This window comes from Phoca vitulina, unplaced genomic scaffold, assembly GCF_004348235.1.
Source record: "Phoca vitulina isolate PV1807 unplaced genomic scaffold, GSC_HSeal_1.0 scaffold24, whole genome shotgun sequence".
In the NCBI taxonomy this organism is placed as follows: domain Eukaryota; kingdom Metazoa; phylum Chordata; class Mammalia; order Carnivora; family Phocidae; genus Phoca; species Phoca vitulina.
Genome location: NW_022589727.1, coordinates 23,499,226 through 23,560,173, shown reverse-complemented (window position 1 = coordinate 23,560,173; position 60,948 = coordinate 23,499,226). Strand labels below are relative to the sequence as shown.

Sequence of the window (60,948 nt, the reverse complement as noted above, 5' to 3'; positions counted from 1 at the left end):
ATAGGGGGTGTGAGGGCTAAAGTAGGTACATGTGCCAACTGGGTTTTCCTGAAAATGTTCCACTGCATTGGGGTTTTTCCCCATACGTCATTTCTAGGACAGACAGACTCTTAACAGCCACCTTTAGCCAATTCCCCAGCTGTTGAAACGGGGGAAGAGAATACCCCCCCCCCCCACCAACTCCTGGACAGAGAGATCCGGATTTTAAAGTCCTAAAACCACAAACTGGTGGTTCTTGGTCACTTCTCCCTACCTGGGGCAAGGGAATGAGAAAGTAGGCTCCTGTCTGAACTGTCCAGTGGCCACTCTGTTACCTCATTTGCGAGCCATCCTGGAAACTCACAGCATTTTTTATAGCATAAGAGTATCCAGTGGCTTGATTTTAGGCCCAGGAAACTTGTTTCTCTGATCCGCATCTTTCCCTGGGGCTCTAGGGGGACTTGCCTCCCCAGGGGCACTTGATTGGCCAACAGATTTTACCAACCTGATGAGCAGGGACCATCTGAAGCTAAGGGTCTTGTGTCCTAGAGGTTTCTTTGGCTGCTGATAAAGGAGCAACGTGCCTGGGCTTCCCTGGAACAGAATGTGCTCTCCATGGGAAGATTCCTGCTTTTCTCCGATGATCTCAGCTTTCAGTGTGATCAGTTTTATGTTGGGCCTCTTGTTGCCTGGGAACCTGAGAGTCAAAGCCGCATCTGCTGTGAGCTGTGCAGCGAGCAAGCTCATTAGCTCAGGCAGCTGCTGATTAGATGAGAATTTTAAGCATCCCCTGGAGGAGCCCCTCTTTAGATGTGGGGATCACAGGGGGGCCTTGACCTCCAAGCACATCTGGTTTTTCATAAGCAAAAAAAAAACACAACCCAAGTGTGTAGCTTGCATAGTGAGGGGTAACAATTATATGGTTGAGATTGATTTATACAAGCTTGCTTTCTACAGCCATTTAAAAAAGTCAATTACCTTTCTGCAGTTTGTTTTTAGCAACACCTCTCAATCCAGAAGGCACCAGACTTCAGTAACTTGAAGTGGTTTTACATCTTTATTGACACTCCCTGTCTTTGCACTTCACATGTACACATCATTCAAGGAGCCCCCCAGGCTGCACAGTCTCCCAGCCTGCCTGCACCGCTGGGCCAGGGCCTGGAGCGCGAGGTGGAGCCAGCCCAGGCCAGCCTGCACCTTGCCCCCAGGTCTCTGTGGTGGCACGTGCAGCTTCAGCACTTGAGTGTTTAACCTTCTCCTGCAGGCGCTGTGAATAAAGACTGTGGCCACGGGCACCACCTGGCCTGCCCTCATCCCCTCCGCCCTGTGGCCCAGCAGCTCTCCCTCCTCCAGCAGCAGGTCGCGCTCCGCAGTGGGCACCCGATCGGCCCCACGCAGGCCCCTCGAGCAGAGCTCCTGCCGATGCGGCACCAGCGCTGGGGGCCGCAGGGGAGGGAGGACCCCGCTCCTCAGGTAGCTGGGCGCAACGACAGCAGGCCGTGGCCCCATCAGGCACATGTGTCCTCGCCACCCGCCGGGGAACATTCAGGTGTGTGGCCTCGGCAGCCACGTCAGGCCTGAATCTCGGGGGAGGGGTTGGGATGTTCACAGAAGACTAGACCAGTGCTCCAGTTACATACATCAGAAACTGCATATATTAAAGCTTCCCAGTTCTTACGACTATCTTTCCCAGTACCTTTCCCCAGCCACCCTAGAGGTGAGAAAGGAAAGGATATAAGAAAACCCCACTAAACGTGGAGTACATTTCATCAAAGTCCGTGTGAGCCAACCGGCCCCCAGTCACCACGATGTTGACACCATCTCCTGCCTTCAAGTGCACGATGAGGTGGAACGCCCCCGGGCCCCCACAAGTGTGCAGAGCCCCCTGGGGCCGGTGGTATTCCAGGAACTCCCTCTTGTAGCCGGCCGTGTGCAGCTGGGCCACACTGGCATTGGAGACCGACAGGACAGCCTCCACGTACGCGTCCCTCTCAGGAGTGAGGGTGGCCGTGATCAGGTAGCGCCCATCATACGGAGCCGTGAAGATGCCTGGGAGGAGGAAGGCAGACACTCGTGTCCTGGGACACCATCCCTGCACCTTTGGGACAGGTTGTCCGTTAACCCAGCTTTGGGAGACTAACGATCTGTTTTTCCAGGACTGTCCCAGGAGACAAACCGGGAGAGTTGGTCACCCGACCCATAGAAGGCAGGCTGATCTGAAGGGAGGTGGCCCCTTTCTGTACTTGAACCTGCCCTACGCCCACCCAGCGACAGACCCCCTTAGCTGGCACTGCCCTTTGCAACAAACCCAATCCTCACGGTGAGACCCCGTCTTCTGCTTGTAACTTCCAGAAGAGGACAAATACTGCCAAACCCCCAGCATGTGGTACGATCACCGTAACTCACCTCCACCCAGAGCAGCCCTCAGAAGAACTTGCCCCCCGCAGTTGTGCAGGGAGAGAACTAGCCAGCCTTGCTGGAAGAGAGCTCAGACCCTCTCACATTCCCGGCAGCACGGCATACCCGCCTTCGCCGTGCTGTGTGTGCAGCACCGGCGTAAAGACTCCGGGCTGGGGCCCAGCCCAGAGCCCGCTCCTACCTCCCCTAAGGTTTAGTGGGGCGGCACCAGCTGCCCAGATTCTGGTTGCCATTTGGGAGTTTTATCCAGCATGGAAAGCACCCCAAGACCCACTTAGAATAAGCCTCACAATGTGTGTGCTGGGCACAGAATCTACGAAATGTTTGAGTTGCTTCCTGAGGAGACGGGGCCAAAAAGAAGCCACAAAGCTTGTGGGAGAGACCACAGCCAGTCCTCATGCAGAAGAGCCAGCTCCTTGTCTTGGACCAGTATACAGGTAGCATCCATTTATGGCCAGAAATAAGCTGGCATTCATTGAGCCAATGACCCACAGGTTCTGGGCCTGGGGAAGCAGTGCTCGGAGGTAAGGAGATGGCATGAGAAAGAGGAGATAGATTTGTAGATGGACCATTTGCAAAGCGACAACTGGCCCCAAAGCCAAACGAGGTCGGAACCCGCACCAAATGCTTGCAGCAGCCACTTCCCCTGGGCTGTGGGGAGGGAGCTAGACCTGGACGCTGACCACAGGCCAAGAGTGACAGAATGGAGGGCCCAGGAGCTGAGAAGGAATCTCGGGGGCCGGGTCTTCATCTGCCCTGAAAAATAGAAAATGCCAGGCCACCCTGCTCTCTTCCCCAGCTTGTAATGGTGAGTAATCTGAAGCTCCACAGTCTTCCTGAGGGGCACCTGGACCCTGAAAACAGACCTGGTCCCAGCACTCCGGGCCCATGGCCTCTTTCCTCGCTTAGAGACTGCCTGTGCTGAGTCCATGCTCAGGGTCCCCCAGAATTTCCTTTACTGAGGACCTGCTCAACGAGAGAATACAGTTCTGGGCTGGGCATCCTGGAATGTGCCAGAAATGTGCCACCGTCCCTGCTTGCCAAGACCACCTGACCTGTCAGGGTGGACAAGCTATCCCCACCACCGAGGCAGCATGGAGTGAGGGCTCCAGGAGGAGGCTGCATTTGAGTAAAAAATAAAGGTCTCTGAAAGCAAAGACACTTCTTGCACCCTGGCCTGCCTCTGTGCCTCAAGAGCAGGTTAAAACTGCAGAGTCCTGGGGCGCCTGGGTGGCTCAGTTGGTTAAAGGTCTGCCTTTGGCTCAGGTCATGATCTCAGGGTCCTGGGATCGAGCCCCATGTTGGGCTCCCTGTTCAGCAGGGAGTCTGCTTCTCCTTCTGCGGCTCCCCTCATGCTCACGCGCTCAAAATCTTTGAAAAAAAAAAAAAAAGTCCTGCGCTTGACTTCAACTGGCCTGGAGGATACTTGAGTTCCATTTTTTTCAAGCTCTGCAGGTTATTTTTATGCTCACTAAAACTTAAGAACCACTGTGGGATTTATTGGACGGCCACGCAGGGCAGACATGAGGGTGAGGGCTAAAAACTCTGCTGAGAAGGAACCCCGTTTCATCTGCCTCCTCATAACCTCCCTCAACTCCCACCTGCCGTCACACCCACGTAGCTCCTGGGCGAGGACCCGTGTGGGCACCTCAGCACGCTGGCGCTTGATGGGCTCAGAGACCAGCTTCTCAGACTCTGGGGGCTGCTCGGGAAAGGCCGCCCAGCTGCGTGGGCCCTCAGCACCTGCGGCGGGGCTCTGCCCTGACCTGCCCCGGGCCCACCTGGAGCTGTACTGCCCTCCGTGCTGCCCAGGGGCTCGGCAGGGAAGGGGGGCCCTGACCCGCCTTCCCTTCATATGGGGGACAAGATGCCCGTGTCTGGCCTCTCAGGAAGGCTCTGACTCCAGTCTCCGGGGACAAAGATGGACAGAAGCCCAGGCTCAGGTGTGACGGAAAGGAGGAAGCCTACACCGCAGGAACCTGAGGTGACCTCGGTCCTCACTCTCGTCAGGGGCTGGGGAACAACACAGATGCCACAGGCAGAACCCAGGCCCACAACTGAAGTCGTTCTGGTCCAGAGCAGGAGACCCCACAAGCAGGGTCTGGCCCCTTCTGGAAGGAATGCTGTCCCCTTTCTCGGCTCTGTTCATAAACAACAAGCTTCTGAAGGAGACAGGGCAGGGGGTTGGTGTCCCGTCTGTCCTGTCTCGGTGTGAGGACAACAGGACACTGAAGAAGGCCTCTCGCTGGCATGGAGGGACAGCTGGGGGTGGCCGGGGCGCAGTAACTGTGGTGGGCAGAGCTCCACGACCTCCACCAACAAGTGGAACGGCGCTTCCCATGGCAAGTGCCGAGGGCTGGTATGCTGATCTCATGACTAGAAAATGTCACCGCACACCCCCCCACCCTGCAGCCTGTGAGCTGGAAACCCCCATCAAACCCCACCAAGTGGGGAAGAGCACCAGGCGCCAGCTGGTCCCTCACGCGCCCGCAGCTGCCCAGGCATGTCCTCCAGCGCGGCGCCCCCACCCCACCCACAGGCCCCGGGGAAGCAGACGGGACCGGGGGTCCCACTGGCGTTGGGAGACAGCGCACGGTCTCCGAGCTTACCGGTGTTGGGGTTGTACACATCTCCGTCGTTCACCAGCACTTTGTTAAAGAGGACGACGCCGCCGTCGCTGGGGAAAGGCTTCTGAGTGAGCCCCGCAGAGAAAGACACCAGAGAAGGCACTGGAACCCCTGGAGCCGAGGGGACGTGGAACATTCGCAGGGGTTAGAGGGCAGGGCCTGGAGCACTGAGGCCTGTGTGCCAGGCTGGACAGGCAGCCTCACCCGTACTCTTCCGCCTCAAGGTGGTAAAGCCCGTGGGACGCGCACTGGCCGGGGGTGGACACGCGAGGCCGCATGCACGTGTGAGAAGCTGTGTGACACCGTGCCCACCCTGAGCCCCCGACACCCGCACGTGCGCAGGGCGGGAACCGGGACGCTGGGCGCGGCACCAGGCAGAGACCCGGCCGCGGCGCCTCTCGGCCAACTCCGCGAGCTGGCTGCGGTATGAGGGCAAGTCCTTGTCTCGGGCATGACTCTGACCCTCTCTGAGGAGCAAATCTTGGCGGGGGGGAGGTCAGTCCAGTAGGCTGCGGTCTCCCCCTCAGCTGGTGGACCCCGGCTTCCACCCACACTAACAGCCCAGAGGGAGCAGGCGGGACACGCCGGGGAGGGGCAGAGGCGGCCTGGTCCCCCAGCACACGTACCTGGGGAGGCTACCGGAGGGGAGTTGGGGTATCCTGAAAAACAAAATGGGGTCGAATGTCAAACAGGAGCCCCGCTTTTTCTCCCTGCTCCTCACGCTATTTCTTTAAATAGACCAAGCAAGCACCCCCCGCCCCGGCAAGCTGCCTTCCCAGAAGGAGAGGCACAGCTGTGCCCCCGCGGTGCCTGCTTCCTCACTGGCCCGCTTCTCCCGCCCAGAGAAGAGCCCTAAGGGCAAGCTGGCTGGCGGAGGAAGAGAAAGAGGAGGCTGGACGGTGCTTGCGGCGTGACTGCTTGGATGGGTGGGGGGTGGAAGCGCGGATGGACAAAGGGCCAAACGGCAGGAGAGGCGGTACAGACAGCCGTAATGCCTGGCACGTCCGGGCAGGCACAGTCGCCTGGGGGAGAGCTGTGATGGCTGCAGCTTGGGGTGGCTGAGCAGGAACCAAGCACCGTGCCTCCCTGTGTCCCCGGCACGGACCCCGCCTGCCTGGCAGCCATGGCGCTTCAGGGGCCCTGGGTGCGCCAGCCCCTCCCGGCTGGGGTCAGCCTGCTCCGCTTTGCACTGCCCTACGCAGCACCCTCCGCTTACCTGTCCCCGCCCCGAGCCTCCGTTCCCGCACGTGTTAAACGGGACTACTCTGGACTGCACAGCGCCGTCAGGACAGCTACAGCAGCCCCAGCACCTGATTCAGTCCCTGGCACGCAGCAGGAGTCCCACACCTGCTCGCTCCCTTTTTCTTCTCCCTCCTGCCTTGCCCTGCACAGCTCGCAAGTAGCCCTTCCTGGCCAAGTGCTGAATGAGGCTTTTCTCCATCACCCTCAGAGCTGCCCCCAAAGCTCCCACTATTACCCCCACTTTGCCTGTGAAGGAGCTGAGCTTTCCAGGGGTTACGAAGCTGCCCCAGACCCCAAAGCCTGTGGTCACATGGCTGAGATTTGAGCCAGAACCTTCTGGCCCACCCACTCTGAGGGGCGGTGTTCTCTGCTGCTGCGGAGGCTCCCAGTCCACACTGGTCTCCTAGGTACACTTTCCTACTGGAACTGGGACGAGATGTTTACTGCACTAACCCTGGGGGTGCCCCAGCCTCTGGGGGTTCGATTAGCATGAACTCATCCCTCAGCACCTCTGAAGAGCTCTTTTTTGGAACTTGCACCTGGAAAGACCCTGCAGCAGACCCCCTAAGGCTCAGGCTGACCCTCCATATATTCTCACAATGCCCCCCCCCCCCCCAACTCAGATGTGCCCAGCCGCGGGGGCCCTACCTGGTGCTCCTGCGAAGCCTTCGGCGCTGGGGATGGGCCCCTGCCCCGTCTGGCCGTCCACTCCTTGGGGCAGGCCCCTCCCCGACACGCCCATCCTCCCCGGAGGCCCGGCCTCTCCAGTCTCCATAATGACCCCCGTGGAGCCGGGCAAGTAGGGCATCCCTGTCCAGCCTGGCCGTGTTGGCGGGGGCAGTGGCTGCGGGGGTCTCTTGGGCAGGACAGGCCACTGGCCCGTGTGTGGCCGTCTTCTGGGGTCCTCAGGAAGCGGGGGAGCGCTCGGTGTCGGCAGAGGGGTCGGCTCGGGATGAGAGGCCTCCGTGGGGGCCTCCTCCAGAGCTGGGTGGGAGGGCCTTCCAGGCACTTGCGGGGTCTTTCCTCGGGGCGGGGGGTGCAGCAGTGCTTCTGAGGGCTCCTCGGCTGAGCATTTGGAAAGTGGAGAGAAAGGTTAAGAACCTCAGACTCGACTGCTCAGCCCCAGGCCCCTGGGTGAGACCTGATGGGCTCGGCTCCCTGGGAAGGTATGTGCTTGTGCATCAGCAGCGTCCTGGGCATGGCCCTGGCGAGCCCAGCGCATCCACCAGAGCAGGGGCACAGCATGCCTCACAGCTTCAGAAGGTGGGCCACGGGGCAGGCTGCCCTCAGGTCACCCAGGAGCTGGTGAGGTCACTGGGGACCCCTGCACAGTGGCCAGGGGAGGTGGGAGGATTTTCAGCCTTTCTACACAATGGTTGCCTCCCCGGAACAGCACCATTCTTGGCCCCAGCACTAAAACTTCAGATTTCACCACATGATGATACCACAGGTCTATCACGAATTACTGAACGGGACCTGCTGCCCCCAACCACCTTATGTTCTCTCAAACCGGCAAGCCTGGGGGTCACTGGATGGTTCCACAAGCCGAAGCCCTGCCGAACGCAGATGCCACAGTGACCCCAGCAGGCATCAGGGAGCTTAAGGCCCCTCTGTAGCAGGCACAGGCCCCAAAGGAGCAGAAACACCCCGCGCCTCTTGCCACAGCCTTAAGCTCACCAACTGAGGGGAAGTCCACGGGAGGAAACTTCTGATTCACATTTCCCTGCCCTCGGGGGATGGCGCTGTGACACACCAGGAAGCAGCCAGCCCTTCCTCCTATGAGTACATTCCTGGAACCGGGCAGGCTTCCAGGAAGGCTTCCTGAGGGTCCATGAGGCATCTAAAAATAACCAGGAATGGCAGATAGCAGCCTCCAGCCCCACCCACCTCTGCAGTCTGTATGGTACCTGCAGGGCCCAAGTCCCGGAGCTACACAGTGATCAGTGATCGCATCTGGACCCACTGTCTCATTTTCAAACTCACCAAGGTAACTGTGGTGATCGTACACGTGCTCCCCGTCCACCAAAGAGCCACGTAGCTCACCCACCTCCAGCCCCAAAGGGACTGACCAGTGCTCCATGAGAGAATTAAGCCCTACGGAAAATGATTCACCACTTTCTCAGTCATCCTAAGGATAATACAGAGCTAATACTTAGATACAGAGAAGAGAATTCGCATCACTCAATGGAACAGCATCAGGCCTCAATTCTCTTTCAGAACCCTGGTTGAGAAGGGTTGGGTTAGACAGAAACTGAGGCAGAGGGACTGCAGACATGGGGACATCAGCCACAATGGAGGACAGGAGTGAGAGAACAGTCTGGAAACACAAAGTCTGCCCGCTGAATTAGGAGGCTCCCAACCCCCTTTTCCTGCTTCGCTCCCAGGACACTTATTATAGCTTAGGTTGGAGAAGGGGAGAATCTTCAAACTGTCCCCATAATGAAGCCCCCCCGCATGAAATCTTACCCAGTGCCTCACCTTTACACGTGAACCATGATCAAGATCACGTGGTGTGCAAGGAAAGCCTCCAATAAGAAAGAAGGCTCTTTTAAGGGTATTACATGTTTGTTTTCTTACGTTGTGTGTTTCTTCAGAGTTCTTTTCATTAGTTGGATGACTTGTTTTAGTCTCTTTCAATTTGTTTGTATTGTTCCTGTCATGCTGGATAATGAGCCGTTCAGGACACATTTTAATAATCTTTTATCCTCAGGGTTTGGCATAGAGCCTGGCACCTGACATTGAGACATTTAAGTGTATGGTGAATGAACGAAGGCTAGAAGATACTATGGGCCGCACTCTAACTCCTGCCAGCTATTGCATTAGGTACCTGAATTCTGCCCAAAACTCATTGTCACCAAGGGCAATGCTGGTCCTCAGAGACAGCGACAGCTCTTTTATAGCCACCACTCCCTCAACACCCAGGCTTGCCACACAGAGCAGAAGGCAAAGAATGCACAAGTATACCCCTTGGAACAAATATCCTCCACTAATCTCCTTGGGGAGGACACCCAGGCCTGCTCTGGGCAACTGACTGCTCCGAGGCGTCTCAGCCAGGACAGTAAGGAGAAGAGCCGCCCTGGGTCCAGTCATTTCCCCCGCCCCCCCCCCCCCCCCCCCCCCCCCCAGGTCATGCTGGCTGTCCAGCATCACGGTATCACGTGGTGTTTCCAATGCATATACATTTATTACAAAGTTGTAACAAAGACTGGACAGCATTTTGCTCATTCTGGAGAGATCACTCCTGGCAGTGGATGTCTTTCTGAGCTCAACATGTGTTTCTAATTCAGAGAGTGACCATTTGAACTGAGTTGTCCCGAAGAGCCCAGTGTTGCTGCCCTGGGCGTCTAACCCGACAGCGGCATAGGAAGGGCCACTGCGGGCCCCGTGTGCACCGCCGCGGGCTGGGGAACCGCCCCAGGCTCCAGTCCTGATCTGCCCTTGTGGCCCCAGGCCGCCCCAGCCGGCTGGCAGCACCCCACCTTCTGCGGACGGGCCTGGTACCCGACTACCAAAGGCCACTCCTGCTCCTCTAGAATTCTGACTTCACGAAAGCGAAGACCTGCGGAAGCAAATCCCCAGGAACCCGTGAGCTGATGTCCTGCGGCCGCTTTGCGCCCCAGCTGGGCGCACAGGAGTCCAGGCTGTGTCTGCGTCCTGCGGCCGCCAGGGAACACCAAAGGGAGGCCTGCTGCATGGTGGGGGGAGACTGCAGGAAGGAGGGCCCTTAGGTGGTGTCTGTTACAGAAGCAGAGGCCGTGGGGGACAGACACTGGCCTCCGGTGCTGGAGTTGGGGCCCCGGCTGCGGGAAGGCCATGGATCCCTCCTGCCTCATCTGCCCGGTCCGCTCAGCGGGCCAGCTCCGCGGCCCCCTCCTGCCAACCAGACCGAACCGGGTGCCCGTGGGAGCAGGGCACTATGCGGGGCGCCCGGCAGAGGGGGCAGCCAGCCTGCCAGGAAGCCTGCAACCCTGCAAGCACCTTACAGGTGGCCATCGGGCCTCCAAACGCCCACAGGATGCCCACCAAGTCTTCGCAGCTAACCGCCAGCGTGGGCCGCAGGAAGGGGCTGCTCAGGCTCCCCGCAGCCGCTCGGCTGGCGGACGAGGCCCAAGGGCCCCCCTGGAGTGGAGCACCACAGGCATGCCGGAGGCTGCCGGGGCGGCGAGACCCTGCAGAACACCTGACCTGGTCTCCTGGCGACACCGGAAGGGAGACCAGGTCTCCTGGGCAGTGGTTCTACTCTGAGCTCACCGTGACCTAGATGCGGCTGGCGGCTCTGGCTGGAAGGACGAGAAGCCCTCAGCGCCGCCCGGGAGCATGGTGTGGCCTCCTGCAGAGGGCGACACAGTGAGTCCCGATGCAACCACGCGGGAAGCCCTGGAATAAGGCTCCACAGCGAAAACGGGTCCACATGTCCGACCAGCACAACCTAGAGAACACTGAGAGGCACACACAGCCGTACTCGCGGTGGCAGCACATTTGAAACGGGAAGGAATGTGCAATCACAGAATCCCGGGGTTGGGGGGAGTCTCACCTCACTGAGCCTCAACATCACCTGGGAATTTTTTTTCTTTTTTGGTAGAACTTGACAAGCTGCTTCTAAAATCCCTATGGAAATGCACAGGATCTACACTCCCTGGTTTTAAGACTTACTATGAAGCTGCAGTAATCAAGATGTAAATAAAGCATGTCCTATCAACAACTAGAGGAGTCTGCAAGTGGACTGGCTCACACCAAGTCCCCTTTTGTTGCCCACCCAGTGTCAAAGTCGGCCTTTTCATTCTCTCTCCTCTCCCTTCCTCCCTGTTTCTCCCCTTCCTTTGGGCACAGTTCACCCTGGGTGGTGATATCCTGCTGCCTTTCAAGTAGCCTTCCTTCTGCTTCTGGGACCAGAGCTAGGGGTTTTTTGTTTCAATTACAAATTTGATTACAAATTCCTAGGTCTCATTTCATCCCTATTGAGCAGGAATCTCCTGACTGAGCCCAGGAGTTCTTACTTTTCTAAAGCTCCCTGAGGATTCTTGCATGCCGCTATGGGGGAGAGCTCAGCCCTAAGAACACCACGCAGCAGCTCCTTACACCCGCCAAAGGGCAGCACCAGCACCAGGCGCCCACGGGGTGAAAGGGTGCAAACTGCTGGGGTCAGGCTGGTCTGAGTGGATGCAGTCTGTTTCAGCCTTTATGTATTTATAAAACGCTGACTTGGTCCATCGTGTTATCTTGGACCTAAACTGGCCCCCGATTCAGCCAATTTCAAGTTGAGGGCCCAGGCCAGCATTGTGACATCAGGCCACTCTTCCCCTGGCCAGGTTTTATGGTTAAATTTTTGGAAAATCCATGCTTTTTCATTCTTGTGGTACAGCCTGCATTAGCCACTTGATAACGATGGGATTCCTAAATCTCTAACACTCCTAAATGAAACACCGTGCTTAGTATAACTCAAGTACTAGGAGAAACAGCCCTCCGATGTGAGCAGAAGAAACAGATGGGGGGATTCGAAAAAGGAAGTGATGCTGCTGTCACCAGGGTCGGGTGAAACAACATCCTGGTATCTAGGCGGGCATGTCCCTTCTTGGAACTGTGACGTAGGGTAAGAGAGCTTCCCTGCTGCACAGAAGTCTTCCTCCGCCTGCCGTCCCCGCCCAGCAGGAGCCCCAGGTTTCTCAATCCCGGGAACTCCCCCCTCTCCCACCATCAGAGGCAGTGGCGTCCAACCAGGCTTCAGCGTCTAGGTCGCACCGGGAGGCTGCGATGCCCCGGCTGTCAAAGGGGGCAGCCAGCCACGGCCTCACTGACAATGCTCGAGTTACAGGCCAGGGCAGTCCTCGGGGCCCAGGCGGGAAAAGATGCCTTTTACCCACGCCACAGAGCAACTCCTGCCCCACAAGATGCTGACCAAGCGAAAGGCAGAGGGTCCCGGCCAGAAGCGCAGGGCCCCACACGTCTCCAACAGTGGGAGTGAGTGCGTGCAGGCAGTGGGCCAAACCCCTGGGCCACAGCGGACAAAAGGACAAAGGACTTAGCAGCCTAACTTAGTCCCAAGTGCTAAGCCTCTCATCAACAGAAGTATTTGAATGTGAATCCTGAATGCTAGGGAGGGGAGATTTCTGGGCTTTTTACACTTCCCACCTGACCCCCAATTTAGAAAAGAAAAAGAAAGGGAAAGAGAGAAGACCCCCACTGGATTTCCGGAGCCTTCTACGAGCAGCCAGGAGCCCGACACGCAGGGCTCTCGTCCCATGTCTGCTTTGTGGACAGGCTCTTCTGGCTCCTCTGAGGCTGGATGCCTGGGGGGTTGTAGGAAGAGAAAGGGAGAAAAGTTCAGCCAGGAGCAGAGTAAACATCTATTATAGGGGACAGAGGGTTAAAATAATAGGTAGTACTGATTGAGTGATTACCAGGGGCCAGGCACTGTTTAATACTCCACTCCTTATGAGTACTAATCCTCTTTAAACCAACTTTTTGAGGTAAGTGTCATTATTATTTCCAATTAGTAGATGCAGAAAGTGAGGTAACTAGGTAGATAAATGACTTGCCCAAAGTCCCAGAGAAAGCATGAAGATAGCTGGGATTGCAAACCTGGGAAATAATAAACACTGGCTGGCTCAAAATCCTCTGATAGTTTCTCATCATACTTAAAACTCAAATCTTTTACCATAGCCTATAAAATCCTACATGATCTGGTTCCTACCCCCTCTCTGACCTTAATGCTTAGGACTTACCCCCTTTGTTCATATACTTGATAAAACTAGCATTCTAAGTTTTTCAAACAGGACAAACTCATTACTGCCCCAGGGCCTTTGCACATGCTGTTCTGTCTGCCTGGAACACTTCCCACAGATCTCTGCAGGGCTCCACAAAGATGTCCTCTCCACTGAGCAACCCTCCCTGCCCACTCACCTAAAACATATTGCTGTCTCCTCTTCTCCATGAACTTACTCTGTTGTGTCTTTCCTTGCAGACTGATCACTGGCTGAAATCAGATCATTGTTTGCTTGGCTGTGCATTGTCTGTCTTCCCTACGAGAGTGTAACATTCGTGAGGACAGGCACTGCAGCGCCAGGACGCGGCTCAGATCGTATCAGTTGAATGAATGAGTATGGGAATGACTAGGTGGGATAGAGGGGGCCAGGAGAGAGACATCACACCCACTTTACTGAGCTTAAGGTGAGATACTGGTTCTTCACTTTTTGGAAGTTGGGCACCTCTCTGCCTCCTAGACGAAAGCCATGGACCTTTGGTCCAAAAAAAAAAAAACAGCCAACATTTGCAAATAGTTTCAAGAGTCCCTTTTAAACCCCAGGGAAGAACATATGCATCAATGGGAGGGAGACAAAATAGACTTGGAGCTATATGAGCATCAGCTGAAGCCCCTGGCCCCCGCACTGTCTGCCTTCTGGAAAATTCAGGCCCCTTTAGGGATGCTTCTGAAGAAAAGAACAGCATGGGAGAACAGGGCAGTGCACTGGGTAGAAAGGCCAGGCTTTGCCTCCCCAGGCGGTCCAGCCATCTGGTCACTGGTCCAAACCTACATCAGGCATCCTCATCCCTGGGCCTTTGCTCCCTGAGGGAGACATGATGACTATCATTAATATTCCTTCCCTCCCAATGCATACAAACCACGTCCCCCTTCAGGAGCTGACTTGCTTTGCTAACAAATGTGGCAGACAGGCTGCCATGCCTGGAAGGGGCCCAGCAGCTTCCACTTTCCTTTATGAGCCGGTCACCATGTAGTGAGTCTGACTCCCCTGAGACCGCCATGCTGTGAAGCAGCCCAAGTTAACCACATGAAGAGAGAGACAGAGAATGGCCACAGGGAGGACCCCCGACCTTCCAGCCCAGCCAGGCCAGCTGCCAGCTGATTACAGCTGAGTGACTGACTCAGGCTAATGCCAAATGGAGAAGAACCACCAAGCCAAGCTAAGCCAAGCCCCCCTCGAGTGTCTGATGCCCAGAATAATGGAAAACAATACATCTTTGTTGCTTTAAGCCCCCAAGATTTGGGGTAGGTTGTTACACAGCAATAAATAACGTACCCATTCATATCAACTCCTCACCAGGTATGCCTCCCCCTCCTGCTTTTCTGGGCCCTAACCATCCCTTCATTATCAGTTCCAGTAACACCTCCTTCCAGAAGCTTCTCTTATCACTCCACCTCACTCTTCACCCCTCCAGCCTCTAAACTCTCAACCTACTCAACCTTGAAGGCTTGACTCAGGGGCTCTCTCCTCTGAGGAGCACCCCCGACTTCCACAGGGGCCACACATGCCTCTCCACACACCCAGTGTGCCTATGCCCACCCCGTTCCCATGACCATCCCTTTGTCAGCTTGTTGGCCCTCAGACTGTCATTGTCACGTGCATTGTCATCCACATAATCCACACACATAGCTCATTAACTACCACATAATAGAGGCTCAGTGAGACCTTATGAACTGAAAGGATAAACCCTACACCACCGGCTCGGCCTTACATACCATTACATTCATTCTCTCTGCAAACCTATGTGGCTTTCCCACTCTGACTGAAAATGCCTTGAGGGTCAGGATCTTGCTACTCATTCTCTCCATGTCTCTCACAGAGCCCTGCACACAGCAGGTGCTCAATAAACGTTCTGTTGACTTTTAACTGGCCAATGTGTGACTTTCACTGTGACCTTAACTCCAGATTTGCCCCTGGACCTCTGCTACTCAGGCTCCAGACCTCCCGGACCGGGATGCTCTATACAAGGAGAGAGTCCTGCTTGTTTATTTTTGGTTCTTTTCAATCAATGGAATTCTCGAAAGTCCACGCATTCTACATTCACAGCAATGAATTCATTCCAGAAGGATAATCTTTTAGAAGCTACATTCTCTTTAAAGACATTCACCTCTGACTCCTCCTTCAACAGACAAGTGTGAAAGAGTTAACACAGCTTCCCACACGGCCTGGGAGTTGCAAATCAACTGGAAATATCTGGTTTAACCTGTTATTATAAAGTACCGTCCAGACAGCCCTGTCACCCCAAGGACAATCATTCTATGAACACACACAGTGTTGTGACCTTTACTCAACATTCCAGAGATAGAGGAGCTGTGTGGGCCTGGGAGGAGGGGAGGGTTATAAATAGTGTAGCGTCGTGGGCCCAGCACTGGGGTGGAAGCCAGCTTCCCAGTCCGCACTGGCCTGGGTACCTCCTTATCTACAAACGTCTTATTTCTGGGAACATCCAAAACATTTTCCCACCTGACCACCTCAGACCCTCCAGCTTCCTGGGGACCTACCTGGGACTCGCCATGGCTCATCTGCCTCTCATGCTCCAGCCCTCCCCTCCTTGGGTTTTATGTCTCAGCTTGGACATAAAATCCTAGAGGCTTCACTCCATCCTGGCCATAAAAATCTCAGCTCAACGTGTGAGGACCTTTGTCACCTGGAGCTGAGCAAGGTGAAAAAGGTGATAAAGGCCCAAAGAGGAAGAGAGGAGGAAACAGGGAGAGGGTGAATCAGGAAGTGGGGTCCTTCTGGGCCTACAGTTGGCCCTCAACAAGTCCTTTTGGACCCAGTAAATCTGTGTTCAACTCTGGGACACACAAAGGAGATGTGCTCTGGACTGGAAGACAATTCTTGGATGCAGCCCACCCGGGGTTCCCATCCTGGCTCTGCCACTTTCTGGCTGTATGCCCTTGGATACACTTAACCTTGGGAAAGTAGTGTGCCTTCTCCATGAGGCGACTGGGGGGCTCTAAGACATGTCCCCTGAGGGAACCAGCCCAGTGCTGGTACACAGAAAGTGCTCAATAAATGTGAACTCATTTTCCCTCCCTGCCTCCAATTAGAAAAGGCTGTCTCATTATTGAGACTACCTAAATGAAAGAATCCAAGTATAAGAGCAGCTCTGTCCTTCAGGGAGGATGGGCTGAACCCTCAAGCAAGAAAGAAATGAACTTTGTTGAATATATTACTTCATGTTATTAAGGAACCATTCATTTAACAAACATTTGCTGAGCGTCTTAATGTGCAGCAAGCATTGTCCCACGCACAGCTGATGTGCTTCCTTGTTCTAAGCACTACACGGCCTTCAACAGTTACTGCCCCTAAAATGCTTTTCATCCAGGGTCTTGTCTCTGTCTCTGGAAAGGAAGAGGACAGTATTCTACCTGCCATCATCTAGGCCTTAGATTTCAGAGAATAGGAGGTAGCCCGAAGATGATGAGGACAGAATAGAATGACACCCACAAACAAAAAGCGAGGTTTGTAGACAGGTGAGCCGATAAGCAAACAGGAGACTTCCTAAAAGATGGGACAACAATATCCGCTGCTCCAAGCTGTCACGCCAAAAACCTGACCCCAACTCTAAGCTCACCAGCATGACGGTGTACACAGATCAACATTTTGCCATCTTCCCTGTGGTGAAGGAGTATTCCTTTTTCATTTTCAATCTGTTGTCCTGGTACTTCTGTAAAATGCACAGAAGGTGTGCTTGAATGCTGCTACAGTGAAGTCCAACTGTTTTCAATAGAAGTTTCTAAATACTCTCAATGTGGGTATTTATCTCACTGCCAGTCAGCACCAGTGATTCACAAACTGGCACCAATCTACGAACCACACTTTGGGGAGGACTGATGTAGTTAATCCCAGGGGCCATCCAAAATCTAGCATGATACATGTTGCAAACAAATGCAAGAAATGGAATTGTAAAGGTCAACTTACTGGCTGATGGCTGAAATTTGACCAGATCTTGCAAGTCGGTAGAAATCTGGAAAACGTGGCTATAGAACTGCTGGACTGAATTCTTCAGGCCAGATATGTCTCTGGAATGTGACCGGAGTGTCCCATTCATCTGCCTGACACAACTCCAGAGGCTGTTGACATGCTTGTTGAGCCCCTCCTTGATCCTCTGAAGACTTCCTGAGATGGAGTCCAGCTTGCTGCACGTTTTCTCCATTTGAGATACCCTGCTCTCAACCACGGAGACATCCCTCCGGACCCCGTGCGTGTTTTCCTTACAAGTGTCCAGCTCCGAGAGGACCCGGCTCTGCAAGTGCTGCCACCTCTCCTCCAGCTGGCTGCAGCAATGAGCCCTGGGGTTCTGGGGAGATGCGAGGGGCCCCACCGTCCTTCCTCGCTCGTCCCCCTTAGGAAACCCACCCACTGCAGCATTTTTACCTTCTCTACAGCTGCTCAGCTCCTTCTGGAGATGATTCACATCGTCCTCTGTGTGGTTTAGTTGAGAATAAAGAAAACTAAAATCCTGTTGAAGTTTCTGGATGCTACGTTCAGTTTCTTGAAACTTCTTATGCATCGTGTCATTCAGAGATTTCAAAAGGTTCAAACTATCACCCGTTATGTGGTCTTCTCCATTTGGCAAAGTATCTTCTAAGCCATGAGGCTCTCTCTGAAAGTTCTGCCGGCAAATATCCTCAACAACTTGAACTTTGTTCTTCAGGTGATTTAACTCTATCATGACCTGTTTGTTCCTAGCCCCTGACCCACCCGGTAAGGCTGAGGCTGGGGGGGTGAGTTCTGCCTCAGTGCTGTTGGCCACCTCCAGGAGAACAGTCCCCAGGCGCTCTTCCAAAGACTGTATTTTCTGATCAAGAAGTTGCTTCAGGTCATCTACCTCGCCATTAATCGTCCCCCGAAGGGTTTCTTCAACGTAAAAGCAATGTTCTTCCGCGTTCTTCTCTGTCACGTTGATCCTTGCATCTAGTTCATTCCATCTGGCATCAAAGTCCACATCTGGCTCTGGAACTACAAGGCGGTCAAATTCATTGTCCATTCGTGCATTCAGCATTCTGGTGGCTTCAGCAACTCTTTCGATTTTCTGGTCTAACATCTTGATCTGTTGTCCAAAGTCACCATTCTTTTCACCACCACAGCAATTTGACTGAGCTGAAGGATCTTGTACCCGGGCTCGAAGATCATTTATTTCTTTTTTCAGGTTTGTTTCCTTCTCTCCTATAAGCTCAATCACTCCTAGGTAGCTGCTCCCATAGTCATCACACTGCTGTTGGAGACCAATCAGCTTGTACTCACATGAGTTCTTCAGATCAGCCAGCTTTCTGTCCATTCCCTCCATGAGCTCCTCTCTCAGGGCATCAATCTTACTATCGACATAGGCTTGGTAGAGCTCATTGGTCGTCATGGTCACCGTAGGGCCCTGGGCAGCCTCCTGGAGCTGTTTGAGCTGTCCTTCATACCCCTTTACCTTCCCATCCAGCTCTTCCAGTTTGTCACTCTTGTTCTTCAGAGCATCCTTGACCTCAGCCAATTCAGACTTGATGTCCTTCATGCCAGATTCCTTATTGTTGAGGACATCAGGAAGCTGGATGGTCTCTGTGTCTCCGCCAACAGCACTGTCGGGCACCGGCTGGGGGTGCAGGTTACTGAGCCACGATGCCAGCATTTTGCTGGCATTGTCCTGAATGGCATGCTTGAGGTTTTCATTCACTCCGGCAATGGAAGACTGGAGATCAAGAACTGTTCTTGTGAGTCGGAGAACCTTCTCTTCAAGCACCTGGATTTTCTGTTCCTGAAGTTCTTGCGGCCCCTGTTTGGGATCTACCGTTTGGCTTGGTTCTGCTGCACGAGTTGGTGACAAAGTCTTCTTGGGCTCTGGGACTTGGCTTGGTTCATTATCTGTTACAAAGAAAGAGTCGGATATGACTTAACACGTTCTACCATTTCCCATTTTCTACAAAGCCAATAAACAGGGTACTTGAGGAATACACTTAAGCCTTCACTTATAGATCCCCTCTAACCACAGGCAATCATGGTAGAGCGAAAAAGACTATAGGCTTTGAGTCAAAGAGACCTCCCCTGCAGTCTGGCTCCACTGTTTACTGTCTGCCCTTGAGCGAGTTAATTAACTTCTGTGAACTATAATCCCCTCATCTCTGAAGCAGAGGTATTATCTTCGCTCCTAGGGTTGTTAAGAGAATATGTACATGGCACATAATAGACAGTCAGTGGTCTCTTTCACCCTAACGGGAAATATTCTTAATCTACTCTGTCATATGGACACACTGTTCCCACATTAGTGAGCAGCAGCTACACCCCAATGATTGGCTCTGTTCTATAAAACCACAAGAAGCCACTTTAGCAAGATCCACCCATTAGCTGTTGGGTGGTATGATATCATACAAGCAGTAAGTTATCCCCCAAGCAACTCCTAAATGTTCTTTTACTTTTATTAGTATCGCTAGGCTAAAGGAGTCTCATAGACATTGTTTACCACCATTATGCAGTTCGGGAAACTAAAAGCAAAAGAGAAATACAGCAGTGATTCTGTTGGCATCTCCTAACAATGAAGTCACACGGTCATATAGACTAAGATTCACTAAATCAAAGAATATAAACATTGAATTTTTGATGATCTAAGAAATATACCTCCAAGGAAATAGTCCAAAAGAAGGAAAAAAAGTTATAAAGATGATTGTGATGAGTCATAAAAATGAAAATAAAGTGACAGATAGATTGATGAACTCGACAAAAAGAAAATTACTGAAACCTGAGGCAATAGGAGATTAGAAGCAAACCATGCCCCTGAACACACAGTAGGATACAAGGAATACTAGAAAGAGCTGACAGGGGCACCTGGGTGGCTCAGTCAGTTAAGCCTCTGACTCTTGATTTCAGCCCAGGTCATGATCTCAGGGTCCTGGGATCAAGACCCACGTTGGGCTCCCTGCTCTGTGAGGAGTCTGCTTATCTCCCTCTCCCTCTGCCCCTCCCACTGCTCTCTCTCTCTCTCTGAAATGAATAAATCTTAAAAACAAAAAGGAGGGGCTAACCTCGACAAGCCTACACAGATGATATGGAGACTATCTTGACAGGTGGAAAAAGTCAAACACAATATAGATTACAATGAAGTAAAATGCATTAAGGTACACTGAACAAACACTAAAAGTAAATGTAGAACGTTGCAGATATTTGAGTTTACTGTTGTTTTTTCCTCCCCTAAACTTTTGTACACAATCATAACCACAGCTATTATTCATTAAAATCAACTTAGTGGTAAAACCAAGACTGGAATTCAGATGGCCAAACTCCCAAGCAGAGAACTTTATAGAATACTTTATTTTCCACACTGAAAAATTTATTCTACCTCAAGCCACTAGGAGAAAAAAACAAATTGTTGAATCACATACAGATGAAATGCCATTCTGAGCAAAGGAAATAAAAGGAAAGGGCAGGAGACTGGGGGAAAATCAGCATGTAAGGAAATGCTTCTTTTCCATACTCCTGGTGACTGTGGAAACTGCTACAACTTTTTGGAAGGATAATTTGGCAATATGTATCAAAATCTCAGAATCCCTTTGCCCCTGCAATTACACTTCCAGAAGTTTATTCTAGTAAATAATCAAGGATGAATCTAAAATATTAAGAGGAAAAAATGTTTATTCAAATACTATCTATAATACTGAAAAACTGCAAACGACCTAAGTGACCAATAGCAGGGGATTGTGTTCAAATAATCACACTCAAAAGCCATTAAATGATATTGTAAATTATTTAATGAACGGTTGTTCATTATAGATTGAGTTAAAAAATAAGTTCTAAAAATAGCATGTCCTTGGGGCACCTGGGTAGCTCAGTCGGTTAAGCTTCTGACTTCCGCTCAGGTCACTATCTCAGGGTCCTGGGAAAGAGCCCCATGAACCCCACGTCAAGCTCTGTGCTCAGCAGGGAGTCTGCTTCTCCCTCTCCCTCTCCCCCTCTCCCCCTCCCTCTGCTTGTGCTCACTCTCGAGTGCTCACACGCACTCTCTCTCTCAAATAAATAAAATCTTTTAAAAAATAGTATGTTCTTTTTAATGATAGTGGATTAAGGATAAGCATTTCCTTTTCATTCCCTTCTGAAATCCCACTAAAATGACAAAACAAAACAAAAAACAGAACAACCATGTCACGTATAAAAAATTGGGAATCAGAATGGTTTTGGACATTTTAACAGCTGTATTGAAAGCTAGAAGAAAATTGAGTGATGCTTTCAAAATTCTGAATGAAAATTATTTCAAATCTAGAATTCTAAAGGTAGAATAAAAATATTTTCAGACTATAAAATAATAGAAAGTGTACCACTCCCATACAATCTTCTCATAAAACTACTGGAGGATGTGCTTTACCAAAACAAGGTAGTAAGTTGAGAACAAGCAGGGAGTACAGGAAAGAGGGGATCAATGGGAGAGAGACAAGTAAGATCACAGGCTGGCAGCTGTGAACAAGGAAAAGAGGATGACCAGGTGGGGCAAGTAAGAAAGCTCTAGGAGGATGCTTCAGGAATATGACACTGATGTGTCTGAACATAATGAAAGGACATCTAGATAATCACCCAGAGGAGAGTTTGGGTTGAAATAAGGACAAGGACATAAAAAACAAAGGAAAATATAAGAGAAATACTAACTCTAAAGAAACCATAAAGCTGTATAGGAAAGGCAACAGTTTCATAGTATACTACATGGCTCAGCTGTAAACATTATCTATACAGTTACTACAATGTAAACAATATGTATTAAATAAATTAAAAACCTGGTATAAACTGTACAGAAAGGATGAGGGTATGGGAACCATGTGCTGGAAAGCAGATGAAAAGGAGTCAAACCCTCACCTTCCATAATGAGAGGTCAATAGATATGGTGGTAAATTCCAAAAGACAAACTAAAGAGTTTAAAGGAATTACCTCTGAGAAGGGAAAGTGGGGGAGAAGGAGGGTCACTGTTTTTCTAATAGTCCTTTTAAAGCTATTCGACTCAGTAAACTACATACAGGCTTAAGATTTTATAAAATAAAAATGAAACAAAAGTAAACTATTATGATCCAATGGACCCCTTTGTGTGTCCCCATCATATTATCTATGATGACTTATTGTAATTACTTGTCTGATGTTTGCCTTCTGTGAGTTCAAGGACTGTCTGCCTTGTTTTTCACTTTTCCCAAGTATCTAGTATAGAGCCTGCCAGATATAGAAGCTCAATAAATATTTGTGGGATGAATAAATGAATTTTTCTTTAACAAAATGTATGTGCAGACATAGGAAAGAGAGTAATGTGTAATAACAAAATGTTAGCAGTAGTTATCATACGGCGGTGAGATTATGTGTAAGTAAGTATTTCCCTATACTTTATAAACACTCTTTAATTGATATGCATTACCTTTTTTTCATAAAAATTATTTTAAAATTTTACAGACAATATTGGGAAACACTACAAGTTTCAAAATTGACAATACTTCATGGGAAAATATAATCATTTAAAGACAACCATCAAATTCATGAGAAAACCTAGGTTACATTTATTCTCACTCAACTTAAAAAAGAGGAAAGATAAAAGGACAATTTTTATCCATAAAAGTCAGCCACTTAATGTTAAACTTAAAAGCAAAGGTGGAAATTATCACTGCTTTCTGAGTTATTCACTGAATTTGTGCTACAAAAAAATTTAGAAACAAATTTAAGAACAACTTCACTGGATGCCTCTCTGTCTTAGCTTTGCAAATAGCTCACCCCAAACAGAATGACAATGATTCTAATTTACCTATTTAAAAAAAAAAAATTTAGTTCCTTCAAATTCAGATTTATGGGAGCTTGTAGATGAAAAGCAAGAACAAACAAAGCATCACTACATCTGAATCTCTTTTCATCTGTTCTGCACACTACACCAGTCTGAAACCATCCCCTACACTGATTGCTAAGTCCTTGGCTTTCACAAGTTGGCCCTAACAAAGCAATTTACTTGCAAAAGAAAAAATCTGTACTCTGATTGCTACTGCTTTTGCAAATAACTTTGCATGCCACATGTGTCTACTGCAGGCATATATGTGTGTTACTTGAAGACCTTGGAGAGATCGCCATTGAAAATCATAAATCCTACTGTCTGCAGGAGCACTGGAAAAGATCAGAGGTGGTCACCCACCACAAAGTACAAAGAAATTACCTGTGGCTTTCTTCATGCTATTTCGAGGCCGGGCAGGCGTGGGGCGGGGAGTCTTCACAGGGTCCCTGGGACCTTCCTGGCAGTCTCCCCCTCTAAAGCCAGGGCAGCACCTCCATTCCAACTGTGTCACTGTCTTGTACTTGGTGACGTATCTGGGTCTGAAGTTCACACGATACCTGCCGAAGAAAAGTGTGGCATCTCTCTTCACTGGCTGCAGTCGCCAGAGCCCCTGGCCATCCTTGACTTGGACCCAAATGAACAGGATCCAAGCCCCTATCTGCCAGAGGGGACCACTGGTCTCTTCAATCCAGCCCTGACCCCCTGGGGTTCAGCCAAAATCAGACTGGCCTCCTTCTTCCATCTCTTAGACCCACACGCACCCAGCTCCCCTCCCACTGACGGTCGTGAGATCAAGCCCCCTGTTGGGCTCCACGCTGGGCATGGAGCCTGCTTAAGATTCTTTCCCTCTTCCTCTGCCCCTCCCTGTCCTCTCTCTAAAAAAAAAAAAAAAAAAAAAAGGTACATGTTCCCCCCACGCATGCGCATATCACACTGAGACTCATGATGAGCTATAATGTCCTCCAGACCCAGGGCTGGGCCTGGAGCAGAGAGTGGCAATCCAGCAGCCCCCTGGACACTCAGAGGGATGGATGCAGGAATCCAACACCCCCGGGGGCCCCTGCTCACAGCACAGAGGCAAGCTGCTCCTTATCTCAACTTCTACTTCCAGCTTGGAATCGTGGCTCTCTAGAACATCTTCACTCTCTCTTCATTGTGAACACCAGCACTAGCAGCTGCCCTTCTCTTTGAGGGCCAATTCCCAGAAAGGAATCAGCTCTCTATCACTTCCCTAGGGCTGCTGTGTGCTGCTCAGGGGAGAGCTGGGGGGCGCATGGGGCCTGGTGCCAGCCAGGTGACTCCATCTCAGACACCCACCTTGTGGTGGGTGGAGTTCAAAGTCACATTCCTGAGAAAATTGCAAATTACTAAATGTAATGGGTTTTTGGCCCCTGAGGGTCAAAACCATGACCCCTAAAACCTCAAATGTAAGGAACTCTCCCACCAACAGGACCCCAGGTGACCCTCTGGGCCCTGGGGACAGCGCTGTCCCAAGCATTATTGTCCCAACACCTGTCACTGTCCCAGTTCCACTGGCCCTTCTAGGGCAGTGGTTCGCAACACTGGCCAGGCATCAGAATCACCAGGAACCGTAAAGAACTGCCAACCCAATGCCCCTGTCTCACTCTCAGAGGTTCTGATTTAATTGGTCTGCGGTGGGGCCTAGACGCACAGATTTTGAGAAGCTCCAGAGAGAGATTTTTTCAAGGAAAACAGAAGAAAAAGCCCAATGAATGAAACAGAAAAGAAGGGTGGGGCAAGACTTCACTTCTAGGCTCTTAGTTCCCTGGTATTGCCACCACACCTCCCATTAAGGCCCATCTATTTAGATTCCCCTTTTCACAAATGGGAAAACAGAGGCTCACTGAGGTCAAGTGACCTGTCCAAGTTCCAATGGTCAGGAAGGGCCAGGGCTGGGATTTAAACCCAAGTGTTCTCTCCTGCACCCCAGATGGCCCTCCCAGCACACAGAAGCAGTGACTCCACCCACCCAGAGATGTTCCACAAGCCCTACAACTTTGGGTCAGCGGGTAGCTGCCATCCCCGTTCAGCAAACACTTGTCCGAGCATCCGACCCAGGCCAAGTGCACACCAGCCCCCAGACCGCGAGCACCCCACCTACCAAAAGAATTCCCTGTGTGGTCCTAGAAGCAATAAAAAAAGAAAGAAAGAAAATTCCACTTCATTGTTTTGCATGCTCAAGTATAGCATAATGCTGCAAAAATGTGTAATCTCAGAAAACCTTGGTTCCTCTGAGCATTTAAGACTGAATGTGAAAATGTGTTTGCGCTTGGGTGTTGTACGTGAGCCAGCAGATGACAGCCCATAGCAAACCCTTCTGGATGTTGGCTGAGCGGGACCAGGAGAGCAAAACCTGAGGCTGCAAGTCCGACTCCCTCCCCACCCGGAGGCCCTGGCTCCAACTGCTGAGCCGAGTGTAAGACAGTGCTCGCTCTTTCAACACACCTCATTATTTTCTTTAAAGGCAGTTAGCAGTTTGGAGCCAGCTCATAACTTAGGAAAGTTCCCTGGAGTTCCTGTCTTCCTCTCCAGCCCCACGCACATCCCCCACCTCCACTCTCCACCCTAACCGGCTTGCCGTAGGCTCTGTGGCTGGCGGTGCGGAGTTCAGGTGGACAGCATTTCTGACAGAGTGGTGAGTCCAGTGTGTGGAAGAGGCTCCCTGGCCAGCGGTGACAGCTGGAAGCCATCAGGCGGCCACCTCCAGCCGTGGGAAAGCTCACGTTCCGGCTGCTCCGTGCACCAGGACATGGGTCCCAGAGGTGACTGAGGGTCCTCAGGCCTCAATCTGGGGGATGGCGGGGGTGGGGGGAGAGGTAGGGTTGTGCATGCAGCCCCCCAGCTTTCCCGGGATTTTCCCTGCAGAAACAGGGCTCCTGCCTCCACGAGAGCCAGCCAGGAGGTTTTCCAGAGGATGGGAGGAACGCAGCAGGATTCCCAGGTCCTCTTTCCATCCCTCGGTTCTCTGCAGGACAATATCCTGGCCAGGGAGCTTTAAAAAAATATGCCCAGGTCTTTATGCTCAAAATTCTAATTTAGCTGGCCTGGGGCCAGGAATGCCCAGGCATCTGTACCTTTTAAAAACTCCCCCAGTAATTGTCAAGTGCAGCCAGAGTTGAGAAGTGCAGCCCAAAACTCAGGGCACCCATCAGCCTTCCTTCCTCATAGGAGCCGGGAGCCTCTGAGGCAACCAAGGGCTAGGCAGCCAGGCAGGGGGAGTGAATTGACCCAAAGCAGCCCAAGTGTTACCCCAAGAACCCTTGGGTTGTAAGCGCACAGGAGGTGCCCTATGGACACTTACTGAACCAGCTAACTGACTGCACCCAGCTGGGGGTGGCCAAGCAGAAGGACCGACAGCCCAAGGGACAGAGTCAAGGCGGTGCTGGGCTGGAGCTGGAAGGCTGACTCAGGCTGCAGCCTTGGCTTCCATCCCAGTCTTGGGTAGAGACTGTAACAAAATCCTGTCCCTCAAGGGAGCCCCGTCCACAGCTGCCTCGGGCACTCCCGGGGGCCCCTGGGGGCTGCGGCAGCACACCGCCCCACCGCCCAAGCCCACCCCAACCTCTGCCAGTGCTCTTCGTCCCGTCCTCTCAACTCTCCTCCCCTTCCTCTCCCTCTGAAACCCTTTTGCGGTGGGGGGTGGTGAAACAAGGGTTCACCATTTTTATGAGTTCAACCACCATTCAAGACATCAGGTCAACCCAGAACATTCTACTGAGAAGGAAGGTGGCAAGAAGAGGACTAGAAAAGTTGAATAGAGTTCAGGGACCACAGGACTTGAAATGTCCCTATTAAAACAAAATGTGACAAAATGACTGCCTCCATCTGACATCACCCCCTTCCCCCCACAGAAAGACTCCTTCCCACTGACAGGAGGTGAGACTTCTTTCATAACATGCCTCCATTCACGCTTGTTCAGTGTCCTCATTTTTAAACACAGTGTCTGTCCTAGTGCAGGTGCTCAACAAACAATGCACATCAGTCAATAATTGATTAATCAAACAGTAATTTAATGATACTAAGTCTACTTTTGATGAGGTTTGGGGGAATCCAATGTCCATATTAAAAGCCCCAAATGCGCCTCAGGTCTCACCCCAGCAGATGTGAAACCCCGAGCCTCCCCAGAACCAAATCAAGCTCGAGTCCTCAGGTCACCAGAAGGTGACCTCGAGTTGTGTTGTCCAAGAAGACAGCCATTAATCAGGTGGGGCTTTTTAAATCTAAACTAATTACAAGCAAACAAAATTGAACATGCAGTTCCTCAGTCACCCTGGCCACGTTTCAGGAGCCACCTGCGGATTAGTGTGAGCATGTCTGTCATCACAGGTGTCTCCTGGACAGGGACTCATGAGGCTGCCACGGGAGGAGCAACTGACACACCTCTGTTCATCTCCTCATTCCTACCCCACCCCCACCTGTCTTCTTTCTCCTCCCTCATCCCTCCCGCGTTGCCAGTAGAAGGCTTTTCGGAAATAACCACACATCACTGGCTGAGGATCATTTCTACAAGGTAAGGACCTACGAGGTAAGGATCATTTCCCTGCATTTAGTGTTCACCTGTAACTTCTTTTTTGAATACATGCCACTAAAAGTGCACAAATCTAAAGCCCTGTGCCCCCGCTGGGACACTTGCTTGACCGGGATTTCTCCCAAGAAGAGACTTTCTAGTAAATTCCTCTCTTTCTCAAAGCATTGGCTTGTCCCCAAAACCCCAGAACTAACTCTTCTTGCTTCATTCCGTGTGTGGTCCCACACAGTATCCACTGGAACGGACTGTTAGGATGGAGAAGGAAGCCAGAAAGAAGAGGTGCCTCCCTGTCTCTGGTAGGAAGCACCCTGGGCCTGAAGAAATAACCACCGATCTGGGACAACACCAGCACGTGCATACAAGCAAGAAGGCATTTCAGCAGGCGTCAAGACGCACGTCCAGGCAGATGCAGTTGGCCGACGTTCAGGAAATACTCCAAATTTTCCACCTCCAGGCACGGAATTCACTTTTTGTTTTTCACTGCGGTAAATATGTATAACATATGTGTGGAATACACGTAACATCAAACAAACAAGTGGGACTCCATCAAACCAAAAAGCTTCTGCACAGCAAAGGAAACCAACATAACAAAAAGGCAACCTAACTGAATGGGAGAAAATAGTTACAGATCATATATCTGATAAGGGGCTAATAGCCAAATACATAAGGAACTCATATAACTCAAAGCAAAAAAAAAAAAAAAATCTTTTTGAGTAATAAATAGGCAGAGGATCTGAATAGACATTTTTCCAAGGAAGACATCCAGATGGCCAACAGGTTCGTGAAAAGGTGCTCAACATCACTCATCATCAGGGAAATGCAAATCAAAACCATAATGGGATATCACCTCACACCTGTCAGAACGGCTGGTATCAAGAAAGACAAGAAATTGGGGCACCTGGATGGCTCAGTCAGTTAAGCATCTGACTCCTATTTCGGCTCAGGTCATGATCTCAGGGTCCTGGGATCGAGCCCTGCATCGGGCTCCCTCCCACATTGGGCTCCCTGCTCAGCGGGGAGCCTGCTTTTTCCTCTCCCTCTGCCCCTCCCCCAGCCCTGTTCACGCTCTCTCTCAAATAATAACATCTTTAAAAAAAAAATCTCTTTATAAAAAAAAGACAAGAAATAACAAGTGCTGGCAAGGATGTAGAGAAAAGGGAACCCTGGGGTGCACTGTTGGTGGGAATGTAAATTGGTGCAGCCAGTGTGGAAAACAATATGGAGGTTCCTTAAAAAATTAAAAATAAAGCGACCATATGATCCAGCGATCTCACTTCTGGACACTTATCTGAAGGAAATGAAAGCACTAATTGAAGAGGTGTCTGCCCCCCGACCATGTGCACTGCACCATTATTCACAATAGCCAAGATATGGATGCACTTAAGTGTCCATAGATAGACACCTGAATGAATGGATGGATGAAGATGTGGTCCACACACACACACACACATACACACACATACACTCACACACAGGAATACTACTCAGCCATAAAAGAAGAATGAAATCCTGCCATCTGGGACAACACATATAGAACTTGAGAGCATTAAGCTAAATGATGTAAGTCAGGCAAAAACAAATACCATCCCATCTCACTTATATGTGGAATCAAAAACACAAAAATGCACAAGGTAACAAAAAAACCAAGCTCATGGATAGAGAGAACAGATTGGTGGTTGCCAGAAGTAGGGGATGCGGGTGGGAGAAATGGGTGCACTGGGTTTTTTGTTAATTTAAATTAATCAAATAATTTATAATAAAAAAAAAGAATGGGAGAAATGTACCAACCCCAGGTCAGAAAGGGCAAGGGGAGCACAAGGTTATCAAAATGTAGAGACAACCGAGGCTGCGAGAACAGTATTAGGGAAGGCCACTGGACGGGAGCTGGGGCCTCCAGCAGAGGAAACTGTTACTGCCGACTCCACCCTGGAGGGAGAGAGCGGATGCCTTACAGCAGACGGAGCACGGAGCTAGGTGGTGAGGGAACCCAGTGAGGCGGCACGAGTGAGACAATTTTGGAAACCGTAACCAATTGCAAGTATCCCTAGACTAAAAGCAATAGTCCTTTTCACTTGTTACCTGAATAACAGGCAAGGAACATCCCACCTCTGGGCCACAGTTTCATCAATACAATGAAAGGATGAAATCACAACCAGTCCAGGGCAGACTCCTAGAGCAAAATCAGGATGGGGACAGATGGAAAATGGATCCGGGGGCAAGTAGAAAATGGCCAGCACATGCTGCTGGAGAGAGAGAGAAGGAAAACCACACTCTCTTAGAAGCAAAGGGAAAGGAGTATTCCCAGTGCTGCTGAGAGGGTCCAGGAACAGAAGGACTGACAGATATTATTTTTGAGACAAGGACACGCTCAGTGACCTGAGCCAGTGCTGCTCAGATCAACGGAGAGGACACTGGGTCGGAATAAAGAATGAAATAAGCAAGGGGAGGTACAGTGCAGCCCCTGAAACCTCTCCCATCAAGTTTGCTTGTGATGGGAAATGAGAAATAGGGTGCTAACCAGGAGATAACAGGGGGCTGAAGAAGCATATTTTCCTCCCAAGTTCAGGAAAATCCTAACCAGGGAAGAGTGTTGAGAGGAAGGATAAAGCTGAGAGGGTGGTGCGGAGCCATGGAGAAGCATTCCTGGTCCTCATCCAGGGGAGACTGCTCTGATGAATTAGCTCTGTCTGCCATGGAACAGGGTGGGGGGGGCGAGTGGAGTGGGATGCGAAGGGGTAACTGATTCAAACCTGGCCCCTAAAAAAAGGAAATTACCATCTTAACCATTTTACAAGCACCGTTCAGTGGCTTTAAGTCCACTCACACTATTGTATAACCATCACCCCCAGAACTCTTTTCATCTTCCCAAACTGTAGCTCTGTACCCATTACACACTAACTCCCCAGTCCCCGCCCTCCCAACCCCTGCAACCACCATTCTACTTCCATCTCTATGAATCTGACCTCTCTAGGGACTTAACAGAAGTGGAATCATACAGCGTCTGTCCTTTCATGACTGGCTTAGTTCCCTTAGCATAATGTCCTTGTAGGAGAGAAAAACACTTTTCCTCTACCCTCTTAGGTTTGTTCTGGGTCCTGTGAATTAAACTGACAAAAGACAGGTGAAAAGACATCCAAGTTGTTAATATTTTTTACATGCCTGGAGGCTTTACAGGAAAAAGTGAAAACAAGCAGTTAGACTCAGGGACCTATCTACCATTTTAACACAGGGTGATAAATTGTGAAGTGACTAGACCAAGGAAAAGAGGTTTTGGGCTTCTAGGGGCAATAAATTGTGGGAATGTTGCTAGGAAGTATATGGGGGAAACTGAGGGAAGGTAAGTGCTATTTTAGTAAGGTTCGCTTATGCAGAGTCATCTATCTAAAGTGATAAGGTCATCCTGGTACAGGGGAGACAGGAACTTATAAACCTGGTTTTAGAACGAGGGAAGACAGAGAGCTCTTCTTGTCTCTGCGTTTCCTCAACTGCCTTCAGGTCAAAATAATCAATATGCCAACGTGGCACGTTTTGGGATGGCCTGTTCTGAACTCCTTCACCCTCAAGGTTCACCCATGTTGTAGCACAGGTCAGTTTCCCGGCTTTTTACACAGTAATTCACTTTTACAAAGTTTAATCTCATGTGCTAATTTAGAGATTGACAAGACAGTAAACTAATTTTTCTAGAAACTACTTGTGACAAATGGGTTTCTTCTGGCTTCTGTTGTTACAGTTTTTCTATCAATCAGGGAATAAATAGATGTGCTTTTTATGGAAGTAGCAACAGAAAATCAGTCAGGCAATGGAGGCTACAAAGTTTGAAACTGGAAGTGATTCCAGAACTATGTTGAAGAGAAAGAGACACTTGCCATTTGATTTGAATCCACTCTCTCTTACTGACAATCAAACCTTGGCCATTGGAAACCATGTGCATCTACAATGACAATCTCTGCAATCTGAGAAGGTGACTCTATCCAGCCAAGGTCCCTTCCAAGGCTAACTTTCCACAGGATGAAAAAGTCTCCCATATAGCACAAAGTGAAGGAACCAAAGGGCCTTCTTCCAGGTTAAAGCACATCAGACACACAAACCAAAATTCTCATCTTATCTTTTTCTGCTCAAGGACACAATTTTAATTAGATCTCTGCATGGAGACGTTAACGGAAGGAAAGAAATAGAAAATATTTTCTTGGCTTTTAGGAAAATCCATCAAAGTGTTAAAAGCCAGAATGCTTGGGCAAATATATTTCTGAAATACAAAATGCATCTAATGAAACCAAAAGATGGATGAGCCCTGATTGAAATCAGATTATAAAATAGCTTTGTTCACTTTTTTAAAAAAATAGCATATCCTAAGACCAAAGCAAGGTGTTCAAAATGAAAACGTATACACAGGAGACTCTCTGCTTCCCCAGACGAAGGGGCTGTATTTGCTGGAGACACCGCAATCCTAAGCTGCTTATTTTTTGTTTCCTCTTGAATTAATTTCCTTATGTACTTAGAGCAGAAAGTTAGATCCTAAAACCTAGACTCCTCTTCACCCCTCAGTGGTTTGCTCCGATCACACAGCATAAGGAGTTTTCCCCCTCCATCCTTTACAATGATCCCCCCCGCCCTTCACCCTGGAGACACAGAGACTCTGCCGTCCTGAAGGAAGGTGACTCGGGAGCACCGCCGCAGCTCAGTGGAGGCTAGGTCCCGAGTTGGCCGCAGTAGATGATGCCCGCGAGAGCGGTGGGCACCTTCCTTCAGAGAAAGCGTGCGTTGCTAGAAAGGACTAGGGCTCCAAGTGCAGGGCGTGTCCAGCACCGTGAAATACAGCTTATGCATGCGCTCCTAGGAGTCCACATTCTTAGTTTTCACTTCCTGACTTTGGGAAATCCATTACAAAAGTCAAGCCGCAGTGGGGAGGAGGGCCGGCCAGTGCAGGCTCACAGTGACGGCTTGCTGGAAGGCTCAGTAATCCATAATTAATGAAGGCCTGCATTCTCCCGCAGGATTCCTTCCGGGATGGTCACTGCGGCTGCAGGATGATTCCCCCCTCACACACACACACAAATTCTATACTATTCCATTCCTCACACTGACATCATGTTTCCTTGTTCCCAGAGCCAGAACCACAGGACGCTCCTCCCGCTCACTCCCCGATGCCCTCATCCCCTGGGTTCCCAGAGTGCGAGCCATGAGAACATCTGCCGGCCTCAGCCCTTCCCAGGATGCTCACCACAAATATGACTTTCCGTGGTTTGGGGATCCAAACCTTTCTTTCCAGAACTACCCGATAACTCTATTTTCATTATTTCCTCTTTTTTTTTTTTTTTAAAGATTTTATTTATTTATTTGACAGAGAGAGACACAGCGAGAGAGGGAACACAAGCAGGGGGAGTGGGAGAGGGAGAAGCAGGCTCCCCGCAGAGCAGGGAGCCCGATGCGGGACTCGATCCCAGGACCCTGGGATCATGACCTGAGCTGAAGGCAGTCGCTTAACCGACTGAGCCACCCAGGCGCCCTTTTTTTTTTTTAAGAGGAGAAATCATTTCCTCAAATTCTCCTATGAAAGTCACAGTCATTTCAAAATCTTTTTCCTGTGTTTCCTTTGACTTGGTTTGCACCATCCATCCCTCCTCTATAGGGATCTCAGTCCTTTGGATGAAGACCATGGATGCTGGCAAGCTTTAGACTACACCTGTGACTTGGTGAGGTCCCTGAGATGCTTAGAAAACCCCCAGAGAGTAGGAATTTCTCAGCAGATACAAAAACAACACCTTCTTTTGGGTCAATTCATTCTCAGTAAAAGTAATAATCTGGGCATATTGCAAATACAGGAACACTTCCATTTCTTTTCTAATTTATGATCACATTGGGGAGAAAAGGGACCACAATGTTATAGTCTAGTCTCACATTGTCCGGGATAACCCAATATTCCTTTAGGTTTTTTTCTTTTTTCTTTTTTTTTTTTTTTTTTTTTAAAGATTTTATTTATTTATTTGAGAGAGAGAGAATGAGAGACAGAGAGCATGAGAGGGAGGAGGGTCAGAGGGAGAAGCAGACTCCCCGCCGAGCAGGGAGCCCGATGCGGGACTCGATCCCGGGACTCCAGGATCATGACCTGAGCCGAAGGCAGTCGCTTAACCAACTGAGCCACCCAGGCGCCCCCCTTTAGGTTTTTTTCTTAATGCACATTTAACATAGTGAGGTGGAGAGATTTTTATTCAGCTGCACTCCACTCAGAAAGAACGTGGTTTTTCTTTGAAAGGTGCCGCCACAACCCACCCCAGCCCCGGTGTGAAGGTGTGGATGAACTGGGGGGGGGGGGGGGGGAGCTTAGCCAGGTGTGAAGAAGGAATTAGCTGATTTGCTCTCAAATGGGTATGGTGACAGAGCAGGAGGCCACCAGAGGTGAAAGAAGTGAGGAGGAGCTACTCTCCAAAATGCCTTAGGGTGGCCAGTGGATGTTTAAGGTTGATGACCCTATGGCATCCTCTAACCAAAGCCACAGTCTTCAGTAAAGTCCTCACTACTCAGGCAGGCTTGTCGGGTTGGATTTTCTTGGGGCACTGGAGGGTATGGTGTTCCCTACATTGGCCAGCTCCCTGTGGTTCTGAGAGAGCCACACAGAACCCAGGTACAAGGGGCTGTTGGACAGTATGCCTTGGACACTATCCCAGTTTGGAGGGAAACTTCTGGGCATCTACAATTCTTGCAAATTGAGAAGGGACACAAATATATAGACTTTGAGGTGAAGGGGCCCAACTAACATCAGTTAACTAGTTTTAAAGATAGTAGCTTGCTTCCATTTCCTTGAAATCATGCTTATTTTTTAAGAAAAATTACATAGATTGCATTATTGTGTTGTTTAATTTAACTAAAACAATTAAATATGTGGTTTAAGTAGTAGTTCTTGTCCTCCCAGTAAGGAGGCGCCTAAGCTGGCCCACCACCCAAAGGTTTCTCTGAAACTGGCTTCAATTTTTATGAATAAAATATATAAGCCAGCATGATATTTTCAAAGCCACAAAATTAATCTTTGAAATACTTCCCTATATTTTTATAATTTAGCTTTCTCAAAATGAAGTTCTGTCTTTCGTCATTGTAACTTCCCAGTACCACCAAACCATACTTGTGTTAAAAAAGAGATAACGGGGCACCTGGATGGCTCAGTCAGTTACATGGCCAATTCTTGGTTTTGGCTCAGGTCATGATCTCAGGGTGGTGATATCGAGCCCCGCCTGGGCCTCTGTGCTCAGAGTGAAGTCTGCTTGAGATTCTCTCTTCCTCTGCCCCTCCTGATTGTCCTTTCTCTCTCTCTCAAATAAATAAATAAATCTTTAAAAAAAAAAAAAAAGAGGGGCACCTGGGTGGCTCAGTCGTTAAGCGTCTGCCTTTGGCTCAGGTCATGATCCCAGGGTCCTGGGATCGAGCCCCATGTCCGGGTCCCTGCTCAGTGGGGAGCCTGCTTCTTCCTCTCCCACTCCCCCTGCTTGTATTCCCTCTCTCGCTGTCACTCTCTGTCAAATAAATAAATAAAATCTTAAAAAAAAAAAAGAGTAAACAGGCTCCAAATGGAGTCTCTTGTGCTAAGCCCCATGTCAGCAAACCAAGACTCAATATCTAACCTAACTGCAGTTTCAGCCTCTCCTAGGAATGTAACCTTTAATCAGTTAATCTGGAATTACCTGGTCAGCAGGCATGAGGTAATCCACCAGCAGACCCCTTCCGACCCCATTCAAAGGTAACTTTGTCTGAAACAATCCACTCTTTGCTAGAAACTTCCTTTTCCCACCATTTTCTGCCTATAAAAGCTGTTCATTTTGAACAGCTCTTTGGAGCTCCTTCTCTCTCTCTCTACTAAATGGGATGCTGCCTAATTCGTGAATTGCTGAATAACGACACTAGAGTCTTTAAAATTTACTCAGTTGAATTTTGATTTACAATTGTGTAACATGAACTCTTACAGAACGAAAACTGTATCAGGGATCAGAGAGATAGTCAACGTACACTTACGTCTTGGCAAAAACTTTTAAAGGTTACATTGAGACTGCCAGTTCAAGAAGCTAAATTATATCATTACTTTGATTTAACTGGAATCCGCCACATCTCAAATCCTCATTTTAGCTGCAAGCCACTGCATTCTCATTCAGTATTAACAACCATTTTCAAGACTATATGTGTGTCACAACCTCCATTTTAAAAACACAAACCAGGGGTGCCTGGGTGGCTCAGACAGTTAAGCGTCTGCCTTTGGCTTAGGTCGTGATCCCGGGGTCCTGGGATCGAGCCCCACATAGGGCTCCCTGCTGAGCAGGGAGCCTTCTTCTCCCTCTCCCTCTGCCTGCCACTCCCCCTGCTTATGCTCTCTCCCTATCTAATAAAAAAATAAAAAATTTTTTTTAAAAAATAAAAAATAAAAACACAAACCAAAGACAGTTGTTCAAACTGATGATCTCCATAACTAAAAACTGAAAACTGAACTCAACACATATGATTCTTAACAATGGGAGGAAAGACAAGCTAAAATCACATGCCCTCCCCCAAATAAAGCCTAGTGTAAACTATGGACTTTCGGGTGATTATCATTGTGTCAATGTAGGTTCATCGACTATAACAAATGTACCATTCTGGTGGGGGATGGTGAGAACGGGGGAGGTTGTGCATGTGTGGAGGAAGTGGGAATTTGGGAAATCTATGTACCTCCCCTTCAATTTTGCTGTGAACATTAACTGTTCTAAAAAAAAAATAGTCTTAATAGAAAAATTAAAACCCACATGCTCTCTTTCACCTATGCATTCAGCAAACATCTTCTGAATACATACCAGGTGGTACCCAGCCACACCACCTTATGGCTTTCCTTGCATCTCCAGGATCCTATACTGAGCAATCATATTTCTGTGGAGACAGTATGGAGAACAACATCCAATTCTATTATCCATGACAACATTGGCTGTTCCAGTCCCAACTCAGCCAAAGACCAGTTGAGTCAGACAAGACCTGAAAACTTCTCTAACCCTCAGTTACCTCAAATATAAATTGGCATTTATAAGTACATAGCAATGCAGGCCTACCTCAAGAAGCAAGAAAAGTCTCAAATATACAACCTAACCTTACACCTAAAGGAGCTAGAAAAAGAAGAGCAAATAAAGCCTAAAGCCAGCAGAAGAAGGGAAATAATAAAGATCCGAGCAGATATAAATGATATAGTGAAAAAAAAAACCCACAAAAAAACAGAACAGATCAATGAAACTAGGAGCTGGTTCTTTGAAAGAATAAGATTGATAAACCCCTAGCCAGACTTATCAAAAAGAAAAGAGAAAGGAAAGGTGCCTGGGTGGCTCAGTCGGTTGGGTGTCTGCCTTCAGCTCAGGTCATGATCCCAGGTCCTGGGATCGAGTCCCATGTCAGGCTCTCTGCTCAGCAGGGAGCCTGCTTCTCCCTCTCCCTCTGTCTGCCTCTCTCTCTGTCAAATAAATAAATAAAATCTTTAAAAAGAAAAGAGAAAGTACTCAAATAAATAAAATCACAAATGAAAGAGGAGAGATCATAACCAACACCACAGAAATGCAAACAATTATAAGAGAATATTATGACAAATTATATGCCAACAAATTGCACAATCTGGAAGAAATAGATAAATTCTTAGAAACATATAAACTACCAAAACTGAAACAGGAAGAAATAGAAAATTTGAACAGACCTATAACCAGCAAAGAAATTGAATCAGTAATCAAAAATCTCCCAACAAACAAAAGTTCAGGGCTGGATGGCTTCCCAGGGGAATTCTACCAGATATTTAAAGAAAAGTTAATACCTATTCTTCTCAAACTATTCCAAAAAATAGAAATGGAAGGAAAACTTCCAAAGTCATTCCATGAGGCCAGCATTACCTTGATTCCAAAACCAGAGAAAGACCCCACAAAAGGAGAATTACAGGCCAATATACCTGATGAACATGGATGCAAAAATTTGAATCCAACAGTACATTAAAAGGATTATTCACCACAACCAAGTGGGATTTATTGCTGGGCTGCAAGGGTGGTTCGGTATTTGCAAATCAATGTGATACACCACATTAATAAAAGAAAGGAAAAGAATCATATGATCCTCTCAATAGATGCAGAAGAAGCCTTTGGCAAAGTACAGCATCCATTCTTGATAAAAACCCTCAACAAAGTAGGGATAGAGGGAACATACCTCAACATCATAAAGGCCATACACAAAAGACCCACAGCTAATATCATCCTCAATGGGGAAAAACTGAGAGCTTTTCCTCCAAGGTCAGGAATAAGACAGGGATGTCCACTCTCACCACTTTTATTTAACATGGTACTAAAAGCTGTAGCCACAGCAATCAGACAACAAAAAGAAATAAAAGGCATCCAAACTGGCAAGGAAAAAGTCAAACTTTTACTATTTGCAGATGACCTAATACACTATGCAGAAAACCTGAAAGACTCCACCAAAAAATTTCTAGAACTGATACATGAATTGAGCAAAGTCGCAGAATGATCAACATACAGAAATGTCTTGCATTTCTTTTTTTTTTTTTTTTAAGATTTATTTATTTATTTGAGAGAGAGAGTGCACACACACAAGTTGGGGGAGGAGCAGAGGGAGAGAATCTTCAAGCACACTCCCCACTGATCACAGAGCCCGACACGGGGTTCCATCTCAAAACCCATGAGATCCTGACCTGAGCCAAAACCAAGAATCAGATGTTTAACTGACTGAGCTACCCAGATGCCCCATGTCTTGCATTTCTATACACCAGTAATGAAACAGCAGAAAGAAAACTCAAAGAATCGATCCCATTTACAACTGCACCAAAAACCATTAGATACCTAGGAATATACTTAACCAAAGAGGTAAAAGATCTGTACTCCAAAAGCTATAGAACACTTATGAAAGAAACTGAAGATAACACAAAGAAATGGAACAACATTCCATGCTCATGGATTGGAAGAATATTGTTAAAATGTCCATACAACCCAAAGCAATCTACACATTTAATACAATCCCTATCAAAATACCACCAGCATTTTTCACAGAGCTAGAACAAACAATCCTAAAATTTGTATGGAATCACAAAAGACCCTGAATAGTCAAAACAATCTTGAAAAAGAAAAGCAAAGCTGGAGGCATCACAATTCCAGACTTTAAGCTGTATTACAAAGCTATAATCATCAAGATAGTATATTGCTGGCACAAAAATTGACACACAGATCAATGGAACAGAATAGAAAACCCAGAAATGGACCCACAACTTGATGGTCAACTAATCTTCAACAAAGCAGGAAAGCATATCCAATGGAAAAAAGTCTCTTCAACAAATGGTGTTGGGAAAATGGGACAGCAACATACAAAAGAAACTGGACCACTTTCTTACACCATACACAAAAATAAACTCCAAAAGGATTAAAGACCTAAATGTGAGACAGGAAATTCTAGAAGAGAACACAGGCAGTAACCTCTTTGACATCAGCCATAGCACCTTTTTTATAGATATGTCTCCTGAAGCAAGGGAAACGAAAGCAAAAATGAACTACTGGGACTTCATCCAGATAAAAAATCTCCTATACAGAGAAGGAAATAATCAACAAAACTAAAAGGCAACCTACTGAGTGGGAGAATATTTGCAAAGGACCTAAAGGGTTAGTATCCAAAATCTATAAAGAACTTATCAAACTCAACACCCAAAAAACAAATAATCCAGTTAAGAAATAGGCAGAAGACATGAATAGACATTTTTCCAAAGAAGACTTCCAGATGGCCAACAGACACATGAAAAGATGCTCAAAATCAAAACTACAATGAGATACCACCTCACACCTGTCAGAATGTCTAAAATTAACAACACAGGACACAACAGATGTTGGCAAGGATGTGGAGAAAGGGGAACCCTCTTACACTACTGGTGGGAATGCAAGCTGGTGCAGCTGCTCTGGAAAACAGTATGGAGGTTCCTCAAAAGTTAAAAATAGAGCTACCCTATGACCCAGCAATTGCACTACTAGGTATTTACCCACAGGATACAAAAATACTGATTTGAAGGGGCACATGCACCCCAATGTTTATAGCAGCACTATCAACAATAGCCAAACTATGGAAGGAGCCCAGATGTCCATGGACAGATGAATGGATAAAGAAGATATGGTATATATATATACAATGGAATATTACTCAGCCATCAAAAAGAATGAAATCTTGCTATTAGCAACAACATGGATGAAACTAGAGTATATTACGCTAAGTGAAATAAGTTAGTCAAAGAGAGACAAATACCATATAATTTCACTCATATGTGGAATTTAAGGAACAAAACAGAGGAAGATAGGGGAAGGGAAAAAAAGAGAGAGGGAGGCAAACCATAAGAGACTCTTTTTTTAATTTTTTAAGATTTTATTTATTTATTTGACAGAGATAGAGAGAGAGCACAAGTAGGCAGAGTGGCAGGCAGAGGGAGAGGGAGAAGCAGGCTCCCCACTGAGCAGGGAGTCAGATGCGGGGCTCGATCCCAGGACCCCAGGATCATGACCTGAGCCGAAGGCAGCCGCTTAACTGACTAAGCCACCCAGGCGCCCCACCATAAGAGACTCTTAACGATAGAGAACAAACTGAGGGTTGTTGGAGGGAGGTGGGTGGGGGTTGGGCTAGATGGGTGATGGGCATTAAGGAGGGCACTTGTTGTGGTGAGCACTGGGTGTTGTATGTAAGTGATGAATCACTAAATTCTCTCCCTGAAACCAATACTACACTATATGTTAACTAACTAGAATCTAAATTAAAATTTAAATAAACAAATTGGCATTTTAATATTTGCCCCCCCCTTTTACCTCTCAGGTATTGGAAGAATAAAATTTCTGTGAAAACTGTGAAACTATAAAGCTTTATATAAATGATATGCATGCACTCCGTGTGTTGTGTGCATGCGGGCATATATAAATTTACCATAAGGCACAAGTTTGCAGTAAGGCTAAAACTATGGGTTCCTTCCATAATAATGGTCTTGATTGCCCATGTGAAGAATTATAGTTGGTTCCTGACCACAGGTGAGGAATGAGGTGATTGTCCCATGGATAAAGGCAATCCTGCCATAACCTTCAAATGACAGTCCTTGAACTGATGTGTCTTCCTTCACACACGTGGTCCTTTTTATCAATACCCTTGACAACACACTACACAGATCACCCCATGACAGTTCTTCATGTATCCTCAACCCACTCAGAGGAGAGGCCACCTGGCCATTCGACTGGGTTGCTGCTTCCCATCCTCTTCATGGCCAGGTCATGGCCCAGGGGCGCCTGGGTGGCTCAGTCAGTTAAGTGCCTGCCTTCGGCTCAGGTCATGATCCAAGGGTCCTGGGATCGAGCCCCACATCAAGCTCCCTGCTCAATGAGGAGTCTGCTTCTCTTTCTACCTCTGCCCCTTCTCCCGCTCATGGTTTCTCTCTCACTCACTCTCTCTCAAATAAAATCTTTAAAAAAAAAAAAAAATATGACAGAGTGCCTACTCATTGGGATTATTATTTTCCCAGTGACAATTCTGACAAGGAGTGTTTAGAAGCTGCTGTGCTATTTAGTTCAGGAAACAAGCCATAGATGGTGTTTCTGCCTTCCCTCCTACACCATCAGTAAGCAAGGAATCTGTGTTCTATCTTTTTGCTGTTTTTGCAATCATGTAACAGAATGACTCCCAAATATCTTGTGAGTTGCCAAAAGATGATGCAGCGTGTTGGGATGGGAAAAGGGTGCCTCGTTGATCATGACTGAGCCAGACCCCCTGACCTGGCACTGTGGTCCTGGAAAGCTGCTGCCCCAGCCGAAAGCAGCTGAAGAATCTCCAAAGCACGCCCCCTGATGCATGAACCAGGCCCGAACCCTGTCAGGACAGCCGGCCAGACCCGAGATTCTGGAACGTTCAAAATATTCAGAAAGGCTCAACTCTGCCTCCCTGCCCAAGGCCCCATTCCCCCGGCACGGGAGAGCTCTTGGCGTTAACACCGACACAAGCCAGGGAAACACTTTTAATGGTGAAAAGATCTGCAAATGGCTGGATTGTGAAACTCACCCCGCCCTGGGTTCTGTCGCAATCACAGCCACAGCTCTGGGGCTCTGTTTTCAGAGAGGGAGACAAATCATAAGAGACTTAACCAAAGGAAACAAACTGAGGGTTGCTGAGGGGAGGCGGTAACTGGGTGCTGGACATTACGGAGGGCACGTGATGTGATGAGCACTGGGTATTATACACAACTGATAAATTACTGAACTCTACCTCTGAAACTAATGATATACTATATATTGGCTAATTGCATTTAAATAAAAAATTCAAAATATGTGGAAAACCTCAGCAGAAAAAAAAGTGGCATTTCTATAGTTCAGAAAAAAAAAAATCTAGGTCCTTATCCCACGATCCTTCAATAGCATCCCTGTTGAGTAGCTGTAGAGAAACAACTTGAAGCAAAAAGGAAATCTCTAGAACCTTGTTTTATAATGGACTGCGAGCAAAGCTCTGTAAAAGATAACTGAATAAAGCCCATTCAGCAGACCCCGTACAATCACAAATGTGTATGAAGCCAGAGAATGTTAGGAAAAAGTTGAGAGATCTCATAGTGAATTCCCTTTCATCGAAATGGCCAGTGTGAGAAGGCCTCACCTAAGCCATTGGTCTCTTAAGCAAATGCCTAGTAAAATACACTACCCCGAAAGGCTGACGCTGCAGAGAATAATGTTTAGGCGTATGCCCTAATCTAATATTTTCTTAGTGGAAAGTGGGGGGGAGGGGTGAGTGAAAGAACAGCTGGGTCCTAACACACCCAGAAAAGTTTGCTTCTACAGCATTTTCAAACCAGTGATTTGGTTGGTTTGAACAGCCCCTCCTTTTGTCCAGCCACACTTCACCACTTTAAAACAGGAAAGATAGAAGAAAACTTCTTGGTGAGTTTCATTTTAATCATTTCATTATTTTCCTCCAATAGGAACTACTGTCACGTTGACAACTATGATGTTCCTCTCTCAAGCTGTCCAGGAAAATTGTTCTTCGGGAGAAGTCAGGCTCGCATCATTTAATCAAGTGGTTTTTTGTTATTTTTAAGTCCAGAAAACAGCTTTATCAAGGACAGAAGCAGTTAATTCTGAGTTGTTAAAAAAAAAACCAAGTCAGTGTTTGTTTGGACCAGCACGAAGTCAGAACATTTGGGTGACAGTCTGTACGTCGTCTGAACACTGGTACAGTCTGTCAGCTTTAGGTTTTAAAAACCAGTATGTAAAACACTGGGTAACTGTGCTGTGCAGTACTTACTGTATCATTCCCACTCGGTACACGTTAGTAACAGCCTGCTATTATCAACCCGAGGAAGAGGACTTTCTTCCTCAAGGCAAAGGTTTAGAGCCAGCCGTGGCTGGCTAAAAGGTGGCCGGAGGATGGGCAGAGTTCACCGCCGCCCACGCAGCCTGGAACGTCCTGTGGGCTCCCACGGGCACGCACACACCCGCAGAACCAGCAGCCAGTGCCCACCACCCTGGAACATTTCCTTTAAATCGACCGTAATCATTGACTTGCATTCCCCAAAGAAACCATTGCTGGCTCTGCTTCCAAAACAATCTCTAAGTTAACTTCATGTTTGGAAGCGGATTTTATTCATTTCATTTACTTAATTATGATCTTCGTGTACGGAGTTTATTTCATTTTTTAGCACTTCCGTCTTTTTCTAACATGTCCAAAGGCATTAACTTCAAATTCAAAGCCTTCAATGATAAGCTCACCTTTGAGGCAACAACACTCCAAATGATGAGAATAAGGAATGTTCATGAGGCATTCCTGCTAAGTGTACCCTACACTTAGTGCACTTTTCTTTTTACCAAGTAATTTTTTTTAAATTTATTTTTATTTAAATTCAATTAATTAACATATAATGTATTATTGGTTTCCGAGGTAGAGGTCAGTGATTCATCAGTTGCATATAATACCCAGTGCTCATTCCATCATGTGCCCTCCTTAATGTCCATCACCCAGTTACCCCATCCCCTTTGATAGCGCACTTTTAAAAGTTCTCTAGCTATGGTACCTCACCAGTAATGCAGAGATGAGGAAAATGTGCCTCAGAGAGGCTGAGGGACTTGCCTGAAGTCACACAGCTCGGTGGCAGAGGTAGAGCTCAGGCCAGAAGCCAAGGTTTCTATTTCCTCTTCCAGAACACATTGGTCACATCAGTCTGCCCAGAGGGACTACCTCAGGGGACGCTGGCTCCCATTTACCTCCCCTTTCCTGGCTACCTCAGAATTTTAGTTAATTTACCAAGTGCCAACAGAGAAGAATAGATCAGTGGAGAAAGACTAAATAGTGGGACCAAAAGGGGGTTTAACGAAAAGCAATTGTTTTTCCTGAGACCATAAGCTCTATTTGAATCCCATTAGTTTTTCTCCAAGATAAGAAAGGTGGAAAATGTAGCCCATAACCATAAACTTCTTCTAAGAACCCCCACCCCCGTCTCTGTCCGTAATCTGGCTGAGCTTGTGATGAGAAAAACATGACTGTGGAAGGGCTCTACAAACCTAGCATCTGATCTACCAGGAGCTTAAGAAGAGGGAAAGAACAAAAGTACAAAGAAGCTTGAAAGGAAGATCAGAAGATGCTAGGGCAGCAACACAGATGTAGCCCCAAAAACCTGATAAGGAAGGCCAACCCAAGGAGGGAGGAAAGTGCATGCGGCTCTCGGGGTCTGGGTACCGCCACTCAAGGCCCGCGTTCTCCCCTTCTGCAGACGCTAGCTGATTCAAATTACCCTCAAAGCCAAGGAGCAGAGCTGTTAACAGCCAACTGATTGCAAGATGTGTAAAAGCTGAAGGAAAAAGAATTCCCCCAAAGCTATACCCACAAGAGGCACGTTTTCCAGTTGAATGGAATTCTGTTCCTGGAGACGCAGAAACTGTAGAATTTACTCTAGAAGATGTAAGTCCTCATTATTTTCGCTGCCTTAAGTGTTCTTTGTTTAAAAGAAAAAAGAAAAAAAGCTTCTCCTGGCTGAGATTGCTCTCTCACAGGCAACTTTTCCTCCAACTGAATGACCATCTGTTCCCCCTTGGAATCGGAGAATTAGAGGAGTTCTGGAACTCAGCACTTAGAGCTCACACCTGCTACAAATTCACAAATTCTTCCGTGTCATCACAGCACCACAGGGCCCCCTAGTCGGTCCCACCCAGTTCCTCCCCCAACTGATGAGATTCTTTCAAAGAGCTCATAGGAAAAATTCCACCCAGACGCAACACACCCAAGAGGGGGCAGGAGCGGGGTTGGGTAGATGCTGATAAACCCAAGTCAGTTTGTGGGCGCAGAGTAGGAAACCCCGCCCTATGGAGCCTTGGCCCGGAGCCGAGCAAAGCGAATACCGGAAATAAGCCTGCCTTCCATCTGGGAACCCCCGGATGTCCTCACCTACAGAGCAGCTGCTCCGCACACAGGACGCCCCCAAATGCCTCAAATACTAACAGCAGTCAGCTGGATCGCTGCAGCGGAGTGGGAGGTCGTGGACTCTCCGGAATCACTGCCATGAAGCGTGAATGATGCCTGAAAGGAAGCCATGCCTAGTCCAAGAAGGAGAAGGTAGCGCTGTCTCCTGCCGGCAGTCCACCCAAACACCACCAACCCGTGTAGCGGGGGACCTAGCAAACCTCGGGCCATGGCCGCTCCCTGCCATCTCACCAGCATGCACTGTGGCGGGCATCACACTCACACACCCTCGGGTGTGGGTCCAGACGGCAAGGGACCATGCGGTGTGGAGGGGAAGAGTCTAAGACAAGGAAAGGTGACTGGATTTGGATCCAGGTCGGCTCCTTCCTAACGACATGACCTTCTGTAGAATGGGGCTGATGGCCCCCATGGAGTTGCTCTAAAGACGTGAGGTGATGAAGTGGCCCTTCCCATTAGAGTAATGTGCTCCCGGGGAAGGTACTCTCACCCAAGTCAGGCCCTGAGTACTTGATTAAAATAAGACATCAAAAGGACAAGACATAAATGCTGCTGAGGATGTGGAGAAAAGAGGACCCTCCCACACTGTTGGTGGGAATGCAAGCTGGTGCAGCCACTCTGGAAAACAGTATGGAGGTTCGTCAGAAAGTTGAAAATAGAGCTGCCCTATGACCCAGCAATTTCACTTCTTGGTATATATGCAAAGGAAACAAAAACTCTATGTTAAACAGATCTTTGCACCCCATGTTCACAGTAGCATTATCTACAATAGTCAAGACATGGAAATAACCTAAGTGTCCGCTGACTGAAGAATGGATAAAGAAGTGGTATATACATACAATGGAATGCTATTCTGCCATTAAAAAGAAAGAAAAATCCTACCATGTGACATGGATGCTAAGTGAAGTAAGTCAGAAAAGACAAATTTTGTAGGTATACATAGTATGTATGTATATATTCTCACTTATACATGGAATCTAAGAAAAAAACCAAACTCACAGAAAAAGAAACCAGATTTGTGGTTAACAGAGGCAAGGGTGGGGTGAGAGGGAACTGGATGAAGGCGGTCAAAGGTGCAAACTTCTGGTTGTAACATAAGGTCCTGAGGATGTAATGTACACCATGATGAGTGTAGTTAACACTGTTGTATGGTAGATTTGAAATCTGTTAAGAAAGTAGATCCTAAGAGTTGCATTGCAAGAAAAAACTTTTCCTCTTTTTTTTTGTTTCTATGAGATGGTGGATGTTAACTTACTGTGGCAATCATTTCACAACATATGTAAGTCCTTATGCTGTACATCTTAAATTTTTGCAGTGCTGTATGTCAATTAAATCTCAATAAAACTGGGGGAAAATTTTTTAAAAACAAACTGTATAGCATAGTGGACAGTATGAAAAATTATACAGTCCAATGCATCATAGCAAATAACCCACAATAAAAATTTACGTGCACATGCATACACACAGTTCTCAATCACTTTTACATGGGAATTGCCTTCCATGAAATAAGAAAGAAGGTGTAATTGTTCTTAATAGTTGAGTACTGTGCAATGCACCAAAGACACACACTAAAACGTTAATAAATGCATTCTCCATCGCTATGGGGCCAAAGGCCAGTAGCTCTGGGTTTGCGGGCAGCCCAGCCATTTACCGTCACATGACTGTAGATAAGTTAGGGAACATCTAGCCTCTGTTTCCTCATTGGCAAAATGGGGACCATGGTTTTCATCTTGAAGGGTTGTTGCAAGAATTAAATAACCTCGTATATGGAATAAAAAGCCCTAACGCAGCGCCTGACACACTAAAATCTCTTTACAGTTTCAGAAAAGTAATGACTCAAAATGCCCACATATACAAAAACCCTCTCTGCTCCTAGTTTCACACAACAATGCCCAAATTCGCAATCTGGAATCGAAGGCTCTTCATATATGCAAGTGGAGCAAGGTCTAACCCTTCTGGAAATGCACATGGTCCCTAAGATGAAGTTTCCTCCTCTAACGTTTGCTTTGCTCTCTCCCCCTCCTGGTTCCTCTTCCTCCTTTCCCTCCACCATCTCTAGAAACTCCGCTCTGCCCCATCCCTTGCAAGGCCTTGCTGGCAAACACCTGCCACTCCCAGGCATTCAGCTGGACGCAGCTGCCAAACTGCATTCTAGCTCCAGCATCTCAGTCAGCCTCCAGCCCTGCACTTCTACCACCCGAGAAGGATCCCTCAGTAACTGCAGGATGAGTTTCCAAAGGACTTTCACTTCCACACGGCTCAGGTTCTAGGGATCAAATCTTGAAGACCTCACCTGACAACGAGCCCATGAATTGAGAGAAGTGACTGGGGCTTCTGGATTCATCAGAAACACCTGGGAAATTCCATGTTAAACAGCCATTCATTCTCTTTAAGTATAAAGAGGCTTTGACTTCCATCATCCACCAATCATCCAAATTTAGGAATCATTTAGTAGTTGAAAAATAAGATAAAGCTTTCCTTTCCTAGCTCTAAAGAAACAGAAAGAAAAAAGTCAAGACTGAATTAACTACCTAAGTTAATTTCAAAATTTCCAGCTTGATCAGCTAAAACAGTCTGTTCTTATTTTTTAAATTTCACACTTACAATGCAGTATCTAAAATGTAAAAACACACTTGAATTGTTTAGGTGACTATTATTGAAGAAAAACACCAGGTCACTTATTTTAGTTCTATTTAAGAAAACAACAGAAACATCTGTCATTTCTTATAGCAATCTTTATTGTCCTTCCCACTGGATGGCAAAAATATGCTCCAACTGCCTTTCATTAACCTGCTGATCTGGAGGTGATTTGCTCCTCACTGACGACAAAGGATCTGTTCCACTGAGTTTTGGTCAAATACAACAATTAAATCATTTAATTTTGCAAGCACTAAAAGAATTTCAGAAAATTTAAAAGAAACATCTTTTAAATGAAAAGCATGACCTCCCCAAATGAAAAATTCATTTATCTGAGTTGCCGTCAAGTCTTCAGGTTATAGCAAACCACAAAATGCAGTTCTTGGGTAAAACAAATGATATATTCCTGACTAATAATTCTAAGTTTAAGCACATCCATTCAAATCGTGTTGAATACTTCGTTCGTGTCTCTGCCACCATGTAAAAATCTTACTCAGTTCTCTTTTCACTGACTGCCGGCTACGGACTGTGAGGTCTACAAATTACCGAGCAGAGATAACAGGCACTATGGGTATGCATAACAGGGTATGCATCCCCTCTGACAAATCCAACTCAGGGAGCCAGAAATCCATGTCTGCCTGTTTCTCTGTTTATTCGAAAATGGGGGGTCTCTTCTAGGTGATGGTGGTTGTTGCTGTTGGCCTAACAGGAATTATCCCTTCCCTGTTTGCAGTTCCCACAAGAGCCCAAGTGGAATGATCCAGAGACCACTTCCACCCCACAAAGACTGAAGGCTCATCTACTGCCTTCTGGAATAAGGTTTCCTGGAGTACAGTTTCAGTCTGTCCCTTTGCTTTGCCAAAGACAGATCCGCCTACCGGCTATTCTTTGCTGTAATGACAACAATGCCCTAAGACAAACAACGCATTCTTAGGGGAAAACAATTAATTTCAACCATCCCATGTGTTCCCCAACAGCCATTGATTCACATCCCTCATCCTCTGATAACTGACTTACACAAAAACACAAGGGCTTGCCAGAAGAGAATTGAATGTGTGTGATGTGCTTATTGCATTGCTTCCTCTTTGTTTTTAAGATGATGAAATCTTTATAAGCAAATCAAAAAGATTACCATTTTCTCCTGACAATTTCTTAGCTGAATCCCCAAATCTAACATAAAAAAAAAAAAAAAATGACTCACTTTAAGCAAGTTACTGCTGGGACTTCAGTTTAGAGAGCTACAACACTGGAAGAGGTCCGTTTTATGGGGACATTTGGACAAAACTCGCCTGTTTTAGGACACGGGCTAGAACAAACCTCTCAGCTAATCCTACATTTCAACGTTTTTAGCAGTATACATTTTGGAATCTTCTGTGTGCCCCAGCACACACAATATGGATCTAATTAGGTCCAGCTGCCTTATGTTAGTAATAAAATTGAAAGAAAAAAAGAGGTGGGGGTGGGGGCTTCGTTCACCCCTCCAGTGCCCCGGTGATCACAAGCTCGCAAGTCGTGCGCATCGTCCATGCTCACTCAGGGCAACCCACGCTCCTAAAACACCCCAGTGCGCCTGGGACTGCGCTCAGCGCTCAGACTTCTCAGCTGCTGGGTTTTCTCACCCTGGAAGAGATTTACGGACGGGCTGGAGCTCAGCGCTCGGACGCCACCCACCGCCCAGGCCCCGGCGCACCCCGCCCGCTCCTGGGCTCAAGGACTTACACCAGCGCGGACGGACAGGGCATCTGGTTCCAGGCACAGTTGTACTGAGCCTGAATAAAACTCTCGCTTCCCTCCAGCACAGAGCAGCTCACATTCTTGTTCACGATGTAGGCGCACCAGTTCCTGGGGTGAAGGAGAGAGAGCGAGAAGCCACAGTGTAAACCCTGAGAACAATGAGGCTGGGGAGAGCGGGGCGAGCCGATAGAGCAGCGGACCGAGCGAGGGTCAGGGAGCCCGCCGTCTCTGCGGAGACGGGAGCCCCAGAAAGCAGCCATCCGGAGGGTACGCGGGTGCGCCTTCGGGGAACCGGCATCTTAAGCCGCCAAAATACGCAAAAGAAAAGTACCTACGGTCCCAGGGGCTTCAGTAATTCCTGGGAGTATTTTCCTGATCGTCCTGCTCTGCGGGACACTCCCTACGCCCCCACAGCCCCGGAGGCAGCACTGCTCGAAGGGCTGGCGAGATCACCCGGGACGCCTCGCGCCGGCCGGAGAGCGCACGGCCCCCCGGGAGGAGGCGCCGCCCGGGCAGCCCAAGGGGGACCCCACGGCTGCTGCTCATCGTCTTTGGCAGGGCAGCTGCGGACCCGGCAGCGGGTCGGGGAGGGGTAGGCGGGGGGGCCAGGGCTCCGTGCCGGGAACGAGGAGAGGGACCGCGCACTTACTTGTTCCTGGCTCCCGGCCGCGCGGGGTGCATGGGCTGCGGGACGGCGTGGCACAGACCCGCGCCGCCCAGAGTCAGCAGCGCCAGCGCCCAGCGCCAGGACGCGCGGGACCGGAGCCGTGTCCGCTGCCACATTCTGCGCGCGACGGGCGCGCCCCGCCTGCCGGATCCGGAGCGCTGAGGGTCGAGGCTGGCGCCGCGAGGCTGCGGGCGGACGGGGCGCGGCCGGAGAAGGCAGGAGAGGCTCAGGCGCTTCGCGACGCCCCCACCCGCACTCCGCGGCCGCCCCCTCCGGCTTCTCGCTCCCACTTCTCCTTTTCCACCCCGTGCGCCCGCGCTTCTCCTCGGTCCCTCAATGACGCACAGGTTCCCCCGGGTGCCGCCCTCTTTATTTCACTTCCCTCTCCGAAATGTGACTCTCCCTCCACCACGACCCCCTGTCTCCGGTGCCCTTGCCTCTCGGCAGGGGGTTTGGGGTGAAAGGGCTAAAGAGTTTAGGAGAAGGGTCTAAGTTACAGAATTTCCAATTACTCATTCCTTTGGTCTCTTCCCAGAAGCGGAGCAACTCCGCCTCCCACCTTCCAGCAGGCGCGCCCCGGCCCCTTGGGGATGTGGCCGCAGTCGGCGAGTCTGGCGGTCCTCACGTCGTGCCTGTTGGTGCCCGGGTGCCGGCTCCCCGGAGAGCGTGAGGGACATCTTTATCAGTCCCTCGGAGGGACTCGACTCGGGTTTCCTCCTCTGGCAGGACGTCGCCATTCCCCCACATTAGGACTTTAGAGTTTAGCGGGAAATGAACGCGGGTCCTCTTCTCTGAACTCTGCCTAATGCATCCGTTTGTTGCCAAGTGAACGTGCAGGGCAGCGTGGGGGACAGCCCCACACTTCACAACAGCTACCGAAGCACAGCATCAGACTCTAATAAATGCTACACTACATTTTGAAAGATAATCTCACAGCCTCTGGTTCTGATGTCCTACTCTGAACTTTTTCTGTCAACATTAAAGGCCACAATGGTTGCATTTGCTCCTAACAGTTCAAACACTGCTAGGCGTTTGTCTTTTCACTTGCTTGCGTATTTTCTGCCTATTCTTGAGTTACACTAATCTCTACCAATTTCTTTTGGGGATCAAACAACTCCAACTTCCACCGAAGAATGTTACATAAAATCTCTACCAAAGTGTTGTATGCTGGGGGGTGTACTTGAATCAACCTTTTTTTTTTTTTTAAAAAAAGATTTTATTTATTTATTTGACAGAGAGAGACACAGCGAGAGAGGGAACACAAGCAGGGGGAGTGGGAGAGGGAGAAGCAGGCTTCCCGCCGAGGAGGGAGCCCGATGTGGGGCGCGATTCCAGGACCCTGGGATCATGACCTGAGCCGAAGGCAGCCGCTTAACCAACTGAGCCACTCAGGCGCCCTGAACCTGCTTTTTTTAATGAACACTAAAGTGAGATTATTTGCAGACTGCATAAACTACAGTATCTGTGAACGAACAGGTTGCTGTTGGCTGTGGATTGTTATATGGACAGTAAACATTTGCTATGTTCCCTAAATGAAGCCATTCGTCCATTTTATTTCTAATATGATTTGATGATGTTGTTGGACCTTTTGATTTGCAAATGGAAGAAAGGATATTCCCTAAGTAGAAACTTCACAAGAGCCAAGCAGAAAATTACACCATGTAAGGAAATAGTCTGTCCATGAACTTTCTTAATGGAAGATCATGCACATAATGGGCTGAAGTCATCCCAGCCTTAAGAAGAGCCCCCTGGCTAAAAAGTGGTCTTGTGTAACCCAATCTTGTTTTTGTGATTTCCTATCATCCCCATCCTAACACCATTTTTGTTCAGGAAGTGTCATAGGGAAGAAACAGAGCACAGAAATGAAGGAGAGTGACAGAAGGAAAAAAATGAAGGAAACACAAATGATGCATGTCTACACCCAGCAGCTAACCACAACGTGTCTTCAGTACAGGTAACTCTCAAACTTGAGAGTGAGTTGAACTGCTGAGGTCAAATCTGCTTTTTCCATTGAATTAAAGTTATAATAGGAAACTGTATTCTAGTTCAAGAGTTTGAGGACCAATGACCACACTATATTTAATCAGTTATAAATGGCACTTATCAGTAGATAAATTTTATTCTGAGCATCTGTTATAAGCTAAGCATTGTGTAAAAATACTGTGGATTCACAAGTGAGCCAAAACTGACCTGGCTCTGTGTTCATAGAGCTTCCAGGCATTCCTGTGCAGTAAAAGGTGGAAATTTTCTGATGTACAGTCAATGAAGTGAGACAATATTTGTCACGTGTGTTTCTCGAGACACATGCCCATGTGTACCTGGTGTGGGGCTGCTCTGAGAAAATGGGAGAAGACTTTTGGCTCTCAGAAAGACTTGAGGCCAAGATCCCAAGGGACCTTCTTCCCTTTCTCTTCTCTAGCTACAGGAAGGGACACATCAAACTTGGGAACCAGAAAGCCCTCTCCAGAAAGCAGAGGAAAGAATCCTGAGGATAGAGAGTTTAAGCACATTAGGAAACAGACTCATTAGGCAGGTCATGTGGCCCCAGCCATAAGGAATAATGGGGGAGTCATTGGCAAAATGCTATTAAGCATGAATTCTTTATAAGCTGCCAACTACTTTAAACAACCACTTGAAAACTGTCAGTTTCTTATCACAATCTGAAGGCATTTCTTCTGCTTTTAAAATCAAAGTGCCCCATAGTACCTTCCACTCTCAACTGTGTGACCAACTTAGCTAAAGCAAAAATGCAAAGTTAGACCTACTTCCTAAAACCTATTCCCTCACTGTTGGTCATGATAACAATGCTCATCAGGCTCTGTACTTGGGGGCACATCTGAAACAGTGAGCCTGCTGGGCCCCCAGAACCCCCAAACTCCCCTTCAGTTACCTGGTGGAGGAGAGTGGGTGACTATTACAGAGGCAGCAGGCGGGTACTTTTCCTCAGTCCTCACATTCAGTCATCAGCACATGACGCTTGATCAAGATGAACTGATTTGCATCTAGGATGTATGTGGTCAAGAGCCATAAGACTAGCCTGGGTGTCCCATCCTTCTCATTTCTTGTCTTTGCTTTCTAGAACTCAAAAAACATCCCCCCTGATGTCTAGGTATAATTTTAGGTGCCTTTACTGCTTCTCTGTGCTGCTTATCTAATGATGGGGGAAAAAAGTCCTTGAAGACTGGATATCTTGAATAAATTTTGATTTCAAAGCATTCCTAACATAATACACCCTACAAAAATGTCTTACACATTCATAAGTTAATGATAAGATGCCCTTCATTAAAAAGAAATGCAGCTTGGTAGGGAAAGAGAGACAGAAATATCTGAGAAAAATTAACTGCACCATCTAGCTTGGTCTGTTTTGGAATGCTATGGTTTGGTTGATACAATTTCACTCAGCTACATTTGATATAGGCATCGCATTAGGCACCTTCAGAATGAATTCAGTGAGTCCCTAGACTTCAAAATTTACAAACAGCTACTTTCCTGTCTTGTCAAAGACTTTGCTCAAATAGACGAAACAGAACGAAGAAAAATTGCTCTCTTCAATTTTTTCTTAATATACTTATTTGTGACTATCCCATTTGCTGTACATAGCTAAAGATTCAAAATCTCAGTATCTTCTGAACCCAAGACTGATCTTATTTATTAATTGATGGATTCAGTGACATTATTAAGGATTATGGCCATTATTTTAATCATCTTTTTTGAGAGATACCAGGAACAAATCTCCCTCTATTGATCAGTGGTGTGTGACTTAATATATTTTAAACTATCACACGAGAATGTCAAAACTGTGAAAAGTTAAAATCATGCCTGAAACCACACACGACAACAAATAGTGGTTAAGAGCTCATGCAATGGAGTTAACATACTATTCAAAATGGGGTACCCTCGCCTCTTAGCACAATGATCTCAGACGAGTTGGTAGGCCTCTCTATTCTCTATTTTCTGCTCTGAAAATGGGAATGCCTTGTGTGGCTCTTGGGAGGATTATTTGGGTTACCACATGTAAACCGCCTAGCACAGTGCCTGGCATATTGACAAGTGCCTGGCAAGTGGAGGATAAATATTCACAATTGTTACCGTTACCACATCAGCACTGCAACAAATCTGCAGTCAGGTTCAGGAGCTTTGTCATTCTTTTTCTGTGCCAACTGATTTGGGCATCTGACCATCTACTATAGTTCTTCTTTCTAAGTAAGAAATACACGAAGAAATGGCTGTCATGAAAGCACATGCATGACTCATTCTGAATGACTAAATGTGATAGTCAGGAATGGAATACTGGGCTTTTGACTTCCAGCCCAGTTTTCTTTTTTATTGCCCCCCAGGAGGAAACATATAGCTCAGTTTATTGTTCAGGAGATTCCAGTTTATTTTATTTTAGGACAATTCAATGAGATCTTTGGAAGGATCAATAACTCTACAAAAATAAACTCAGATCATCAGGCAACTCGACTGTGAACATCCTCTTTCTCAAAAAGATGAAATTAGTTTCTAATTCCATATTGCTTAATTTTTTTCAGATGTTTCTTAGTTCTAAGAATGCTTCCTATAGCCAAATAATATGTTTGAGAATTCTTTGCTGTTACACTTATGGTGTGGTTTTGAACACATTTTTTCTTCATAAGAAATAACTGACAAAAATAGGCTCTTAGAATTCGATTTGTTTCCAAGAGAGCTAGAATAGCTTAGGCAGTAGTGTCTTCAGATATGAGCCACATCGAACTATGTTGTAGCTCATCATCTATTTATGGAATAAGAGTTGATTATTCTGGAATCAACAAAATGTTTTAAATAGGCAGAATATGTTTGGTGATTATAAAATATATCATTAAATTTTAGCACAATCTTGGTCTATGCTCATTCAAATAGTATTCATGAGCAAATTCATTCTTTCTAGTATTTCAGGTTATACAGTTCTAAACAATGTTATAAGTATTTAAGTATGGTCGATTCTCATTATTTGATGTAGTGTGGTGTATAAAGTTGCTGCCAACACCGAATTAGCAAATACTGAACAATTGCTCCTAGGGGATGTACAAGGTTAGGTTCCTACAAGCCTCTGGTCACAATGTTTCTGTCAACCAGTCAGTACATAATCTTGTTTTATGTGTGTTTCTATTTAAAGATACCTTATTCAATACATATTACTGATTCTGTAACATTGAACTCATGGCCAACATCACTGTAGCTCATGCCTGAATAGAGCTTAACTAACACGTACTTTTTCCCATAAGGCACATGACAGCCGTGTTGTGCTCAGGAACACTAGCTAGCCCTTCAGCACTATGCTTGGGGGCCATTTTAAACAGCAAAATCACCAACAAAGAGCATAAAATGAAAAGAAAAAAGTGGCACTAAATTTACCATGAAAAGGACACTTATTTGCAGTATGAGAGGGAAAAAAAGAAGGCAGAGCACTGTCTTGCTGGATCTCAGCAGGAATGCACACGTCAGGTAAGGAAGTGTTTGCTTCTCTGCACAAGTCACAAATGACCATGAAAATGCAACAAGTATGGCTTTTGGATTTAAAAATAAATTTAGCAAGTAGGCCAGTTTACAAATACAGAATCTATGAATAATGAGGATGAATGTATTTCAACTTAAGTCCAGGAACAGTAAGAAAATGTTACATTTGGGAGGATAAGGGAAAGTTCTTAGAATTTTGTGGCCATCAAAAGATTTGTTTGGTCAGTAAGCATATTGGGGAACTTGTGCATATTCAACACTGTACCGGGCAATGTGGGAGCCAGAGAAAAACAGATTTAGTTCTTTCTCATCTTAATTGACTGAAATGATTTAACATAGCATTACATTCGGTAAATAGACTATAACATAGTAAAAACTGTGTAGCTAGGTGATGGTGAAGAAACAGAGCTGAGGCAATCAGAAGTATGGATTTAAGCTAAGTTTTATAGTTTTTGTTTTGCTTTAAATCAGCTATGATATCAAAAATGAATGTGACTGCTAGCGAGGAAGGGGCAATGAATGAGACCTTGTACCTGGTATGTTTCTAATGTGGCCAGCTGGTAGAGTAGCCAGACTAAGGTATGTGGTCTTAGATGTAGCCAGGGGGTAGGTGAGGCAGAGAGGCCAGGTAGGATTGAGGAGTACTCAACAGGAGGACGGAGAGCAGTAGAGGCTGGTGGAAAACAAAACAAAACAACTCTGGTTCTCTTTTTCCCTTATCTAACAATAGGTAGAATAACCAGATGTCCTGATTTGCTCCAGGCCAGTCCCAGGTTACTCCTGTTGTGGATCAGTTAACACTATTAATTACTTTTAGTGTCTCCTTTCATCTTCAAGAGTGCCTGGGTTTGGACAATAAATTATATGGTTACTCTAAGAGGCCTAAAATGAACTGAAAGCCACGCTATGTTTGTTTAACCTTCATAAAGGCTAAAACATTAGTAAATGTCAATGCAAATAATAAAATCAGAAAATGAGAAAGAACTGGTCTTCTGTAAGTCAAAACTTTACTTGGATCAAGTTCTTCGGTTATTACCTCATGCACATTTTGGTAACTTTTTGAAGTTTATATTATTAAAAAAAAAAAAAGTTGGTTAAGCACCAAAGACTTGGATCTTTGGTTGGTTGATGAAGGTGGCTATTTGCATGAGCTTTCCTTGGCTCTGTCTTCTTGCACTTAATCACTTAAACTCATTCTTGGGAGCTAAGTAAGAACACAGCACTGTGGGTGCTGCATTCTATTTAAGTGCTCTGGCTTGGTTCTAGCACGTTTAAATAGGGCAGAGCAGGGAAGGGTCTGTTCAAAAGCAGCTCTCTTTCTAGGCCCCATTGACATCTTTGAACATTCGTTGGTTAAAAAACCTAAAACAACATAAATAGTAAGCCATGGGCAGATAAAAGTTACTAATATCTTTTGACTAATGGAAAATACAGGTGAGACAAGAGTTTCATATTCAGAGAATGTTGGGGGGTCAAGCAGGGAAGTGCCTTAGTTTTCTAGTGTGCCCTTACATGTTTTCCCCTAGCTTTTAAAAATACAAAAACCAAAATATTTTATTCCCTGACTATTCTGAGGATATGCTTTCCAAAGGGCTGTTTGAGAGCAAAGTGGTGCCAGGATTCCTGGGAGAAATAGGAAGAATATTAGAAAAAAAAACTATCAGAACTCAGTTCCAATGTGTTTCAACCCAAAAAGAATCTTCCCTTTTAGTACTAGGGATTCCAGTTTCATGAAGGATTTTTAAAAATAAATATTTGTATGGGGGCGCCTGGGTGGCTCAGTCGGTTAAGTGTCTGCCTTCAGCTCAGGTCATGATCCCAGGGTCCTGGGATCGAGCCCCCACATCGGGATCCCTGCTCAGTAGGGAGCGTGCTTCTCCCTCTCCCACTGCCCCTCCCCCTGCTTATGCTCGTGCTCTGTCAAATAAATAAATAAAATCCTTAAAAATAAATAAATAAAAATAAATATTTGTAGATTATGGTTTTCTCCTGTGAATTTTATCAAAGTATAGCATTCTTTATTTTTTTAAAGATTTATTATTTATTTATTTATTTATTTGACAGAGAGAGAGTGAGAGAGCACAAGCAGGGGAAGCATTAGAGGGAGAGGGAGAAGCAGGCTCCCCACTGAGCAAGGAGCCCGATGTGGGGCTTGATCCCAGGACCCTGGGATCATGACCTGAGCTGAAGGCAGACACTTAACCGACCACCTAGGCGCCCCAAAGTATAGCATTCTTATAAAAAAGTGCCTAAGTCATAAGTGACTCAATGAATTTTCATGAAGTATACACAGCTATGTAACCAGCACCCAGATCATGAAACAAAACATGAGCAGCACCCCAGGCCCCTCATGGCTCCTTCCAATCATTAATCCTTCCCAAAAGTCACACTGATTTTGACTTCCAGCATCATCGATTAGTTTTGAATAGATGTTTGTTTAAAAAAAAATCTTTCTAATTCATCTTATATTTTATCCCTGTACTCGGCACGGTGTCTGACACACAGCACACTTTATTTCATAACATTTGTTGAATAAGTGAAAGAAAGCAGACGATGTCTGACTTTCATAAGAGTTGAACAAATTAACATACGTTTTATACATAGGGAGGAAAGTGGCATTAAATTTGGGAGAGAACTGGGATTTGGGGATGCTAACTTGAAAACAAGTTGAAAACTCAAACTTAGAACAGAAGCATACACTTCAGTTTTATCTCTGAACAAATGTAAATAAATAAATCTAAACCTCTGTAAAGTTTTCCTTGGGCCTTAACCAACTCTGTTCACATCATATCCACCGTAACTGGTGAGGCCAACCTCCAGAGACCTTGTTTCTCTTTCTCACTTGTAAATGGACCCATGTGAGAGAGGTCCTCCCTCCTGACCAGTGCAGCCAAGAAATGACTATTTTCGGTCCTTCTCCACCCCGTTCTGAGGCCCAGTCAGTCGGAGAACAAAATAAGAGTCACCCTCTCCCTGGGCCACAGCATGTGATCTCCAGCCAGATTGCTTCTTGCTCTGATGAATGAGGTAATAGGGGCCAAATGAGGTTTCAAACATATGTCACCTCAAAATTACAATTTTCCTTAACTGTACTTTGAAAAAGCTGGAATCAAGAACCCAACATTGCCAAATCCCTGCTTAGCCAAAAAGATCTGTCAACTGTAGAAATAACAAATAAGAGGAAAATCCATCTCAGGCTTTGAACTGCTTGCTGTTCCTAAATGATGCCCAGGGAAATACAAATAAATTATGTTCTCTGAAGGATGGATTCATTATGAATAATCTAATAATCTCTTTAGGTTGGAGTTTTAAACACTTCTTTAGGGTACTTCAAAAATCGTAAGGGAGCAAGTCTGGATAACAAAAACAACTTTTCTTTCTTTCTTTTTTTTTTTTTTAAAGAGGATGGTTTCCCTTCATTTCCCGCCTCCCTCTTGCCCAGAAATATGTTGTATTTTATCAGAGATGAGGCTTCAAAGAGCATAGTGAAAGCCCAAAGTGGAGAAACACACAAATCTGTTTCATCCACATTAAAACTAAGAATGTTAAATCCAGAAGCAAATCTAATTTGCCTGGGGAGAGCTGAGAAGGGAAAGTGGTTCTTTCTCCTTTTTACCTTTTCTAATTATGCTGATTGGAGGTCCTTCAACAAATACAATCTTTGCATAAACTGTTCCCTCTGTGTGGGATTTTCTCCATGTCTGGAGAACTTTAACTCCACGTGAAAGACCCTGGAGTCTTCACCTGTTCTTGAAGCTCTCCTGGGTTCCTCCAGGTCTTCTCACATGTTGGCAACATGTATCTGATAAAGAATGGATACAGGAACTTAACAAATCAACAATAACAAATTAACAAGAAAAAGACAATCCAACAGAAAAATGGACAAAAGACTAGAATCTGCACTTCACAAAAGACAAAACTCAAGTGGCCAATAAAAAAATATGCTCAACTTCATTAATATCATGGAAGTGCAAATTAATACCAAATATTTAAGATGGGTATTAAGGAGAGCACGTGTTGTAATGAGCACTGGGTGTTATATGCAAATAATGAATCATGGAACACTACATCAAAAACTAATGATGTAATGTATGGTGACTAACATAATAAAAAAATATATCTAAGATGTAGATACCATTACTTACTACAAGATTGACAAAAATTTTTAAATCTGACAACAATCACTATTTAGGGTGAATGCAGACAGAAACTCTCATATACTGCTGTTGGGAGAATAGACTGGAACAGCTGCTTTGGAAAACAGTTCTGCATTACTTTTTACATTTGAACAGTCCACATACCCTCAAACCCATCAATCACACCCCTAGATATAGAACATAGACAAGATCTTGTACATGTACACTGGGAGACTTATATTAAAATGTTCTAAGGAGTATTGTTTCTAACAGTCAGAAACAGGATGCAACTCAAATGTTCATTAAAGTAAAATGAATAAATTGTACGTATACAATATGGTATGATAGAATACCATACAGCAATGAACATGGATGAACTACTGATACGCACATCAATGTGGATGAATTTCACAAACATGTTAAGTGAAATAAGCAAGTTAGAGAAGGCTATTCCATTAAAGTATGATTTTTAAAATTTTTTTTCAATTTTTAATTTTTTTAATTGACATAAAATGTATAATTTGCTTCAGGGGTATAGGTCTGTGATTCATCAGTCTTACACAACACCCAGTGCTCACCACAACACATACCCTCCCCAGGGTCCATTACTTAGCCACCCCATCCCCCTACCCCCCTCCCCTCCAGTAACCCTCACTTTTTTCCTGAGATTAAGAGCCTCTTATGGTTTGTCTCCCTCTCTGGTTTTGTCTTGTTTCATTTTTTCCTCTTTTCCCCTATGATCCTCTGCCTTGTTTCTTAAATTCTGCATATCAGTGAGATCATATGACAATTGTCTTTCTCTAATTGGCTTATTTTGCTTAGCATAATACCCTCTAGTTCTTTGCAAATGGCAAGATTTCATTTTTTGATGGCTGTGTAATATTCCATTGTATATATATATACCACATCTTCTTTATCCATTCATCTGTTGATGGACATTTGGGCTCTTTCCATAGTTTGACTATTGCGGACATTGCTGTTATAAACATTGGGGTGCAGGTGCCCCATCGGATCACTACATTTGTATCTTTGGGGTAAATACCCAGTAGTGTAATTGCTGGGTCATAGGGTAGCTCTATTTTCAACTTTTTGAGGAACCTCCATCCTGTTTTCCAGAGTGGCTGCACCAGCTTGCATTCCCACCAACAGTGTAGGAGGGTTCTTTCTCTGCATCCTTGCCAACATCTGTCGTTTCCTGACTTGTTAATTTTAGCCATTCTGACTGGTGTGAAGTGGTATCTCATTGTGGTTTTGATTTGTATTTCCCGGATGCCGAGTGATGTTGAGCAATTTTCATGTGTCTGTTGGCCATCTGGATGTCTTCTTTGGAAGAATGTTCATGTCTTCTGCCCATTTCTTGATTGGATCATTTGTTCTTTGGGTGTTGAGTTTGATAAGTTCTTTATAGATTTTGGATACTAGCCCTTTATCTGATATGTTATTTGCAAATATCTTTTCCCATTCTATCAGTTGTGTTTTGGTTTTGTCGACTGTTTC

The 60,948-nt window shown here is 46.9% G+C and overlaps 1 protein-coding gene and 1 pseudogene across 1 annotated transcript; one reads left to right on the top strand and one right to left on the bottom strand.

Moving 5' to 3' along the window:
• Positions 1-398: 398 nt before the first annotated feature.
• On the bottom strand, positions 399-50,076 carry EMILIN2 (elastin microfibril interfacer 2). Its single transcript, XM_032421455.1, has 8 exons — positions 49,820-50,076; positions 49,156-49,278; positions 23,178-23,353; positions 16,955-18,883; positions 6,915-7,331; positions 5,651-5,683; positions 5,007-5,135; positions 399-2,028 (listed from the first exon to the last, which is right to left on the bottom strand). The coding sequence occupies exons 1-8, from the start codon at positions 49,951-49,953 to the stop codon at positions 1,691-1,693; spliced, it is 3,279 nt and encodes a 1,092-aa protein (XP_032277346.1). The 5' UTR covers positions 49,954-50,076; the 3' UTR covers positions 399-1,690.
• Positions 50,077-50,827: 751 nt separating this feature from the next.
• The window catches only part of LOC116642749, a 12,764-nt pseudogene continuing 2,643 nt past the window's right edge, over positions 50,828-60,948 (top strand).

Coding starts and splice junctions, on each gene's coding strand:
- EMILIN2 (XM_032421455.1), bottom strand. CDS start 49,953: ATGTGGCAGCGGACACGGCTCCGGTCCCGCGCGTCCTGGCGCTGGGCG. Junction 5,684..6,914: donor AGGCTTCGCAGGAGCACCAG/GTAGGGCCCCCG, acceptor TTTGTTTTTCAG/GATACCCCAACTCCCCTCCG. Junction 2,029..5,006: donor TGTGTACAACCCCAACACCG/GTAAGCTCGGAG, acceptor TCCTCCTCCCAG/GCATCTTCACGGCTCCGTAT.